The sequence below is a fragment of the Rattus norvegicus genome, chromosome 1 (assembly GCF_036323735.1).
Source record: "Rattus norvegicus strain BN/NHsdMcwi chromosome 1, GRCr8, whole genome shotgun sequence".
NCBI lineage: Eukaryota > Metazoa > Chordata > Mammalia > Rodentia > Muridae > Rattus > Rattus norvegicus.
The window spans coordinates 257,764,008-257,836,096 of NC_086019.1; the positions used below are offsets into that span (position 1 = coordinate 257,764,008).

The window sequence follows — 72,089 nt, forward strand, 5'->3', positions numbered from 1 at the left end:
TAATAATATGAGACCCAGAGTCCCTAATACTTTTTATTATAACATATAACTTGGTTTATAAAACATAGCCAGATATGGAACTGTTAAGAATTTGAAGACAAAGACAACAAGTCCTCAAATCTAAGTTCAGAGCCCAGTTGAGTGCCAATACTTTACCACCGATATGGTAGTGCATTGTCTTTGACACCTGCTTTGAAGATACCACATATAGGCGAGGGCAGGAGCCTGTGAATTAATATTCATAAAGATCATCTCCTGCCATATAATAGTCTCCTCATACAACCTGGCTGATGAAGTAATTTCAAATCACCCCACCCTGCTCTTCCTCCAGTGTATAGTTTTCAAAAGAAGATGCCATTTAAAAATACCAATCAAATAGTGTACTGTCATCGCCCTACAAATGTTGTACTCAGTGAATCCCTGCCACCATCTCCCCCTGGCTCACTGGTACCCTTCTGCTCATGTGTCTCTTCCTAGTAATGTCATTTAAGCAGCTGCTTCTCTGCTTTGATGTCAAGCTTCTTACCTCTGAAGATCCCTTCTCAGACAAAGGGAAGGGAAGGGAGGGAGGGAGGGAGGGAGGGAGGGAGGGAGGGAGGGAGGGAGGGAGGGAGGGAGGAGATCCAGAGGAATGGAACAGACTTGGGAAAGCCTGTGTCATTTTCTGGTTAAATATCAGTTCACCTTGGAGATTTTTCCATACATTAAGTTCTGATTAGCACAAACAAGCCCCATACCATGGGGTGTTGACATCGTAATACCTCTCTCTCTCTCTCTCTCTCTCTCTCTCTCTCTCTCTCTCTCTCTCTTCTCTCTCCCTCTCTCTTCTCCTCCTCCCTGACAATTCTTTGCCCTTTCTTTCTCCTCTCCTCTCCTCTCCTCTCCTCTCCTCTCCTCTCCTCTCTTCTCCTCTCCTCTCCTCTCCTCTCCTCTCCTCTCCTCTCCTCTTTCTTCCTGGAACTTTTATAGTTCTAAATAGTATAAGTTATTTTAAGATGGTATAGTGTCTTTCTCTCTAACAGACTATGGACACAATAGAGGGGTTTTGCATCTTTATTCATGACCACTTCCCTATACCTATGTAAGGCCCTGACACATTATATACTCTTATTAAATAATTAATTTCAGTATCTAACATGCAATATGACAGGCTTCTTATAACTTCTTGAGGCTAGGAGAGGGATTAAATAATGTGCTTGGTATGAATGAATCCTGGTTTGATAGCTGATTGTAGGCTTTTTTAAAAAACTAGTCTTGCTCATTGTCATGGAACAGATATGAAATATCTCCTAAAATGTTCATATCTTGGTTCACAGCTGGTGAGTTTAAAACTAAAGCGTGATTGGATCATATTTTTTAAAGATTTATTTGTGTGTGTGTGTGTGTGTGTGTATTCATGTTATGTGTGTGTATGCACCCCAGTCGAGACCAGAAGTGAGAGAGAGGGAATGTGTGTGTGCACATTTGTGTGCATCCATGCTTGTGTTTGTGTGTGTGCATATGCACAGGCATATGGAGGCCAAAAAAGGCCAGAAAAGGGTATCAGATCTGGAGCCGGAGTTAAATTTGATTGTGAACTACTTAATATGATTGTTCAGACTCAAGCTTACACCATCTGGAAGAGCAACAAGCATTTTTAATTGCCTAGCGCTCTCTCTCTCTCTCTCTCTCTCTCTCTCTCTCTCTCTCTCTCTCTCTCTGTAGCCACTAAGCATCTGGAGTGTTCTTGCATTAAAAACTGGATTAATCTCGAACTAAAATGTTGGCATCATTGGAAGCACATCACTGAATGGAGGGCCTTTGGAAGGTGTCTGGGCCCAGTCCCCCTTGCTATCTTTGCCCTGTTTCCTGGCCACTGTGAAGTAAGCAGCACCTGCTACCAGAGATTGAGCTCCACACCAGCCACAAATACCGCATCTAAAGAACCATGTAGGAACTTCTGAAGTCAGTCAAAGAAAACACTTTCTTTCTAAAGTAATTTATATAAGTATTTTTGTTACAGAGATGCAAGAAATACACTTGCCCCTTTGCATCTTCTGGGTCTCAATTGTTTTGTATTGAAGACCATTCTTCCCCTCCCATTCTCCATGTCCCAATTCACCTGGTTGTCCTTCATCAGCACAAGATAGGAGGTGTTTTTATCCTTTGTGTTGCACCCCTGTTTCTTGTTCATCACTTACCCAGTTACTGAATCCCCTTATTTTCTAAGTTAATGCCATTTTCTATAATTGTTCTCGATGGAGCCTGTATAAAGGAAGAGTGACAATGATCCATGAACACCTGCATCCGCTTTGTAGAGAGACACAGCGAGAAAAGTACGCGTTAAAGTAGACTTTTGTTTACACGGTGAATTCCAGGCTAGCTAAGGTTAGACAGCAAGCTTCTGTCTTAGAAAACAAAACAAAATGAAGCCAAAAATCAAGAGCACCAATGATGCAATTTGAGAAAGTTCCTTCAGATTGAACTTTTAAAGAAAAAAAAAAGATACTGAGTTGTTTAAATAACAATATCATGGTGTTGAGGTTACCAGTGAGTGTCAGATATTTGTGTTACACAGGCTAGTCTTCAAAATATGGGGACATAAAATAGCTCACTGCACTGAAATATTGGGTTTCTGGAGCATTCTGAAACAATCCCCAATTTATTTGTCATTCTCTACAACCTAATAGGATTATGCTTTCTTTTCATTTTACATTTTATCGCTATCTATCATAAAGGGTTGTGTTAATTAACCTATAAATACAGATAGATGGTTTTATCCCAGGGCCATGAAGAGTGCTTTAAAATAAAAAATTGAAATGATAAACCAGTCTAGTAATTTGCCACAATTACTTCAGTGAAATATTACGTTGAATTACCCATGGCAGTAATGCATGGTCCAGGACCTCCTAATAAAAGCTGCTAAGTGGGGGAGAACAAAGAGCAGAAAAATCCTGGTGCCAAGGGTCACTAGACTTCTGGTCACTAACTCGGAAAACAGAACAAAGGCAGTGGGAGGGTGATGGCAAGTTCGTCCCTGTAAGGAGGTGTCCTTGTTTCCTCTGGAAAGCCTGCCTACTTTAGAAGACCCATCAGAGTTTAATTAAAGTCTGCAGCTGGTGCAAAAGCAAAAGAGAAAAAAATTAGGGCAGTTCCTAAACTAATGAAAGTCCAGGATCTCATTTTGAATGTTTTCTCTCTGTTGTGAAAGAAATACAGCTTGTCAATCGTGCTTCTGTTCGTGGTGACAAAACTCTCCTAGGAGCAATGTTCTGAACTCAACTGTCGGAAGACTGGGATTCAAGTTGGGATTCCCACTTGGCAGCCGTCAGAAGCCAAGTAGCTAGTCAGTAGCTAGTCAACATTATTAGACATAGCGTATCTCACTGGCCTGAAATTCACCAAGTAGGCTGGGGTGGCTGGGAGTACCTAAGCATCTGCTATCCCCACATGCATAACATTAGGATCACATGTGCATGCCGCCATGCTAGCAATTTTTAATGTGGGCTCCGGGCAGTAAACTCAGTCCATGTTATTTTTGTAGTAAGTGCCTCACCAGCTGAGATTTCTTCCTAAGCCAATAATGTACTGGGAGTCCCCCATTCCTTCTTCAAGGGAACTATCTTTATTCTCAAAATCTTTAACTGACTAATGAACATCCATATTATGAAGGGAAGTCTGTTTTATTCACAGTCCACTTATTTAAATGCTAATCACTTGTAGAAAAAATATTGATTTATAGGAATAGCTAGTCTATGCTTTATGACTGGCCTAGACAATTGACACATTAAAATTAGCTATCCTAGTAACTGCTATTAAGAGTAATTTGTGTACCCAAAACTGAACACACCAGGTAACAATGGATGTTTCAATCCAATGCTTACAGGTAACCCTAGATAGATTCCGTGAATTTGGGAAAGTGAGCAGTAAGGTTTGTTGAGGTGTGGCAAGTTTGATAGGGATGGGGGGCATATAAAGAGGGTAGAGGAGAGAGTAATCTGAATGTATTATATATGTAGGTAAAATTCTGAAGGACAACATTAATTAAAAAGAAGAATGTAATAGTATTTTCATAACTCTTCATAATTGCCAGGCACAAAGAATTCATGGAAGTTTAACTGCAAGCCCATGGGAAGGGTTATATAATTATTCTCATTTTATGGATGAGAAAGCTAACATATGGGAAAGTGAAATAACAGCTTATGTTTACAAATAATAAGACGCACATACGAAGTTTGAACTCAGGGAGCTATTCTAGAGTCTGGGGTTTTTAACGACCCCAGCAAGATGGATTTAAATAATTAGATCATCTAGACCCTCGTTCCTTTATCTGAATACATAAATAACAGCTGGTAACGTGTGGCAGATGTGAGAGGCAGGTCACATGAGAAGGTATATATGATGATGCCAGGATAGTAGCAGCTAGATGACCGAAAGTGAATAAAATTTAGCTCTGTTCTCCCTCCCTTAAGTTGCTTTCATTTGCTTTATATTGTATTTAGACATATCTTCACTCTAGACATCCTCACTACAATGCTGCTCTCCTTATGATCCTCACAAGTTGTTGGCTTTGGCTTTCTACTTACTTAATTACCATTAACTTCTCCTAGTTGTCACTATGATTCATTCAGACTGAAATCTCGGTCCTTAGATTCAACCTCTGCCACGTAGTAAGGTCTTCATGCCACTAAATAAATCAGTGGATAGATTTAGTAATTAATAATTTTTGTTGTCGACAGGTGAGAAACCAAGGCACAGTATGATTACAGGACATGATCTTGATTTGGGCAACTGGTGTCTTGGTGTATTAGGTCTCCAGAAATCATCCCTACATTTTTCCTTCAGAAAACGTATTTAGATGTTAGCAAAAGTTCGTAATCTCTTTATATGCCCCAAAAGAGGAGTTTTGAGAAAATTTGAACAAAATTCTTGTGTTGGGAGAAATGAACCATCCTACCTGCTTTTATGGATAGTTTCTGGTCAGATTTTGGAAACTTTTTATCTCCAAAAGATCCCTTTGGAGGGAGATGAACATTGGTGATAAGCAATTAAGGGATCATTGATTTATGGAAAAAATACCTACATTTAGAACCAGGTAACATCATTACAGAAAGAAAAAGAAGTCCTTACCGTCTCCAACTTTCATTGTTCCCGGTTTCTGGCTTTCCTGGAAACTGATGAGAAACACCTCTGTAATTTAAGCCTAATGACAATTAAAGTGCAAAGTCATTACCTACTTTCATTGAATTGTCTTTTATTTAATGGACTAATTGAAGGAATGACACATTGCTACAGAAATTGGTGTGCTCATTCCTGTTAAACTTGCTTCCTCTCACGTTAAATTTGTGATCTTGGCTACTACCAGAGCCCAGTCTTGGACATTGAGGTAGAGTTCTTGGGATCAGCTCTAGTTTAACTGCCTATGTATGGAGTGACCTTGAGCAGATGGTCAAACCTATGCCCATCCTAACTTATTCTAATGTAAAAGATGAATATGATTTTTTACATACTTCTTTATATACAATAAGTGATTATGTGAGAGTCACTTGAGTAAAACAATGAGACATAAAACCACAAGGTCTACAATTACAGGTTCTTGTTATGACTTTGGATGCTTTTATATGTAACAGAAGAATATTATCCTGCATAGTGCTGTCTTTCCTTTACACTTTAAACTCAAAATCTAGACTTTTAAATATGCACAGAGAGCAAATCACAAACTTCCAGAAATTACCTGCATTTAGTCATTGTGATTTCTTTCTGAATTGCAAAATCCCAGTCATTGAGTCATCCTTCATTTAATGACTATAGGAGCTGTGGTTCCTATAATTTGTGTCTTAGGTCCTATCCTCAATGCCAAAACAAAGTTAGATGTATTTTTCCTCATTAAAGGTCTTTGTGTCTCCCCACCTTTACATTGATCTCCAAAATACCCCTTGAGAAAACTCCAAATTTCTCAGGTCTACAATTTGAAACTTTAAATTTCCAGTTTACATGTAGAAACCTTCTGATCCCAGGAATTTGATGGCTTCACTACTTCCAGGAGAATAAATTGTTCTGTTTTCACATATATTCCCTTTTTATACTAGTCCTGTTCAATTGTGGTGATTTATACAGACAAAATCTTTTTTGCTATTGTTTTCCCAATGCGACTCAGTGTTAGAGTACATACCAACTATGAACAGGCTCCAGGGTCAACCTCTTATACTTGACACAAACAGAAGCCCATCTTTCTTCTCTCACTTGGATCCTATGTTTATCAATCTGATTTCTTGTTGACTGAATTTTATTAACAGTGTGACACTATTTTTATTAATATGTTTTGGAAATCATGGGTCATGTTTCATACACATCATTGGGTCAACTATGTCAGGATGGTGATTGGCATGTTGTGGGCATTTAATTAATAGCTGGTGAAATGTAACCCGTCTTTATCAAAAAGAGAGTTTCATCCTGCCAGAACACAAAGTCAGAATATAATTTGTCTTAAAAATAAAAACCAACTCAGCCATTGCACATTTATTTCTTTTGAGTTGTCATATAATGTATAGTTTATCCTTTTAAAGAACATAGTTTGATGGGTTTATGAGAATGCAGTTTGAGGTGCTTTGGCAAATGTCTGTGACTGTGTATCTATCACAGTGGTGATTAATTTTAATTGTCAGTTTGACTACCTGAGAGATCACTATAGCACACTTCTGAGTTGCCTGTGAAGTTGTTTTCCAAGAGAATTAACAACAGGGGGAATACTCTCTAAATATAGGTGCCGTTCTTCACAAGGCTGGCAGCCTGGGTAGAAGGAAAGTTGAAAATGGAAGAGTTTGTAGTCCTGACCGTAATATTCTAGCCTCTCTGATAGGATGTGAGTTTCTCTGCTCTGCCAGACCTATGTTCCCAGATACACTGAAATTTCTAGAAGTATGAATCATAACAGATCCCTCATCCCTTTAATTATTGTGCTTAGGTGTTTTGTTGCAGGGAAGAATTTAACATACACAACCTATGAAGAACATTTTTATTTTCCTCTCAGCATCCCTTGGATGTCCTTGGATTTCTTCTAATAAATATTGTGTCCTGGTTGTATAGCCATGGTTTGTTTTTGTCCTTTTGTTTCTTGCCTATCTTAATATTTCTAATATGAATATCCATGTATATTTTTGTGAGTTAATGTTATATTTTTCCTAGTTTTATTATTATTATTATTATTTTTTATTTACAATCCAGTCATTGCCATCATCCAAGTACCCACTCCCATAGTTTCTTATTCCATTCCATTCCTCCTTCTCAGAAAAGATGCTCTCTGCCTCACCAGGCCTCCCCTGTCCCTGGGGCCTCAAGTCTCTCTCAGTTTAGGCATGTCTTCCCCCACTGAGGCCAGACCAGGCAGTCCACTGCTAGTTGAGACTGCTTCTCTTCCTAGGGCAGCAGTAACTGTCAGCCCTTGGTGTCCCATACCTTATGAGATGAATCCCAAGTTGGGTTGGTCACTGGATTACCTTTCTCTCAATCTCCATTTTTGTTCCTGCAATTCTTTTAGATGGAAACATGCTAGTTTTGACTGTGGGTTGGTAACCCCATCTCTCCACTTGAGGTACTGTCTATCTACTGGAGGTGGACTCTGCCATTTCACAAAGGTCATATCCATTGAGTCCTCAGAGTCTCTTACATTCCAGGTTTCTGATACTTTCTAGAGGATCCCCCATTCTCAAACCCTAAGGCTGCATATTTATATTCATTCTGCTGGTCTACTAGGCTTCTATTCTGTCTGATCCCCATCAGATCCTGTTCCCCTTTCTCCCTCCACATCCCTCTCCCACCCAGATCCCTCCCTCCCCTGGCCTCCCATGACTATTTTTTGCCTCCTTTTAAGTGGGATAGAAGTATCCTCACTTGGGCCCTTCTGCTTGTTAAACTTATTATGGCCTATGGGTTGTATCCTAGGTATTCTATGCTTTTTGGCTAATATCTACTTATGAGTGAGTATATACCACGCAAGTCCTTTAGAATCTGGGTTACCTCACTCAGATTGATATTTGCTAGTTTCAACCACTTGCCTGCAAAATTCCATATGTCCTGGTTCTTCATAGGTGAATAGTATTTCATTGTGTAAATGAACTACATTTTCTGTATCCATTGATTCGTTAAGGGACATCTGGAATGTTTCTAGCTTCCGGTTTTTACAAATAAGGTTGTAATGAACATAGTGGAGTATATGTCCTTGTGGTATGGTGAAGCATCTTTTGGGTGAATGCCTACGAGTGGTATAGCTGGGTAGAACTATTTCAAATTTTCTTTTATAAAAAATTATTTATTTATTTACTTACTTACTTAATTTTATACTCCAGATTTAATTCCCCTTTCAGCCCACCCCCCAACTGTTCCTCATCCCATACCTCCTCCCTGCCCCACCCCACCTGTCTCCACAAGGACGTCCCCACTCCACCCACCCCACCAAACCTCTAAACTTCCTTGGGCCTCCAGTTTCTTGAGGGTTAGGTGCATCTTCTCTGACTGAACTCAGACCCAGGAGTCCACAGCTCTATATGTGTTGGAGGCTTCATCTCAGCTTGCATATAATGCCTGCTTGGCTATTTCAAATTTCCTGAAGATCTGCCAGAATGATTTCCAGAGTGGTTGTATGAGTTTGCAATTCCACCAGCACTGGAGGAGTGTTTCTCTTTCTCCACATCCTTGCCAGCATGTGCTATCACCTGTGGTTTTCATCTTAGCCAATCTGATTAGTGTAAGGTGGAATGTCAGAGTTGTTTTGATTTTCATTTCCCTGATAATCATGACTAAGGACTTCAAACATTTCTTTAAGTGCTTTTCAGTCATTTGAGATTTTTCTGTTGTGAATTTTCTGTTTAGCTCCATAACCATTTTTTTTTTAAATTGGGTTATTTGTTTTTTTTTTTTGAGGTTAACTTCTTAAGTTGTTTTTACATTTTGGATATTAGCCCTCTACTGAATGTAGGTTGAAGTTTTTTCCCAATCAGTAAGTTGCCAATATTTTTATTGATTTGTGTCTTTTGCCTTATATGACGTTCCATAAAGTTTATCTAAAGAACATAGGGGAAAAGCAGAATGCAAGAAAAAGGGGGAATCAGCAGTTAAGGACATTCTGACTAAGGAAGAAATGAATAACGAGTGCCTTCCTCTTTTGTCCTCAGCACATCTTTCAGAATACCTGATAACATGGTAAAAAGTTCATCACAAGTTTATACATAAATTTAAATCATAAATCAAATAAGAAGTTTATAACAGAGAATGTTTATATGCATATCCATTATCCATAATTATTGGGCTGAACATACATCACCTGTCACCAGCTTTGCAGGTTCATGGAGAGTTAAAAACCATAACTTTTGTGACTAAAGTATCAGTGAAGTTTTGTATAGATAATCTCAGTCAATATTTTATCTCCTGTCCTAACATTATACTAAATTTATACTAAATTGTTAGTTCCCTTTTTATGACCTTTGATTAATGGTTTTACAACCTCTTAGAATGTGCTCTGAGTAGTAGATGACTCCTTGTTAACTCAGAAGCAATTAACTTGTGACACTATAGACTGGCAGAGTTCTCATTGCAGTTTTGACTATCAGGATGGATTTAATAGAAGAATTATTACATAGAGCTTAATAATTACTATAATTTTAGGAATGCTTATAGTATCATCATTTAGAATTAATAATTTGTCAATTTGTCTATATAGCATCACTACAAGACAGTACATGTTTGTTGTTCTGCCAAGTTGTGCTCAAAAGGCTGTGCTCAAAAGGCTTGTATATATATATAATAACAGGAAAACATTTTAATAGCAGAAATCTTTCCTAGAATGGACATTTCCTGGGACTTGCTGATAGGAGCAAGTTTTTAGTAGATTGTAATCCAAGGCAAACCTATCTCATGAAGATCCCTTGCTAGTTTTTAGCTTCTACTTGTTGGCTCCTGACAGATTTTCTTTTCTGGTCCACTCTATTTGTTGCTCTGCGTGATTCTGGTACATTTGTGGCCACCTCTTTCTTTAAGTTGAGGAAATTTTCTTCTGTGATTTTGTTGAAGATATTTTCTGGTCCTTTGAGATGTAATTTTTTCTCCTCTCCTTTCCTACTATTCTTTTTATTTAAATGGATATTTTATTTATTTACATATCAAATGTTATCTCCTTTCCTGGTTTCCCTTCTGCAAACCCTCTATCCCATCCCTACTTACCCTGTATGACAATGCTCCCCCCACCCACCCACTTCTCTATACTGGGACATCAAGCCTTCTTCACAGGACCAAGAGCCTCCTTTCCCACTGATGCTAGGTTCAGCTCTTCAGTCCCTATGATCAATCTGAGGGTTGGCTTTGAGCATCTGCATCTATATTGGTCAAGATCTGGCAAAGCCTCTCAGTAGACAGCTGTATCAGGCTCCTGTCAACAAGCATTTCTTGGTATCAGCAATAGTGTCTGGGTTTGGTGTTTGCATGTGAGATAGATCCCCAGATTGGGCAGTCTCTGGATGTCCAGTCTCTACTTCATAGTCTGTCCCTGTATTTCCTTTAGACAGGAGTAATTCTGGGTTAAAGTTTCGGAGATGGTTGGGTGGCTCCATCCCTCAACTGGGGGGCTATGCCTAACCTCTAGATATTGTCTTGACAGATTCTCCCTCTACTTTATGGGCTATTTCAGCTAATGTCATGCCCATGGGGTCCTGGAAGGCTCTTACTTTCCTGGCATCTAGGACATTCTGGTTGCTACCCACAGTTCTCCATCTCCCATTGATATTCATCTCTGCTTAATTTCTTGACCCTCTGTACGTCTCATCCACCTCCTCCCATACCTGATTCTGGCCCTCTTTTACCCCTCCCCCTCCTCTATTCCTCCCAAGTCCCTCTCACTCTCTATTTCACTTGATATTTTTGCTCCCCTTCTAAGTAGGACTAAAGCATCCACTCTTTGGTCTTCCTTAATCTTGAGCTTCATGTGGTCCATGAGTTGTATCATGGGTATTCCAAGCCCTTTTCCTAATAATCACTTATCAATGAGTATATATCATGTGTGTTATTTTGTGATTGAGTTACCTCACTCAGGATGATATTTTCTAGATGCATCCATTTGCCTGCAAGTTTTATGAAGTCATTGTTTTCAATAGTTGAGTTGTATTTCTTCGTGTAAATATTACACATTTTCTGTATCCATTCCTCTGTTGAGAGATATGTGGGTTGTATCCAGTTTCTGGCTATGAAGCCACAGTAATGCGATATCAAACCCACACAAAAACCCAACAAAGAAAGAGAACTTCAGACCATTTTCCCCTATGAATATCAATGCAAAAATACTCAATAAAATTATCACAAACCAAATCTAAAAACATCAAAATTATCACCCATCATGAACAAGGAGGTTTCATCCCAGGGATGCAGGAATGGTTCAATATACAGAAATCCATCAATGAAATCTACTACATAAACAAACTCAATGAAAAAAAAACCCACATGATCATTTCAATAGATACTGAAAAGCATTTGACAAAATTCAACACCCCTTCATGGTAAAAGTCATAGAAATATCAGGAATTCAAGGCCCATACATAAACATAGTAAAAGCAATATTTAGCAAACTGGTAGCCAACATTAAACTAAATGGAGAGAAAATTGAACAATCCCACTAAAATCAGGGACTAGATAAGGCTACCCACTCTTTCCCTATCTTTTCAATATAGTACTTGAAGTTTTAGATAGAGCCATTATACAACAAAAGGAAGCTAAAGGAATACAAATTGGGAAGGAAGATATCAAAATGTCACTATTTGTAGAAGATATGTTAGTATACTTAAGTGACCTGCACAATTCCACGGGAGTGAACTCTTATAGCTGTTAAACAACTTCGGCAAAGTGACTGGATATAAAATTAACCCAAACAAATCAGTAACCTTCCTCTACTCAGAGGATAAATGGGCTAAGAAAGAAATTAGGGAAATGACACAATTCATAATAGTCAAAAATAATATAAAATATCTTGAGGCAACTCAAACAAAATAAGTGAAAGATCTGTACAAGAACTTCATGACTCTGAAGAAAGAAATTGAAGATGACCTCAGAAGATGGAAAGATCTCCCATGCTTATGCATTGTCAAGATTAATATAGTAAAAATGGCCATCTTGCTGAAGGCAATCTACAGATTCAGTGCAATCCCCATCAATATTCCAACTAAATTTTTCATAGAGTTTGGAAGAGCAATTCTCAAATTCATTTGCAATAACAAAAAACCAAGGTGTTGAAAATTATTCTCAACAATAAAAGAATGTCTGGGAGAATCACTATCCCTGACCACAATCTGTATTACAGATCAATTGTGATAAAACCTGCCTGCTATTGGTATAGCAGCCCTATTTATCCCTATTATTCTAAGGTTTGACCTTTTCATTGTGTGCTGGATTTCCTGAATGTTTTAGGTTAGGATCTTTTTACACTTTGTATTTCTTTGACTGTTATGTCTTGTATGGTATTTTCTACACCTGAGATTCTCTCTTCTATCTCATGCATTTCTGTTGGCAATGCTTGCATCTGTAGATCCTGATCTCTTTCCTAGCTTTTCCATTTCCAATGTTGCCTCTTTTTTAGATTTTTTTTTATTATTTCTACTTCAACTTTTAGGTCTTGGACCATTTTGTTTAATTCCTTCACCAGTTTGATTGTGTTTTCCTTTATTTCTTTAAGGGTTTTGTTTCCTCTTAATGGTTTCTTAGCCTATATTTTCCTGTATTTCTTTAAGTGAGTTATTTAGATCTTCCTTAAAGGTCTCTGTCATCTTTGTGAGATCAAATTTTGGGACAACATCATGCTTTTCAGGTGTGTTGGGATATACAGGACATGCTGTGGTGGGAGTATTTGGTTCTGATAATCCCAAAATACATTGGCTTCTGTTGCTTATGTTCTTGTGCTTGCCTCTAACCATCTGTTTATCTCTGGTGTTAACTGGTATGAATGTCTCTGTCTACAACCTGCCTTCTGTGTTCCTGGTTCCAGGAAATCTCCTAGGAGTCCTGAAGGCTATGGGGTCATGAGAGGGCCAGACATGCTTATCTGCCCCAGTAGAGGTACAGAGTGGAAGAGAGATATGATTCATATAGAGTGGAGGGATTCCAAGTCCTCTGGGATGATTGGGATTCCCAGCTGGTCCAGTTACTTGGGGGGGGGGGGTCTCACCTGTGTCTCCTAGAAGACCTGCAGACTCTACCTCCTGGTGATGAGAGGGGAAGACACACAGATCTGCCCCAGCAGAGGTGCAAACCAGAAGGGAGTGTTTTCATTAGTCTTATATAAATACTTTAGAATATAATTGCTGAATCATGTAATAAGTGCACATTTAATTTATTAAAATGTACATGCATGGATTTAAAATCAGTTTGGTGTTTTGTTTTTCTGTTTCTCTTTTTGTAAAACCTTTGCCAATGTATGAGCACTTTAGTTGCCTCACAACCTTTGCAGTACTGAGTTGTTTTAACTTCGAAGTGTTCCAGAGGGTCTCAATTATATTCTCAGTGAAAATTTGCTTCCCATTTTCCTAGTAACTGGCCTATTTAGTTCTTTATATATCTTCATGATTCCACTATATAACTAACTTAATGAAGCCTCAATTATAAAGCACCAGCTCCCTTTTAATTGACTATTTGCCATAACTCGGAGTATTTAGAGTTCTATTAGTCCACATGTTTTTTTTTCCTGGTAATTAAAATATTACTACTTGTTTGTAGTTTACAGTTCCATTTTTGTTACTATTTCCCTCCCTAGAGCTGGAATAGTTTTCATTTTCTTAGCACTGTCTTTTGAAAAGCTAGCCTGATTCTTTTTAACTGTGAACTTGACACAACCTAGAGGAAAACCTCAAAGGATGAATCAGCTATGAAGTTCGGCTGTGGACATGTTTGTGATTGATTGATTGTCTTGAGTTTCAGTAGACGAAGGAAAGCAAGCCCACTGTGGCCAGCACCACCTCTAAGTGCAGGGTCTTGAACAACATAAGAAAGCGAGGAAAGAGGAAAGGAAAAGGTGGGGATGATGTAATTATAGTATAATCCAACGAATCAAATAAAAATAACAAGAATGACAAGAGGGAAAAGCTACTCGAGCAGAATACAGACTGAACTGGGAAAAGTTCCTGTCACCCGGTGGTTCCTGCTGTACTTCTTTGACTGTGAAGTGGGTTCCTGAGGCTGTGTGGAAGAGCAGGCAGGTCTTCCTTCAAGTCCGCCATTTTTAGTGCACCTATAGACTCCATCACTGACAGATTATAATCTGGAATTGTAAGCCAAATACTCCCTTTATTTCCCCAAGTTACTTTTGACATGTGTTTTATCACAACAGAAAGAAGCTAGAACAAGTCCTCAATTTTGTTTTGAAGAAGTTTATTTTCCATAACTTTTCCCCTTAGGGAAATTTTATGAAAGAGAAATTTCTGTAAGTTTCACCATGGTTGCTATACTTAGCCTGTATCTACTGTTTTCTCTATCAAATTTTCTTTCCTTAATTAATACTGAGTAGAAGCCACGGGGCAGATTTTTTATAAGTGATATTTGAGTGTGTTGAATCTTTTGATCCTTTCGTGGAGGTCATCTGGTAATTTCTCTCCAAGCTATTTTTCAGCTTCTACCCCACAAGTAGTTTGTTATCTGGTTAAGATGCCCCCATGTATCTCATTATTTGTGGGAAAATAAATCAATGGTTTGATTTGTTCAATACTGAAATGCAGCTGATTTTTATAGCACCTTGCTCTTTGACATTACTTAACACCGTCTTTGTACATTCTCTCTTTGTCATAGAATTTGGGGAACTTTCAATGCACATAATGAGCTTTATATATGTTTAGTAATTCCTTACATTTTTTATTTATTCATTTATTTTTCTTGGATATTTTATGTATTTACATTTCGAATGTTTCCCCACCCCCCTTGCCCATACTCCCTGCCTTTCCCCTGCTTCTCTGAGAATGCTCCTACTCCCACTGTCCCACTCCCTTACACTGGGGAAACAAGCCTTCACAGGACCAAGGGCTTTTGCTCCTACTGATGTTGGACAAGGCCATCCTCTGCTACATATATGCTGGAGTCATCAGCCCCTCCATGTGTACTCATTGGTTGGTAGTTTAGTCCCTGGGCGTTCTGGTGGGGTCTGGTTGGTTGATATTATTGTTCTTCCTATGGGGTTGCAAACCCCTTCAGCTCCTTCAGTCTTTCCTCTAACTCCTGTATTGGGGTCCCCTTGTTGAGTCCAAAGGTTTGCTGCAAGCATCCTCATCTGTATCAGTATGGCTATAGCAGAACCTCTCAGGGGACACCCATATCTGGTTCCTGTCAGCAAACACTTCTTGGCATCAGCAATAGTGACTGGGTTTGGTGGCTGCATATCGGATTGATCCCCAGATCCCACCAGAGAACACCTACAGCTGATAAGCAACTGTAGCAAAGTGGCTGGATATAAAATTAACTCAAACAAATCAGTAGCCTTCTTCTACTTCAAAGATAAACAGGTTGAGAAAGAAATTAGGGAAATGACACCCTTCACAATAGCCACAAATAATATAAAATAAATTGGTGTGACTTTCACTTTCAAGCAAGTGAAAGATCTATATGACAAGAACTTCAAGTACCTGAAGAAAGAAATCGAAGATCTCAGGAGATGTAAAGATTTCCCATGCTTATGGATTGGCAGGATTAATATAGTAAAAGTGGCCATCTTGCCAAAAGCAATCTAGAAATTCAATTCAATCCCCAACAAAATTCTAACTCAATTCTTCATAGAGTTAGAATGTACAATTTGCAAACTCATTTGGAAAAGAGAAAAAGCCAGGATAGCGAAAACTATTCTCAACAATAAAAGAATTTCTTGGGAAATCACCATCCCTGAACTCAAGCAGTATTACAGAGCAATCATAATAAAAACTGCATGGTATTGGTACAGAAACAGGCAGGTGGATTAATGGAATAGAATTGAAGACCCAGAAATGAATCCTCTTCTATTTATATGTTTTTGTTTCTTTATCTTACTTCATTGTACTTGTTCTCATGTCCAATACAAAACAAAATAATAGTGATGTTAAATGTCCTTGCAATCTTTGAGGAAAGGCAGTCAACATAGTTTCTATTTATATTATTACTTGGAGGGCTTTTTTTTTAATTGCCCTCTTTTATATATTCTTAATTTGATGAAATAGACACATTCCACATGAATATTTTATGTTTCAAATGCTTTTTCTGCATTTCTTGAAATACAATGCTTTTTTATTTGAATCTATTTATGTGGAGAAATACAGTGATTTTAAATTTGCAGTAAGTTTATGTTTCTTTAGTAAACCACATTTTGTTGTCTTCTTTGTATTCACAGACTGAAGGTTCTAAAATTTTCTCAGAGAATTTAGATCTGTGCTCATGAGGGATAGCAGCCTATAGGTTTGTTTTCCTTATATACTTATTTTAATTATAGGATAATGCTGGCCCCATAAAATGAGTTAAATAGTTTTGCACTATTTCTATTTTAACATAGGATTTCACTATAGTTTGGTTTTTGTTTGATCGTTCATTTGTTTTTATCAATTTTAAAATTATTTGTCTCTTTCCAATAAGATCATAGCTTTTATTTCGAAATATTTGTCACAATAAAGTCACTATCTGAACAGATACAGAAATATTTATAAAATTGGTGTCCTCTGTAATTATCTTTAGTTAGTTTTTTATACTCAGGCTAATTTTCTATTTTTTTTCTTCCTAAGTTGTAGGATTTATTGTCATAAAGATAATAGTGGTTTTAGGATTCATAAGCTATAATTTTCATTTCTCTAGTAAGTGTCTCCTTGTATTCATTCTTGTTGTTTACCATTCTACTACACTCTTTGATCATGCTAATATGATTTTTATATAAATCTTTTCTTTTCTTTTCTTTTTTTTTTCGGAGCTGGGGACTGAGCTAATATGATTTTTATTGTTGCAAGTTTAATTTTTCTTTTTTGTAGTTATGTGAGTCTAGTTCCCTCATCCCTGAGTAGGAGGACATATTTATCTGCCCCCCTCGAAGTGTGTGTGTGTGTGTGTGTGTGTGTGTGTAAGAGAGAGAGAGAGAGAGAGAGAGAGGAGAGGGGAATTCAGCATTTGACTGAAGGCTAGATCTTATTCCTAAATTGACATAACTATGGGTATATTTTGGATACTTTACTTCTATAAACAGGAAATCTTTTCTTCTTTTCATTGGTTAGGGTAGTCATGGAATCAAACCTATTAGTAGCTGAATTGTATTTGATTTTCTTGTGGCCACAGTTCCCTATAGTGCTATGCCAGTTTCCAGTTTCTGCATTTGTGAGCTGAAACTACCTGGCTCCAGTGGGGAAGACAGTGTTAGGAGATTTTTTTTAAGATTTACTTTATTTATATGAGTACATTGTAGCTATCTTTAGATGCACCAGTAAAGGGCATCGGATCCCATTACAGATGGTTGTGAGCCACCATGTGGTTACTGGGAATTGAACTCAGGACCTCTGGAAGAGCAGTCAGTGCTCTTAACCACTGAGCCATCTCTCCAGCCCCAGGAGATTTTGATCAATGCTTTTGCTTCTCGTCTTTCAATAATTACTATAAGCAGGATTCTCTCTGTGATCTCTCTCTAAGGATCCAACAGTAAACTTGATGAAATCCTTATTCTGAGAGAAAGTTCCTAATGAGGACATGCAAATAGTTTTCTTGGACCTTTTCTTAATTCTTTAGCCTCCCTTATGTAAGCTTTATGTGCCCCAAATATCAGGAGTGAGATGACCCGGTGGTAACTCTGTCTTCCCCCAGAAAAATCTCTGATTTCTTCTTACTCTGACAGAGAGTACTGGCAGGGTTCCTTGGGTTTTTCTTGGTGTTAGTAGAACTCTATGCAGAATTATTCAAGGTAAGAGTGGACACAAGGAAATTCTTGATCATTCCCAATAGCAGTAATCTTGTCTGTTTCAGTGAATGATCCTTCTCACAAATGATTTTTCTGCACCCCTCTTTTAGGTGAGGATTTTTGTGTAGTGTATATGTGGAATGGTTGTGGTGAATTTTCTTCCGGAACAAGTGATATAGGACTTTTGAGTTCAATAAAGACATTCTTGGGGCAATTGTGGCTGATCCAATGACATAGAGTACCAGGTACTTGTGGTAACCAAATGTTGACTTAAAACTGTGGAGTAAAGATTAAGTGTGTGGTTACTCATGTGAGTATGCAAGGAAGAAGTGCAGTTTATTAGGGAGAGTTGTTGTGGTTTGCCTTGAAATTTTCTCTGAATTTGTTAAATAAAGGCAAGAGCGTGAGATTTGGACAGAGGGAAAAGTCGGGAGCGAGAGGGGGATTAGAATCAGAGAATAGGGTGAGAGAAGACAGTTGGTGACAGTTGAGCCAGTAGAACCTGAGGAAGGGGGAGGGGATTGAAGAGTTGAGTGGAGAGAGAGTTGGGAGAGGAGTAAGGAAGATAGGTGGAAAGGGAACTGTTGAGCAGACGATGGGGAACTGAGAAAAGTTAGAGGAATCAGGGGAGGAGAAAGAGAAGAAGCGAGGAGAGAGTCGTCGTGGCAGAAGAAGAAGCTGGAGACTTGGCAAATAAAAGGTGCAAGGGATGAGAGATTTGGGAGCTAGGAATAGGACAGTGTAGGGTAGATCTGCCAAATCTAGACGCTGGATTATTTTCACATTAATTGAGTTGTGTTTTCTTTGTACGGGCCGATTCGGGTTGGAGAGGAAACTGCAACAGAGAGTTACCGAAAATGAGAATTGAGAAAAATTGAAAGGTTATGGGTGAAAGAAAGAAAACCAGAAGTGTGAGAAGAGTCTCCAAGAGAGAAATAAAACTATGTAGTTCCTTGTCCAGTGTTTGCTATAGGCAAGAATTTGACGAAGATTGATGTGATTGCTATGAGATTGCTTAGTCCTCTGAGGTATCATAAGGCAAGCAAAGGAGGGCCCTATGGGCGTAATGAGCATGTAATAACTTAGATTCAGCCTAAACTACAGGGATGGTTAAGTGCCCTACTTGTTGATTTTTGTTATTTTCTCTTTTTTTTTTTCTGGAGCTGGGGACCGAACCCAGGTCCTTGTGCTTGCTAGGCAAGTGCTCTAGCACTGAGCTAAATCCCCAACCCCTTGATTTTTGAGTTGTGAGCTTTGTAGCTGCTGACCTTGACTCTCTGCTAGGCATTATCACTCAATAATCTTAATCCTGTCACTCTTGCATGTATCTTAGTAACTTTTAACTGGACAATATTCTCTTTATACTATTATTTATATGATTAGATTATACATCTATTATGACCTGGACTTGATTCTATCAGAGTCACGAAAATGTAGTTGCAATTTTTCTTGGTTGCTTCATATTTAGTTTCTTGTCCTCAGAGAGATATGGGGTGGTCTTCAAGATGGTCACATCTTGTTAGAGCCGAACCTTACTTATAATTTGTTCTGCTAAAATTATCTATATTAGTCATAAAGATATATGACAGGATAATAATGCCTTACCTTTGACCCTTGAGAGCTTGTTGAAGAAGAAGAGGGAGACTACTGACCTTCTGTAACTGCCCCAGAGCCCTGCCCCTCCTCTTATTTCTTTTCCTTCATATACTCTTCAGTTTTTGACAAATTGGCACAACTAGAGTCACCTGGGAAGAGGAAATCTCAATTGAATAATTGCTTCAACAAGATCGATCTGCAGGCATGTCTATTGGACCTTTTCCCAGTCATGGATTAATGTTGGGAGACATAGCTTATTGAGGGTGGCCATCCCTCAGGAGGTGGGTCTGGGCTATATAAAATGAATGGAACTAGAAAATATCATCCTGACTTAGGCAACTAGACCCAAAAGGACATTCATGTATGTTCTCACTAATAAGTAGATATGAGCCAAAAAAAAATACAGACTACCCAAGATACAGTCCACAGAACTCAAAAACGTCAACAAGCTGAAGGGCCCAAGTAAGGACACCTCAATCCCAATTGGGAGGGAGAAAAAAGCAACTATAGGGGGAGGGAGGGACAGAAGGAGGGACAGGGGAGGGAAAGGGGATGGGGATGGGGGAAGAGGGGAACATGAAGACTTGAGGGCCAGCAGAAAGAATGGAAACAAGCAACCTCAGGAGGAAGGAGGTTGGGAGGACCCTCTTGAATGTACCAGAGACCATCAGGACTCAATGGGGTTACTCTAGATGAAATGCCTTCCAGTGGGGAGAGGAAACTTGTAGGGTCCACCTCCAGCAGAAAGATGGGGCATCAATTGAGGGATGGGGTTGCTATCCCACAGTGAAAGTGTAGACCTACAATTCTTCCTGTCAGGGATGGAAATGGAGAAGAGCCTGAGTAAAAGAAGATCCAGTGACAGGCCTGAAGTGGGATTCAGCTCAAGGTGAGTCCCCAAGACCTGATACCATTACTGTGGCTATGGGGTGCTCACACAAAAGGACCTATCATGACTGTCCCCCAAAAGATCCAACGAACAGCTGTAAGAGTCAGATGCAGATATGTGCACCCAACCAATGAACAGCAGTTGCTGACACCTCTGATTGAATTAGGGAAAATCTAGAGGAAGCTGAGGAGGAGGTCGACCCTGTAGGAGGACCAGCAGTCTCAACCTGTACCTCCAAGATCTCTCAGACACTGGATCACCAAACAGGCAGCATACAGCAGCTGCTTCTTTTTCCCTGGAGGCCCCAGGAAATTTAGAGATCTGGTGGGTTGGTTGGAGTGGGGACATCCTTGTGAAAATGGGGGGGTCAGGAAGGAGGTATGGGATGTGAAACAGTGAAGGGGCAGGAGTGGACCGGGAGGGGAATAAAATCTGGAGTGTAAAAATAAATAAATACATACATACATACATACATACATACATACATACATACATACACAAATTAATTAAAAAATAAATAAGAAAGGAAAACAAAATGAAGAAGAGGAGGAGGAAGAGGAGGAAGAGGAGGAAGAGGAGGAGGAGGAGGGTAGCTGAGCTGGGCAGTTAGCAGTGTTGTCCTGTGGATGCTGCTTCAGTTCCTGCTTCTGGCTTTTGATATGGCTTTTCTCCACAAAGGACCTGAAGGTCAAGTAAACTCTTTTTTTTTTCCCCAGGTTGCTTCTGGTCCTAGTGATTATAACAGCAACAGAAAAACAAACCAGAGTACTTGAATATTTCATACCCAGCAACAATAGCTTTTATTCAATTCCCTGTTGGGGGAATTAAAGGAAGAATCGAAAGAACTGAAGGGGCTTGCAACCCCATAAGGACAACAATGCCAACCAACAAAAGCTTCTAGGGACTAAACCACTACCCAGAAACTATACATGGACTGACCCAGGTCTCCAACTGCATATGTAGCAGAGGATAGCCTTGTTGGGCACCAGTGGAAGGGGAAGCCCTTGATCCTGCCAAGGTTGGACCCCCAGTGCAAGGGAACATTGGGGGTGGTATGGGGGTTGTATGGGGTGGAACACCCTTATAGGGGAGAGGGACAGGATAGGGGGCTTATGGACAGGAAACCAGGAAAGGGAATAACATTTGAAATGTAAATAAAGAAATACATCCAATAAAAATAGTAAAAAATAAAGCAGAATCAGATGGGGCCACGCATGTGTGTGTGTGTGTGTGTGTGTGTGTGTGTGTGTGTGTGTGTGTGTGTGTGTGCATGCAGTTCGTGTTTGTAAATATCTCTATTTGCAGCACATGTATTTTAAAGGTTGGATAATTAAAAAAAAGGAATGTTGAAAGATTTGTTCATAGGCATCCCTACATAAGCATTGCTAAGTGTCAGTATAAAATAGTCCCAGATAATATTCACAGTTTTGTACTATAAGTAATTCCTCTAATAATTACATTTTCCCTTCTTTCAAAATTTTTATTATTTTATATAGAAGAAAAAGAAGTAAAAAGTCTGAGGCTATTTAGACAACTGAATTAGACTGTGCATTTTGGAAAGAGCCTTTAGTTTATACAAAGACACTAAAGATTGAAAAATAATAGTCTGGATCAGATTCAGACACTTTATGTGTAGGGCTTAGCATCTCTCACCAGCTCCTGGATGAACCTCTTCATACATGGACCAGTCCCTGATTAGGCATTTTAGTCTTTAACAGACTATTAGACCTAGCTTGGAAGGATGCTTCTTAAAGGACGAGTGATCATTTTCTACTCAGTAATGTAATATGAATGAAGTTTATCTCCACTATCAGTACTTTTGCACTCAACAGTTTATTATATTATATAGAAAAGTTCAGGAGACATTGTGGAAGATTAATTTGGATGTAATGCTTTATCTATAAATCAAAAGTAGCATGTGAAACATAATTCATAATTTAATAAGATCTACATCACTGCAGTTTTTTTTAACTAGAGATGTTTTGACAAAAGAAAAGTGTAAGCTTAGATATGTACAAATATGCAGGCACAGTGATCAATTTTAATCCTTTTAGTTCCTGATTTGGTCTTGCACAATAATAAGGAAGCAAAGTTGAAAGCCTGTGAAAGAGATTATTCTACCAGAGAGCTGGGTTTGCAGAGTGAAGTTGAAATGCTTAGAAAAGAGACTTTCTTGAGCATTTGAAGCATTAGTCTGCCACTGTGTTTATGCACCACTGGATTTTCACTTGTCAGTATATCAGAATTAAGGTTGAGCCAGATAGATTGTTAACAATGTCAAATTTGATTGTTTCAATATGTGCTAAATCATGGCTGCCAGGGGTGGATCTTGCTGACTTTTGCATCTTCCTACACAAGTCTCAAAAGAATGATAGATGGGCATATTCTTTTCAAAATGTAAACTGAGAATTTATTTAGAAACAAGTGACACTTTCGTAGATGTGTGTGAAAATATTCCACCTACTGGTGAGACCCAGGAAAAATTTTTCTTTGAATTTCATCATCACCAAAGCATGTATAGCACGCGTTCAGTGTGATTTATTTTTGACTTGAGCAATAATATATTTTCAATAAAAACATTTATTGATAAGTCATTAATCTAAACATCCCTACGGTTGAGAATATTAAAACTATGAATCATCTGATAAGAGAAAAATCAATTTTAAAAATAAAATCAACTTACAAGAAATCATAGTGGCTGTTAAGAAACAAAACATTCGTGAATTCGCATGTTTTCAGTTTTAAAATACTAGCACTTTAAAATGAACTTACATTCAACTTGATAGTTAAAGAATATAGTAAAAGAAGCATTACTCATATGTTCAAAATATTTATTAAATACCTACTATATACCACATGCTTTGAAAAGAGCTGACCATAAACATCTCCTCTACACACTTATTAGTATTCTTTATTCATGTAAGATAATTTCACTGAGGACAGAGGGGACATGAATATAGCAATATGCATTTGCTTAGAGTGGGAACAGATGTTCCTGGCACTGTCCTCAGTTCTGTATGACTGTTACTTCACAGCCGTCATGGCTATACTCTATGGGTGTAATTAGAATGATTCAAACTCTAGGATGAAATAACAAAAATGTAACATGATTAACTTAAGAATCAACAAGTAAAGGTAGGTAGATAGATTTGGTGATATAAACTGTTAAGTGTTAGCATCAGTTTAAATCTTTTCCTACAGAGCACTAATGTAAGATCAAAGTAGAAATTTATGAAAATGTTATTGTATGTTTGGGTTAGGGAACATAGTGCCTAGCACATAAACAGTATTGCCAGCACTGAAGTCTGGCTAAATCCCCACCATGTGTTTTTAAGACTTTTAAGTGATTTTTGATTTTTACTCTGTGTCTGTGCATATATGCAAATCTCTCTCTCTCTCTCTCTCTCTCTCTCTCTCTCTCTCTCTGTATGTATGTATGTATGTATGTATGTATGTATGTATGTATGTATGTATGTATGTAGTGTATTTTCCCACCTGAAGGCTCAGGGACTGTTAAGGAAGAGAGAACAGAATGAATGCTCCCATTAGCAGCTGTGGATTTATGGTGATTGCCCTGTACCTTAGAGTAATGAAGAATTACTTAGCCCTCTTGCATTGTACCTCAGTTCTTCCTGGACACTTCTGTTCTTTCCACAATTGCAGAATTATAATTATATTACAATTGTAATATAATTCTGGTTGGATTTTATACTCCAGTGCATGCTTTTGTACTTGAATATAGCGATTTATTGTTACATACGATGATGATTCAGGCATCATTCCAGAGAAGAGTATTATGATTACACTTCTTGTAGGCACCACTTTTGAGTTAATGGCCTTCATATAAAAGTTTACTTCAATTTTACTTTCCATCTAAACTGAACAAAATTAATGCAGAATCCTTTAGAAGACTGTTTTTTTTATAACAACTTAAATAATTTGCCTTTTCCTTTGAAGGGCCATCTGGTTCTCTCCATCCTGTATCTCTCCCATGGTCTTGTAAAACTCTGATATTCAAATATGACCTATGGACACTTTTCTTCACTTCTTTGCTTTCACCCACGTTTCCTGAATGAAGCATATTTTCTTTTCTTGTTGTATATCCACTTTTAAAAGGAGAATACACTGAAGAGAGTTGTGTATAGAAGGGTACCACGAAGCTTTGAATTTCTGAAACCTTTATTTGTGATCATTCTTGGTTGGTGATATCACAGATGTGATGGTCTATGTCATCTGTAAGACTTCTTTCAGAATCTTGAAGCATTGCTTCATTTGTTTAAATTTAATTCTTCTGACAATTTCATACATGAATAATGTATTTACGTAATTTCTGTTCCACTTTCAATTTTCCAACTCCACCTGTCTTCTCCATTCCTTCTCAAATTGATGACCTTTGAAAAAATACGTACACAACTTTCTGAGACCATTTAGCATATCTTGAATGTCTGAGTGTTTATGGCTGACCACTTGGAAATGGATAACCTGTCATGGAGTCCTTTTGGAGTAGATTGAATCTTTCCGTCTCGACAGCCAGAACTTCCTGAAGTTCTTCATCTGTGACTAGCTCCTTGTGGGACTTCCCCCTGTGCTGCATGTCAACTGGCGGTGTCACTTTCTAGCAAGCATATTTGGAATCCTATGGCTATCATATATAGAAACCACCTCTCACAGCAGATGTCATGATTCTTTGGTTCCTAGAATTTTCCCACTCAGTCTTTCATCATATTGCTCGAGCCTTAGGTTGTGTTGTAACTGTGTCAACCAGGCCTAGGCAAGTCATAGCCACGGTTTTTCTTCATTTTAACCAGTAGTACATCTTAGTCGTGATCTTTCTGCTGCAAAAGGAAGTGTTGATGAGAGACGTGGCTACATGTACCTGTGTTTGTTAGGACAAATATTTAAAATTCAGTTGTTGATCCTTTTCATTTAGCCTCAATAGTATCACCATGGGCAAATGTTACATGTTTTTAGAGTTATATATATATATATATATATATATATATATATATATATATATATACATATATATATATATATATCCTTAGAAACTTAACATTTATGTCCTGTTCTTTGCTATGGTAAAGCTGATTGGAACATGTAGCCCACAGATGGGGACTGTTGAGAGATTGGTAAGAATCTCAGGATTGAATATGGGAATCTTAAACAGCAGTGTACTGTTTCATTATGTGTTGTATTGATAGAGAGTGTATCGATCCATTATGTGCCCCGTTCCTAGAAAGATAAAACAGTAGGCTTTATCATCATGACAGTGATTGAGTGAATAGTGATTGTCAAGACGTACTATAGAATCCTTGGATGCCATCTGTAGATCTGATGAGGTAATGCCTACTTAGCCTTCTTTTGTTTATCATGCCTTTCCTTCCACTGTGTACATGGTCTGTGACTCCCGGAATGAACAGCTAGTGACTTAAATTCTCTACATGTAAATTCTTACTCTAGAAGAAAAGAAGAGATGTGGCTAAACAGATGAAATTGAGGGCTGATTAAAATATTGACTTTTCTAAAGATAGCTCCCTGTGATTTCCTCCAGAGTTTCATAGATTTTTGTGGATACTTTGCATGGCATTGATGCCCTAGAGGGTTGTTTTTTGTTTTTGTTTTTGTTTTTTTTTTTTTTGGTGTTGTTGCTGTGTCTTTGTTTATGACACGTGTGTATACATGGATGTGAGTGTGGGTGTACAAGTTTCATGGTTTGCATGTGAAGGTCAGGAGATAATCTCCTTGGATACTCCATGCCTTTCCCCTTGGAAAAGGTTGGAAGCAGGTTCTCTCCTGTTCACCTCACAGCACAGCAGGCTAGCTGATCAGTGAGATTCCAGCTCTCTTTTTCTTTCTCTTGTCATACTGGGATTACAGACCAAGATCCCCAGCTTCTACTATATCTGACTTTTTCTGGGGTCAAGTGTTTTACCCACTCAGCCATTTCCCCGGCCACTGATGTGATTTTAACTAGTTGCCCTCAGTGAAAGTGTTTGGAATTTTAGTTTTTCAGAAAAAAAAAAGATAATTTCAACACTATAAAATATTTTAAAACCCCTTGAAAAAAATCCCTCGGTTGGTCTTCTCCTTTTGGAAGTTCGTAATTTAATTCACTATATTCCTATATTTCTTGATGTCATGAAGATTAATTCATACTTTCATTACTAGTGTGCAATGGGAAGTCTTTACAATTCCTTTATTTTTTAATTTTCAATTGCTACAGAAATATGATTTGTCCCCTGTAGAAGATTCCATGTTACATAGTAAAATACTTTAAGCTAGTAGAGGTAACATTGGGGTCACTAGCAATAAAGCTCATATGATCACAGCACAGATGGCTTCATGACTGATAAGCTATTCTGTTTTCATTTCATTTAGAATACATTTTTAATGATAGTGTAGGAACTGCATTAAATCTCCTGTACAATATGTAGTTGAGAATGTATAAATTAAACAGCAAATAAATAATTTGTCTAATATTGTAATGTACTAATTTAACAAGTTTCCAATAAAAAACAGAATAGTTTTTGGATATCAAGTTGAACAATAGATGACTTAGCTCTTATGACTTTGTGGATTCTATGTCCCAAGAATGTCGAGTCAGCTTTGAGAGCTAATGAGAATAAATGATCCACTGGTATTTTCACATTTAGTATAAAATTATCGTGTAGCTATTATAAACCTGAGGTTAGAGTTCTTGGACTTCGGGATATTGTAGGTTTTTGATGGTGGTGTGCAAGAAAATGAGAAACAGCTTGAAAAATATCCATCCCCTCGGCAGACATTCATCCTGCTCTAATCTGCCACAGTACTTCTGGACTTCTCCTATATTGATAGCCCTTTTTATACAAGTGAATTCTGAAAGCTGTCTCATTAATGCACTGAATGGATAGTGGTGTTTAACCGATGCCATTTGCAGGTCTCCCTTATCAACGTATAATAATCCATCATGGGAGTCAATTTCATTCCTAGGCATTTCTCACTGCAGAATGTTTCTCCTAGAAACCAAAGCTGCCCTTCCACTTCCCTTTATCATCACTCTTCCCCTCTCCCACAGAGAAAGTGCACCTGCCTTCCCTCTTCCTCTCCCTCTTCTCCTCTCCCTCTCTCAGAATAAAGGCCCTCCGGGCCCATCTTTATATGGCTTCTGATGTGTTTGACAATCACGGATGCCTCTCTGGGCTTTAGCTTACGGAGTAAGCAATGTAAGGTGTGAGCTTTTCTGACAGATTAGAAGGTGCTTGGTAACAAGGGGAAATCAAATCAAATGCTTGTCGCAGGGAATTCCGCGTGCTGCTGGAAGGTAGAACAGGCATGAAAGCGGCATTGCTGAGTGAAGGTGGGAAAGCAGTCTACTAAGATGTAAATAAGGGAACAGAGCTCTGGCCGGGGAGACTGTAGACACACTGCTCCTCTAAGGATCTGCTTTGTACATCATTGTATTTTAACAAAACACCCTGCACATTTCTAAGATGCATAACAGTTAAAATAGCTCATGCTAATAATTAGTGGAAGTATATATAGCCAATTAATTATGAATGTTCACTGTGAGAAAGACTAATGTACAAAATAAGTCTTAACACAGGTTATGTAGGACCATAGTACACAAATGCAGTCCAACTATATCTAGGTGAATTTGGTGCATAGAGACAAAGATGAGTAGAGAAAATAACACTGGGGGCATCTAGTCAGTGTTGCTAGACATTTAAAAATCCCACATAGTATACATTTTCTTTTAGGATAAGTGACCTTTCTTATTATAAAAAATTAACAAAAAGAAAGATAGTCCATGTGAAATTTTCAAAGGGGAAATTATAAGCAAAAGTCAGACTCTAAAGGCAGTGATTCAAACCATGCAAGAAGGAGGAAATACAATTGCAAGTTAGCAACACTGGGCAACAAAACCAGAGGAAGCTGAGGTCAACAAGAGAAGCTGAGTCACCATTTAGTTTTCTTAGCCATCAAGCTAAAAAGTTATTGAAGCAAGTTATATACAGTGACAAGGTTTTCTTTTTGAGATTGGAGGTAAAATGTGTTCTGAGTGTTAGAAGTATTTTCTTTTAGTCTTTATGTTGATTTAGGGAAGTCCTAGAAGATGCAGAGGCATGGAAGAACAATAAGATACATTGATCAGGGTCTAGTAAGTAATTTCATAGAGATGAATGGCATGGTTTATTTCAATGGTTAACACATCCAGGAGAAATAACTGTGTGAGGTCATCTCCAGGGGATTTAGGGAAAGGAAGACCCACCATGAGTATTGGTGACATCATCCCATGGGCTGGATTACCTCACTGAATAAGAAAGGAGAAAAGAGAAAGAAAGCTGAGTAATGGTATTTCCCCTTCTCAGCTACCCTGTTAGCTAGTTGCCTTGCGGGGCAAAGCCCCACACATTGAAGGTTCTACTGTTTACTCTGAGTTACTGTGTGGCAGAATTACTGAACTTGTCTTTTGACTTTACAAAGGGTAACAGCTAAGAGAGCACCTTGAGTTGAGAAGAGATTTTGGACTCTGCACTTTAGAAGAGTGTGAAGACTACCGGCCCTTTTGAAATGAGAGTGACTGTATTTGGCATTGAGAGATGACTATGAACACATAGTAGGCAGGGGTGAATGTTATGGTTTAAAGCGATGTATCTGGATGTCACCTTGACAAAGGTTGGTGATGAAATTTCCAAGCTAAGATTGCTAAAAACAAAACCAACATGGTAAATTAATGAGGCACACTGATACATGTTCTAGGAGGGTGTTTCCAAATATGTTTAACTTTGGAAGGAAAACCCAGCTTGAATATGGATGCAATCACCCCAAGGGCAGGGAAAGCAAGCTGAGTTTTAAAACAGGAAAGGAGAAAGCCAGCTCAGCAACCCATTTTTCCTCATTGGCAGTGTGGACCGAGGTGATTCTGCTTCCATGGCTTGCCACTATGATGGACTCAGTTTGTTTGAACTGTGAGCTAAAATAAACTCTTCCTTCCTTAGTATTTTGTCTTCTTTTGCCAAGAATTTGGCCACTCTTCTGAAAAACATTGTAGAATACTATACTCATTTTCCAGTGGACACACATATTTATCTTAGCCAAGAAATAAACTATGTTACATATACCAATTAGTAGATATAGCTGTGAAACTGGATTAAAGCTACAGAAAAATGAGTAATGATTATAAAATATGTTAAAAACATCATACAGGGTCTGGGGGAGAAAGTTCAGACAATGTAATACCTGCCACACATGTGTGAAAACTTGTGCTAGATTTCAAGCCTACACAAGTCACTTGATGCAGTGGAACATGCTTTTAATATCTTTGCTGTCCAGCAGTTTAATCTAATTTTAGAGCCCTTGTCAACTGAGGAGAAAACTTTCCTAAAAAAAAAAATTAAGGTGTATGGCTGTCAAGGGCCAGCAACTAAAGTTAACCTTTTGTATTCATACACCTGCAAATATGTATTCTCTGACCACATTACAACTTCTTTTCCACAAAGAAGAAACCATTCAGCTATACTTTGAATAATGCTTACCACTGAGCAAAATTACCTATTGTGTATACATAGAGCGGTAAATACCTATTGTAAAAACGGATGAAGATTTGTAAAAATACTTCTTGTATAAAGATAAATATTGAGCACAGTTCTATTTATGATAAAAACAAAGAAGCAGGACAATTCTGGAGAAACAGGGATGTGTCACAGGAGGGAGGGGCATAAGAAGAAGGTAGGAAACAAATAGAATCAGACTACATTGATCAGTAATATGAGTATGACAATTTTCACTGTATAAAATGTCTATAACAATGTGAATATATGTATATATATAATTTTGTATATTGCTATATTGAAACTTTTCATCTAGTTTTAAGTCTTTATGAATTGGATATGTTGTTTTGAAACTGTCAAGCTTTCTCGATAAAGCTTAAATCTGATCTTTGGCTTGGTTGTCCCAAACGCTAAAACAGATGAGCTGTGTAACCGCCGTCTTTATGGCCTCCAGGTGAACCAATTCAGCTTCTGATATGATTGGCCACGTTTGCAATGATGCCTTTCTCTTTACCCAGGGAAAGCAATCTATACGAGCGGGGGTTGAATTCTCTCTTAACTCTGTTAAGCTGCTGGCTCCAGGGAGCTGGAAGTAATGGTTGCTCTGGTTTTGATTCTCTTGTATGTAACACATTTGAGCAAGCAAAGAAGTGTAACGAGGAGGAGTAAATAGGACAACATCAAAGTGCTCTCTGGAGAAGGATGCTCACACAAACGGAAAGTGCTACCCTGTTACTCACCCTCATTGCCATCTTTAGCCCACAGTCTCAAGGCCCTTCCTGAACTGTGTGCTAAGTGGAATGGATTTCAGAAATGCAATTTACATTAACCACCTTTTATTTATCTGTAGATGACAAACCGGGCTCTTGACAAAACCCCCAGCCCCCGTGTGGCACACTATATGGTAATTGACCAGCTTGTATGAAAGCTCTCAGGTGAAGAAACTGTTTATTACTGGGACTCCATTCCAGCTCATTTTCATAATGATATTTTATGATGATGGAGCTGGAGGAAAAGGGTGTGTGACACCGAGAAGACATTGGAGGTACTAAGAAGCAATATGTTTCTTTCTTGCCACCCTAAATTTGTGCAGCATATGCTCAAGATAGCAATGAAAGCGGAATTAAAGCTGATGAGACACAAATGCAGCAACAGGGAAATTATAGTGAACATGTCAGATGCAACCAATATACAGACTATTCACTACATGTGCATGTACATGCACGCACACACACACACACACACACACACACACACAGAAGTTCTATATATTTTATTTTATTGGACACACTTTAGATCATTGGTATTTGCAAAATGGTGAGAAGAAGACCCATTGAGTACCACATAAGTCAACAATGCATTTAAAACTTGAAGACATAAAACACACACACACACACACACACACACACACACACACACACCACAGTGTGCTGGGAATCAAATTATCTCTGGAAAGCATAAGGAGTATCCTCCATTGATTACCTCTGAGATGAACCATAGACAGAGGTGACAATGTAAAGCCTCCATCTCTATAACCCAAGCTCTTCAAATTATCCAGTGTGCTGTTTTAAGTAAAGGAACTTGACTGCCCTTGGGGTCCTTCTTCATGAATTGGAACAGTGTACACCTTATAGCTTTGTTTTGAGGATTAAATTTGTCAATCCCAGAAGAGAGTTTAATATTGAATTGTCTATTCACTGAAACAGATGAAATTAAGCAGCTATATTTAATGCTTATAAAATATTTCTCAATTCCTGAATGTGACAAGATTCTAAATTCATGAAGAGATGAAGTGCATGGAGAGACGCCATGTCTCGAAACTACAGAGTAGCAGAGACCATGGGCAAAGGGATGAAACTCAGTATTTGCAGCCCAGAAATGAGGACTTTACTTGGTACTGGTGAGAGTAGTGTTTTCTGTGTCACACAGAGATTTCTTAAGACAGTTCTTCAGAAGAAGGTCTCTGGAATTTTTTTTTCTTCTGTCACTTATTCTGAGACTCTGGAGGTAGAAGATATATGGGAATAAAATTAGTTATATTTGTCAAGCTTGGTTGACTATATGTTTTTTTTTTTCTTCACTAGAGAGCTTGTTGTATTTATCTCCCAAAAGACACATTTAGGAATTGCTAACGGAATGAGATGGTAGACAGCTGTCCCTGCAGGCAAGTGGACAGAACTATGACTTCTATCATTTAATTTTAGATTAAGTTTAAGAAGAATACTGTCTCCCAGAATCAAGTAGGTACCACCCCTTGCCTGGATTGGGTAAATAATGAACTTTCTGTTCTTACTGAAGGACTGAGGAAGGCTACCCAGTAACTAGTCCAGTTCCTTTTGATCAGCACTGCTTTAGACTAGAATGTAAATCGCTTGATTTTTCCTTTAGTATTTAGTCTCTGGGACTCTGGTGGTATCTTCAGAACATGTTAGGGCCTGCGACTTTATACTGGCTCTATTGGACAATTTTATATTTATCTTCCCTTTCCCTCAATTTCTTTCTCGTCAGCTTTAACTCACTTAGATACTACCAGGACCAAGCAAAACGGCAAGGTCCTTGAGGACCACTGAAGCACCATTACTGCTTGCTACTCACTGAAATGTATTTACATGATCAATAACGCATATAAATGTTACTTGAAAAAGTCTCAGATTCCAAATTATGTAAAAGAAGCAGTTACATATTCCTGCATTTGAGTGTCATGATCCTTGTCTACTATTCTATGAGCAGAATGCACACGGTATTAAGTGAAAAGGATAATATAACACATGCTCTCCTATACCTACCTTCTTTACTCTTAAAATATATCCTGTAGAATAAGTTGTTGTCTTCCAAATACATACACACATGCATGTAGGCATATATACATATATAATTCATATATGCATACATATTTCCTACTTAAAATTTTATGAGATTTCAGAGTAGATGTCATACAACAGAAAAGGAACCAACACAGTGACAAACATAATTACATAGTAGGAAGGGAGACATGAATTGAAAAGAACTCTAAGCCAAGAAATTTTGCCATCTTGTAGGAACTGGGAGCCAGCAAATGGTTCGTAGGTTGAGACAAAGCCCAGAAAAGCAGTGACTTACATATCCTGGCTCCTGGGGCAAGAATCAGAATGAGACTGTGTGTTTCACAATATCAGGTCATATGTTTATGTACTGACAGCCATGCTCTAACAAATGGAATTTAATGACTTATAAAAAGTTGTCTGTCAAGGTCATTCTTAAGTTATTCTTTGTGTATTATTTTGAGAACGTTCTCACATTTTAACATTATTGGAAGGCTACAGTCATGTTTATGTAGGTTAGTTTACTCTGAGTCTTCTCTGTACAAGAAAGAATTCAGCCTAGGGAATCTTCTGGACAGTGTCCTAACTCTTTCTAACCCAAAAGTCTCCTGAGATGTATAAGATGCTCACAAGTACCTTGTAAGCTCTGCTTTGGGGCAGTAATAATTTTCAAATCTCATGGTTATTTCATGTGCTCTGGACATCAGGAAGTTTAACACTCCCAAATGCTGTGTTTGTGACCAATCATATTTTTTGCTTTTGCAACGTCTCTCTGTAACTCACCACCTGTCAGCCCTGATGTGCATTAACGAAGGCTGTGGCTTATACGCTGCCTGTCATGTTTGAAGAGGTGCATGACACTCTACAGTTGCTGCAAACTGGAGGAAAAGACGGCTTTTGAGCACACTGACTAATTGGTGTCAAATCATATCACCTGGGATTGCATGAACCAGAGCAGCAAAGGGTTGTACCTGTCTCTGCCCCATCAGGATGTACACGGCTTTTCAAAATTACTGCAGTTCAACACCCTAGACCCCCCATCGATAACCCCCAAAACCAAAACAAATTGTGGTTAAAATTGCCTTAATCATCGGGTCAGACAAATTTCAAGTTCTCGAATAGCAAGGCTCATATAATTGCTACAAATATTAAATTGTCTTCCTTCTAGTCATGAATACTAAAAGGAATCTGCTTTAGTCAGATCTTAAATTGGGGTTTTATCACAAGGAAACAGCTCTGACTCCTCTGAGTCCTCCCCTTCACTTAAGTTACCCATGCTTTAAATATAAGAAGAGAATAGACAATTCACCCTGAAACCAGTATATATGCTGTGTGATTCCTCTCTATGACCCTGAATGTAGATCTTTTGGTATGAGAAATTGCCACAAATAGCTATAAACTACTTTTCTTTCTCACTGGAAAAACAGGAAAGGAAGAGTGAACAGCTGTCTCAAAGAAGCAGTTAAATTTCACCCAAATCCTTAGAGCATCATGGGTGGGAGTGGTTTCCAGCCATCAGAGCCCGTATCCCTCAAGATGCTATGGCTCCTTCTCCTGTACATCAAAATTTCAAAGAACTGGCCTGATCCCATCTCAGATGCCCTCTCTTGGGCTCACCATAATATTCTGTCAGGATACTTTCTAATATGTGTTCTGGTCTATAAAGACTATCAGGCATTTCTTATATGTTTACATGATTTTTGTTTATTTTTTTTCCCTGACCACACTACACATTCCTTGAAGGGACAGATATTTTTGCTAATATTGCTAATCACCATGGACTTATCAGGGTCCTGCACATGATCGGTGTTCATCTAATGTTTAACTGACTCATTAGTGCTATGCACATGATAGGTGTTCACTTAACCTTTAAAATGAGAATAACAAGAGGGAGAAAAGAATGAAGGGGAGGAATAAGAAGGAAAATGGTGAGCTTTAGTTCATGAACTTTTCCTTAGTGCGTGGCACTTACAGACTCTCAGAACCAGGTACAATATCATTGTGGTGAGATTCTCTACTGTCACTGCCCCAAAGGAATTCTTTGCCTTCATCCAGCATTTGATTGCAGGCTCAGGTACAAACATGTTCCTGCTGTGATGACTGTGAATGGAAGGTGGCCCAGCATCCCTTTCTTTGCTTGTGCATTTGGCACACTGTGTCACAAAGCGAAGAAAGAACCCTGAGTTAGAATGGACGGTTCTGAAGTTGTGGGCATGCGTGTAGCCTGAGGTGGGGGGAGCCAAGAAAAAGCCGCAGGTTCCAACTTTTGTTCTAGTTTCACCGTTGACGTTGTTGGCTTACCGCGTAGCCGCCTGTGTCAGTATGGCTGCCAGTTTTAAACACTCACTTAATTAATTTAGTCAAGAGATTTACAAGAAGAAAAATGAAAGAGAACTAAGCCAAGCGCTTAACTTTGACTCAAAATGAATTACCTGATCTCTTTTCAGAGAAAAGCTCTTTAAGCTTCACAGATGCATTGGCAGGGTCTCCCCCACCCCCAGCCAGCCCCCCCCCCCCCACCGACAGCACACAGTTCAATGTGTGTTTCTTTTCATGTAACTTTTAATAACTGCTCTTTGTTTAGTCTGAACTTAGGAAGTTTGGGAGAGGCTCTTTTATTAGCCTGTTGTGGAAGCTGCTAATACAGTGGTAGACTTGTGTGTGTGTGTGTGTGTGTGTGTGTGTGTGTGTGTGTGTGTGTGTGTTTATGTGAGTATTGTGTGCCTGTGTCTGTGACTATATATGTATGTGTGTGTCAGAGTCTCTCTCTCTCTCTCTCTCTCTCTCTCTCTCTCTCTCTCTCTCTCTCTCTCTCTCTCTCTCCCTCTGTGCACAGACATACATATACACCTGGAAGAAGAGGACTATAGTCTTTCCTCAGGGGTATCTACTTTCTTTTTTTCTGACACAGCACCTCTCACTGACCTTGAACTCACCAAGTAGGCAAGACTGGCTGGTGCGCTTCTCAGATTCATCCTCTCTAATTCTCCATTGCAGAGATTATAATTCCTTGCCACCAGCATCAGATATTTAAAAAAAACAGTTCTGGGGATTGCAGTCAGACTACTGTACTTTCAAGGCAAGCATTCTGTGACCGGGCTATCCTGCTAGCCCCATCACTGATAGATAATTACATTACAAAGAGTTGAAGGATGATAGGGAAGTTTGGATTTGCTTCTTTGAGATGCAAATAAAGCATTCTGAAAAGGGTCCATTCAGACCTCCTGTAGGGGCCAGGTCTGGAAGCTGTACCCTCTAGGTGTATTCTGACATGCAAACATCTCACTCTAGAAACTTCATAATGTGCAAGTCACTAGGCTTCCTTTACACAATCTGATGTGCAGTTATTGACCGGTAAACCAGGTCATCATGGAACTGACTGGATCACTTTCTCCATTCATTCCTCTCTGCTTCCCCGAGCTCTGTCTGAAGTATCCAGACAACTTACATCCTTACTGGCCATTCAGAATATCCTGTCTCTATCTAGACTCAAAATTAAAGCTCATATTCCACTGTGTTAGCCACTCTCCAGAGTCCTGCTGTTTCAAGTCCAGTTTGGACAGACTGCTGATGGAGAGGACAGGAGAGAGGCATCTCCAAGGACCTTCCAGTGTGCAGGATTCTAACAAGCCCATAACAGTCCTCATAGGACACATTTTGGTAACATCATTTTCGGTGCTGAACAAGCACTCTCTCTATGGTACAAAAAGGTAATTGACTGGATCACCAAACGTTTTTTAAGATAGTTTCCAATTTGGTTTTCTTCTGATTTGGGTTTCTTCAAAGTAATCTTTCCAATTTACACCAATCAGAATGGCTACGATCAAAAGCTCAATCATCAGCATATGCTGGTAAAACTGTGGAGAAAGGGGAAGACTCCCCTTACAAGTGAGGGATGTTATTAAAGGGTTGTAGCTTTCGGAAGGTTGGGAACCACTTGTCTAGGGCCTTATAAAGTGTCCAACTTATTTATTCTCTATAGATCATACCTCCTTTCCCTACGGATGTGGCTAATGCACCCGTTCCTTTAGGACACACCATGCTTGATTCTCAGTCTGAAATCTATGAATCTCTTCTCGACTTCTTTCACATATTTCCATCTAGAGTTTATTTTGAAGGAAATTATTGATTGTTCAACCTCTCTCCCACTGGATTGTGAGTTTCTTGAGATTCGTGTGACCATTGATAATTTAAGGGCTTGCCTGTATGTGCAGAGCTCGTTCTAAATGAACAAACTAGACACTAATACTGAAAAGTAAACAGAAGAGTGCAGTGTGAAGCATAAGAGCTCACATTGCAGCTGAAAAGACGGCTTAGCAGTTAAGTGAACTTGCTGCTCTCGCACAGAACCTGGGTTCAGTTACAGCAATGACAAAATGACTTGCAATTATCTGTAACTTCAGTTCCAGGGGATCAAGTACCCTCTTGTGGCATACACAGGCATCAAACATACATATGATGCACATGCAAACATGCAAGCCATGGCTCATAAAATTAGAAAAAAAATCTTAAAAAATTAAATGTAAAGTAATCTTGAAGAATATTTTAGGGTAATATATGTAATATATATTAAATTATATATATATAAAGTTTATATATTTTTACAATCCAGATTTTATCCTCCTCCTGGTCCACACTCTAACTATTGGACTTCTCATATCTCCTTCTTCCCAACCTGTCTCCATGAGGATGTTCCCACTCTCCACACCCCTATCCTACCAGAACTCCCAAATCCCTGGGGTCTCCAGCCCTTTGAGGGTTAGGTACATCTTCTCTGATTGAGTCCAGACCTCTGACCAGTCCTCTGCTGTACATGTATTGGGGGCCTTATACCAGGTGGTGTATGTTTCCTGGTGGGTGGTCTAGTGTCTGAGAGATCTCAGGGTTCCAGAATGTACCAGAGACCTGGGAGGTGAGGGATCTTACCCTACAGTGGAGAGAGAGAACTTGTAGAGCTCACCTTCAGCAGAAAGCCAGGGCATTAAGTGAGGGATGGGATTACTATCCCACAGTCAAAACTCTGACCCATAATTGTTGCTGTTTGAAAGAACTGTGGGGACAGAAATGGAGAAGAGCCTGAGGAAAAGAAGGTCCAGCCACTGGCCAAAAGTGGGATCTAGAGCAAGGGGTGACCCCAAGACTTGACACCATTACTGAGGTTATAGAGTGCTCACGAAAAGGGGTCTGTCATGACTGCCCTTTGAGAGACCCAACTGGCAGCTGATTCAGACACAGATATTAACCCAACCAACGCACAGAAGCTGCTGTCCCTGTGGTTGAATTAGGGAAAAGCTGGAAGAAGCTGAGGAGGAGGGGGACCCTGTAGGAGGACCAGCAGTCTCAACTAACCTGAACCTGGAGAATGTTCTTAAGACATTTTTACTTATCTCCTTTACTATTTGAGATTATAATAAAATTACATCATTACTGCTTCCTTTTTCTTCTTCTTCAAAACTCACCCAAATACACTGCCTTGCTTGAAATTCAAGGATTCTATTTATGATTAATTGTTGTGACATTCATATATGTAGATGTATATACATTCCTATTCCTAAATAACAACCTACCAAGTCTGTATAATGTTATGTGTAAATATGTTATGTGTATAATATATGTATATATGTATGTTATGTGTATATATGTTTTTAGGAATAATCACTTGGCGTTGGAAATCTATTAGTGTACTAGTCCCCGAAGAAGATTATTTCTCCTGCTTCCAGCTTTCTGTATTTCTTGTGAGATTGAGGTCTTCTGGGATTTCCCCAGTCCATTTTGTCTTGTCTATTGTTGTTTCCATTCAACCCATACTTAGGATTTTGTTAATTTGTGAATACTGCGTGCCCATTACGTTTGGCCTTGAATGGTAATTCCAGAGAGGTTAAGTCATATCCAGTACATTAACAATTCAAAAGGAGCTCAGAGATTAATAAAGGAAGGTGATCAGGGTATGCATTACAAACACAGAAGCTTAGGGGAGAACACAGACCAACAGGACAGAGGCTGAGGCTGTTCTCAGCTTTAACATTGAGAATGTCTGCTGAATGTGAAGCTGATTTTATTCTTGCAACCTTCTCAGTGAAATTTCATATGAATGAAGTTGTCTTCTGTCCCCATATACAGGGATAAATGATAATGATCTTTCAGTCATTCCATAAATATTTCCTTTTCCTTTCCTTCACTTTGGAAAACTATCTTGGGTATCTCTATTTCATGATTTTAGACCCCATCTTTTCTATAGAATATCAAAAATAGATGTTAATCCATGAGGGTTTTAGTTTAGCCTATAAAGAAAAAAATATTTTGATGAATGCTAGAGTTTGGCTGTGGGCTATTTCCACAATGTCATGGGCTAGAAGCTCAGTCCTCAGTGTCACAAAGTTGAACTGGTTGAATCTTAGTGCTTAGATTTTAGAGGCTGCACTTTAGCAGGGATTGCAGTACATTCTATAAAACCAGGTAATTTCCATCAAAACTAAACCACTCTCTCTCCAGGCAATGGGCAAAGCCACACCTTGACTGGGATGTTGTTCTTATCTCAGTCAGGAGCAGAGCAGATGGCAGTCCTTTGTTCATCCTAGTTTGATGTCTGACTTGAGGGCCAAGGCTATCTTATGCCTGGGACTCATAAAAATCAAATTAAATCAAATGCAGGCATCCCTTTGTGGGATGAGGAAGACAGAGACATGCAGATGGTGGCCATGCTACCCACAGATTTGCCTTTCAGCACAGGACACAAGTGGGCTGTGGACACTTGCTTGGCTCCACTCCACACTGAATGAATGGAGGATTACACCCCGGGGCCTGCCAGCCCCCGTGGCTAGCCTGCAGTTCAAGCCACCACAATCCATGAGTATCTGCTAGTTGGATGGGAAAGAAAGGTAAGTGGAAACAGGTAGAGCGTTCCGAAGAGCCATGGGACTGGAGTCTTGAGGGTGCAGAGAAGCCTATTGTGAGTGGTGAGTCCCACCACTGGGGACCATGTGGTTATCCAACGGATGGGAATAACAGGTCCCACCCCACACTGGTTGTGGCATTCTAGACAGCCAGTCCTATCTCTCAACAGTAGTACTCTGGAGACTGAGACCTGTGCCCAAGCAGCACAGGGGAGCTGGCCCTGGTAGTGGGGCTGGGTATGAGTTTGTCTCCAGGAAGTAAGTGTGGGAGAGCTGACCCTTCCACTTGTCTGCTGTGGGGTGGCATTTGTCACAGAGATGATCTTCTCCCTTTCCTTGCTAGATTTGTCAATTGAAGAAATCTGCTCAGAGGGTCATGAACTTGGAAGAGTTAGCTCTCCTCCTCACCAGCTGCAGCATTTGGGAGAGCAAACCGTGAACCTGGACAGCACACCAGAGTTAATATACATCTGCTAAGAGAGGTGTGATGCAGGGATGATGCCTCCCCCACTCCAACCCTGCTTGCCCCTTGCCACCTGTGTCACCTGGAAGAGTGGGGCCTTCACTTCACCTGGGTGGTTCAGTGGTGCTGGTTCTGGTGGAGGGAGAGCAGGGAAGCCAGCACCGAGGTCAGAGCAAGGCCACCACTTGTCTGCCTTGAGGTGGCAAGGGTGCAAGGATGATACCCTCCCACACAGCCCTCCCCTACTGTTGGGAGAACTGGCCCTGAGGTCATGAGAAAGGGTGAGTTGTCTCTGCCTTCACCAGCTACAGCACTTGGGAGAGCAGACCTTCTACCTTCTCCGGGCTGCACACTAGAACTGGGCCTGCCACTCACCTGGCAAGAGGTGATATAATGCCGTTTCCCTTACTCCATCCCTTTGCCACTTGCATTAGCTGGGAGAGCTTGCCATGGGTTCATGAGATTAGGAGAGCTATCCCTGTCCATTTACTGGCCATAGAACTTTAGAGAGCAGGCCCTGCATATCACCGGGGCAGTATAGTGCAGCTGTCCCTGAAGCTGAAGGCATGGGTGAGTCATCCCATAGGGTGTGAGAGCAGGATACCAGACCTGCCCACTCACAGCCTGCAGGTCTTGAGAAAGTGGGCTCTGCACCTTAAATGGGCATCACAGAAGAGCTGGCTCTGGAGGTGTGGGGTAAGTGTGGATGAGTAGCCCAGACTTGATCCTGCCTTCGGACTTGGGAGGCCTTGCCAGAGCAGTGCTGGAGAGCTCAACCTGGTGGGGCAAATAAGCAAGAGCCTGGACACTGAGAAGCTCTATTATCACCCAGATCCAGATCGAGGGCTCTGAATTGTCCCACCCCAAATCTATATAATTTTTGAATGGATGGGCCACATGAGAGAGCCAATACTGCTTTCCCAAAGCTCCAGGATCTCCATGACAAAGGGCATCAATAGCATCACTGGGAGGCAACCTGATGAGATCCAATATTGATGATGTCACAGAAACCAGAGATCATGAACCAGACCAGTGACTCACTACAATGAACATCTGCAAGTGAAGATGCTTGGACAGAGGGCAATACTCTGGGACACACTGTGACACACTACAGCTTCCACAGTGACATGTTTTCTGTATGTTTTGTTGTTGTTGTTGGTGGTGGTGGTGTGTGTGTATGTGTGTGTGTGTGTGTGTGTGTGTGTGTGTGTGTGTGTTATTTGGGGGAGATTACAAAGACAAAGGGTAACTATGAAAGGACGGGGTGATGGGGAGATCTGGGCTGCACTATGTGAATTAATAAAAAGTTTTAAAAAGAGGGAGCTATCATAAGCAGGAACTCAAGGCTCTCTTCCCCATTCCTTTGTATATTTTCTGACTTACCTACCTCTTTTGCAAGCAGTGGCTTTCTCTGTCAGGTAGAGGTGCATGTCTGTGGGCCTTCTCCATGTTCATAGCACAAGGAATACCCTGTCCCTTTTCGGAAAGTACTCAGACTACATGTTTCGATTTAGCACAATAAAATGGACTAAGTCAACTGTAAAGTTGAGATGGAATCTTAAAATGAAGTGAAGAGCTGAAATCAATATGGTAAATGAGAGTAGAACTCAGCCATCTCTTGGATTCACTTTGAGACAGAGTCTTAGGTCGGGAAGACTGAAGTAGGCATGCACCATGGGGACATGAATTTGCAGGTAAACTCACACATCAGGTGGGACTGCTTTGCACTTCCTAAATCCATGGCTATGCCATCTCTAGCAGTCAGTGTCTTTGACTGTAAACTGATTCAATGTTCACATTCTTCCTGGTAGGCCTCTCCAATTCTACATAATCTTTGTTTCTCTGCTCTAATCTCAGATGTGTTTACATAGTACCCAAGATAATCTAAGTATAGATCTTGCATGTTTCGGTGGCACCGACTGTGAAGTCTAACCTTACTGCTATGTTTAAGTGGAATAAAGTGGTTTGAACTTCTTATTGGCAAAATAAAGACTGTCGGTAAACTCAGAAGCAGCAGCAAGCAACTGGGATCTCAACTCCCTTCAGCAAATGCTCTTTGAAACTCTGCCATGTTTAAAGGCCAGCAGGTTTGTAGGGAGAGGACTTCCAGTCAATCATCTATCTGTTGATATTATTTCTTATGCAGACTTTCATATCTTAAGTCCATTCTATCGTCCTTCTGTGTATCTAGGTCAGAAGTCCAGACACCATTCCAGAGCTCTTCCCAAGCTGCCCCACTCATCAGTCATGTCTGACAGTTTGAGGTCTTTAGTGGCTCCACCGTTCACATGCACTCATCCCTGAAACTTCAGCGAGGTCATGGAGCTGCTCTCTGAAACCTCCTTTTTCATCTTCCAAATGTGTACTTCCCATTCTGTTTAGGCTAGCCTTTTAGCTAAAACATAAATAAAATTAATGGCAAGTTTTAACAGTTGCCTGTAATACAAATTTTTGGAGCCTTGGATTTTGGTCACAGAAAGCTAGGTATTATTATTTTTTTTAACCTTCTGGTGTTATGTGTCTGTCTTCCACATCTTGTCTTTGGAAACCAGAACTTCTCAAAATTCTATCCTGTGTGTGGATTTCAGTGTTTGTCCTCTGGTACTTACAGTGCTTTGTACAGTCTCAATTTCCCAAGCCCCAAGCTTCCTGACAGGCGTAGCTCACCCCGAGACTGTCTTAGAGCCCCTTCTCTGTTTACATGTGCTCCCAGAACACCCAAGCATAAGAATAATGCAGATTTGTCTGTTGCAGTAAGAATTGTATTTTATCTGCTTCCTATTGGACGTGCCGTCACCTGTATATTCCCTGTGACCACTTATGGAGCATTACGAGAAGAATCATTTATTTCAGGAGCATTCAGGTCCTTGTTTATTAGTTTATTTATAATTCTTTGTTTTTTTTCTATTATTTTGCCATGCCTTGATTCTGTCTAGCCTATATAGTGTAATAGGTTTCATAGGGCACTGTACTTTGTTTTAAATCATTACATTTCCTGGCTGCTCTTCCTCATGCATCACATTTATTAATTAGTTATCATCACTAATTATTATTATATGTATATGGTGTGTGTGTGTGTTTGTGTGCGGTGTGTGTGTGTGTGTGTGTGTGTGTGTGTGTGTGTGTGTGTTTCTACAGCACAGCACGCCTGTGGAAGTCAGAGAACAGTTTTAGGGAGCTTATTCTCACCTTCCCCTTCTGTCATAAGTTTTGGAGATTGAGCTCAAGACATTGAGCTTGGGTAACTAGAGTTTTGCCTGCCAAGCCATCTTACCAGCCTTCCTTAAATTTTGTATTTGTTTTGGATTTGATTTCTGTGGAGCTTGGAATTCACTGAAGACTTCATATGTGCTATAAAAACATTCTAACTCTGAGCTGCATCTTCTGCCTTCATTTGGTTCTCGGGTGTCTCATCATGGATCCTTCAAATTTAATTATGGACACAAGATGAAGCCATGTTAAAAAGAAATCAGCCTTAGATATTTTTCTCTGGAGGAAGATTTGGGAAAGATGATCAACTTCTCTAATTCATAGATTTATAAAAAGAGTGGTTGAACATCTGAGGACTCTTTCACCCCTTTACCCATAGACAATCATCTTTAATAATCATTAAGACCAACATTAGATTCTTTTTAAATTTTTTATTAGATATATTTTTTATTTACATTTCAAATCCCTTCCCAGTTTCTTGTCCAAAAGCCCCCATTCCCTCCCTTCCCCTCCCCGATACGAGTATTCCCCTTATACATTGCCCTTATTGCCCCCCCCCATATTCCCCGGCACTGGGGATCCAACCTTGGCAGGACCAAGGGCATTCCCTTCCCCTGGTGCCCCAACAAGTCTATCCTCTGCTACATATGCAGTTGGAGCCCTGGGTCAGTCCATGCATAGTCTTTTGGTAGAGGTTTAGTCCCTGGAAGCTCTGGTTGGTTGGCATTGTTGTTTTTATCAGGTTGCAAGCTCCTTCAATTCTTTCAACACTTCCACTAATTCCCCCTAATGGGGTCCTATTCTCAGTTCGGTGGTTTACTGCTAGCATTTACCTCTGTATTGGACATGCTCTGGATGTGTCTCTCAGGAGAGATCTATATCCAGTCCCTTTCCACATGCATTTTCTAGCTTTACCAATCTTATCTAGTTTTGGTGGCTGAATATATATGGGCCACATGTGGATCAGGCTCTGAATGGCCATTCCTTGTGTTGCTGCTCTAAACTTTGCTTCCATATCCCCTCCTATGGATATTTTCCCCTTTTAAGAAGGAGTGGGAGCATCTGCATTTTGGTCATCCTTCTTCTTGAACTTCCTGTGGTCTGTGGATTGCATCTTGGGTAATTCGAGCTTTTTGGCTAATATCCATTTATCAATGAATGCATACCAAGTGTGTTCTTCTGCGATTGAATAACCTCATTCAAGATAATATTTTCTAGTTCATTCCATTTGCCTATGAATTTCATGAAGTCATTGTTTTTGATAGCTGAGTAGTACTCCATTGTGTAGATGTACCACATTTTTTAATCCATTCCTCTGTTGAAGAGCATCTGGGTTCTTTCCAGCTTCTGGCTAATATAAATAAGGCTGCTATGAACATAGTGGAGCATGTGTCTTTGTTGTATGTTGGAGCATGTTTTGGGTATATGCCCAAGAGAGGTATAGCTGGGTCCTCAGGTAGTGGAATGTCCAATTTTCTCAGGAACCTCCAGACTTATTTCCAGAGTGCTTGTACCAGTTTGCAATCCCATCGAAAATGGAGGAGTGTTCCTCTTTCTCCATATCCTCGCCATCATCTGCTATCACCTGAGTTTTTTTTTTAACTCAAAGAACATCCTTTTATGCTGGGACCATATGGAAACACCTTTTGGCTTTAACTATATAAATCTGGCAGAAAGCTTCTCATTTCACTGTATTGGTCAGGATCTAGCAGACCCTCTCAGGACATAGCTGTATCAGGCTCCCGTAAGCAAGCACTTCTTAGCAACAGAAATAGTGTCTGGGTTTAGTGTCAGCAGATGGGATGGATTCCTGGACAGGCAGTCTCTGGATGGCCTTTCTGTCAGTCTCTGCTCCTATATTTCCTTACTTGTCACCTGAGTTTTTTATCTTAGCCATTCTGACTGATGTGAGGTAGAATCTCAGGATTGTTTTGATTTTCATTTTCTGATGACTAAGGATGTTGAACATTTCCTTAGGTGCTTCTCAGTCATTCGATATTCCTCAGCTCTGAATGTTTTGTTAACTCTTCACCACATTTTAATAGGGTTATTTGGCTCTCTGGAGTCTAACTTCTTGAGTTCTTTGTATAGTTTGGATGTTAGCCCTCTTTCAGATGTAGGATTGGTAAAGATCTTTTCCCAATCTGTTGGTTGACGTTTTGTCCTAATGACAGTGACTTTTGCTTTACAAAAGCTTTGCAGTTTTATGAGGTTCCATTTGTCGATCCTTGATCTTAGAGCACCCAGGAGTGCAGATATCCTGAAGCCGCAGACAGACTGCCACCTCTGCATACCGCAGTCCACATCCCTGGTCCAAGGTGAAACTGCACAGTGCCTCTGGGATATAGGACAGACAGCCTCTGTGTACCCATGGTTCTGGAAACAGATTGTTTTTAAAAGCCTACAGTAGCAAGGACAAAAAGGAGGGAGAAACAGATAGAGATGAAAAGGATCAATACGACCTCTCCTCTCAGGCTGAAGAGTGTCTATACACAAGGCTATCTTATGTTTTTGTACATTTCAGTAACGTGAGCATGTTGTTTAAAATAATCATTTTGAAATTTGAAATATTGTCACATAGAAAAACAGAAAAAGTTAAAAAATCAATATTTATTAAATGGAGAAATGACTAAGCCTTACTTTAATGGTGAAGACAGAGTATCACAGAGATCAGAAATGATGGTAAGATGGTGTCTCACTCAGAAAGAAAAACAATGAATTTACAGAAGGAACTATGCATGTGTTCCTGAAGTTTGGATTGAACACTTAACTGTTCAAAAGATGCAGAGTTTTCTAAGATATATTATGTATAACAGGCTGACAATAATTCACTCATGTGAAAAGGAAATCAGAAAACACCATCACTGCACAAATTTTATAAATGTGGCTTTTTCTAATTCTAACACATACCAAATTTAGGGTTAAATTTGTAAGCATGTTTTCTGATAATCATGTATTTGGGATTGTACTTTTGGATAAAGAAAAATATGATGAAACAAACCTGGAAAGTCTTCAGGGTCTAGTGAGGTCTGGCCAGATCACATTTGTCACCATGAGTGAAATGCTGTAAACACAGCACAGTCATTGTACTCGAGAGCTATCCTCAAGCTTTCTGAGCCTCTTTGATGTCAGGCAGCCAAATCACAACCATGGACAGGATGAAAGGGGACAGTGTCACACGGAGAAACCAAGTCCTCTCTCTGCCCTCTGCGTAGCAATCCCAGGAATCCAGTCCCTTTCCTGAGTCCATACAACAGTATCATGCATCAACAGGACATCAGAGAATCCTTTGACCCATTCTGCTAGAGTGATGACAGACAGTGAAGAATATGTTGGTTTTCTACAGTTACCTGTTCTGTGTGAAAGTGAGTTTCTATATTGGGAGTGGAGTGTATGTGTATAATGCAAGGATACATGGTCTAATTAAGATTTATTTTTTTAGAGATACAACTAAAAGAAAAATAGAAGTAAATATTTACTACAGTTGAATAAAGTGGAAGGTCTCTCTTGAAAGTGAAACAAGTAGTTGGGTTAATTAATATATTGTGGAAGAAGAGGATCCTCAAACAGAAATAAACTTGAATTATTTTGAGATGATGAAGTTAGAAGAGAGAGTATATAAAATTGTCCTAAATAATCAGTTAAAGAATTTACTCCTTAGATCATAAGATGTTAGATTTAAGAAACAACAGGACTTAGACACTGACTTCTTTGAAAAGGAGATAGATGCATGCCCTGTACTATCCCATCTGATAGGAGTGAATATAGAAAATCCAAATATATTAGGGAAGAAGAGTGCCCAGATGCAAATAAACTTGAAAACTTTCTGGGGTATTCAATATAGATTATATTCAGGGTATAAATTTCATCTAATATATCCTGCATTTCCTGGGAGACAAAATTAAGCAGAAAACAACATCCACTATTACAGCTTAGGAAAGTAACTGATGTTTAGTTTTTCATTTTCCCATTTCATGTTTAAGATGCTTGCAAGTCAGCACTCTGACCCCACAAGAAGCAAAAAACTGGACAGATAGAAACAACAACATCTATTCTTGGAGCTACTAGGAAAAATAATTTTACAAAGCAAACTACTGCCTCTTATCACAAAGAAAAAGCAAGGTGAACAGAAGGAACAGGAATTCAGCAGTGGGATTTGCCAAACAAAGACGCATGGCATAGGAAAACCAGAAATGTAACTTCTGAACTGCTAGAGGCAGAGTGGACAGACCTGTGAGGCAGAACTTCAGGGAGATCCAGTGAATGTCACCAGGACAGCCTCAGCAAGTTCTTCACAACAGTAGAGGCCACTCCCACTGAACGCCAGTGTGACTGGTTTGGGAAGTTTTCTGAGGGAAGAAATATCAAAGATTAGAATAAGATCTGCATAAAGAAACATAAAGAAAGATACAACATTGCAAAAGATACAAGTAAGAGTAAAATCAGAACTTTCAATCTTTCCTCTTCTTCATTTATGTAACAGATAAAAACTATGAAACAGTGATAGGCAAAAGCATTTAATTATGTGCAGATATGTATGTATGTGCATCCAAATTAGGGAAATGAGTCAAGAGCAATGATTAAGAGATAAAAGACAATAATTACGATTTTTGTCATTAGAAACTACATCAACTGTCTGTGTCACAGTATTGCACTGCTTCAAGTAGGAGTTGAATGGGCTGTAAACGCTCATTACTGATGCTATACTAACTGTAATGGAAAAGAATAGAACTGTAACTGAGTTATCAAAAAAAGTTAGAAAAAGAAGCCACATAAAATGTTTAATTTAAAGTATATAAATGAAGGGTAGGGAAAAACAGGAGCAAAGGGACGGATATGTTGTAAAGAGTAGCAAACACTGTAGATGTTGATCTGTCTTAGTGTTAACCTTGAAAGCTGGTGACCTAAATGTATCCATTAAAACAGAGACATTGTCAAAGTGAATACAAATATATAAATATACATATATATATGTATATATATACAAATATATGTATATATATATATATCAACTATTTATTGTGTACAAAAGATCTGCTCCAGATGCTTCAGAGGTTAAGACCGTTAAAGTTTCTTACCCATAATAGAGGAATAAGTTTTTGTTTTTTTTGCAGGGAACACTGAACCACTTGGTTATCTAATACCAAATGGTCATCTCCAAAAACATACATATGAACAACATTATTCTGACTGAGCACGTTGTATTTGAATATATATGAATATATTTGAATGCAGTAACAATCATTGAAAAATAGAACAAGAATTTGAAGAGGGTAATGAGGGATCTATGGAAGAGTTTGGAGAAAGGAATTGGAAGGAAAATGATGTAATACTATAATCTCAAAAATTATTAATAAAAATGGGTGGTGAAATATAATGTGATACCCAAGTTTAAAAAGAGTATATAAAAACATCCATGCTGAACAAAAAATTTAAGGCAAAGGTGTCTATAAAATAAAAATCTTTACACCATGTTAAATGCATATATACTTTCATAATATATAGTAACCATTATTATCTATGTAACTAATAACAAGACATCAATATGTATAAGGCAGAAATTAAAGGAAAGTTTGAATATTATAGTTGTAGATGTGGACACTACTTAGCCATAATAAAGCCGTATGGACAGAGTAAAACAGTCTACTTTTTGTAATTGATATGGAGTTTACTTCATCTGACAACAGCAAATACATTCTTCTCTACCTGCATGGAACATTTACTAAGATAGATTACACTTTAGACCATAGACCATATCTTTAAAAAAAAACAAAACAAAACTGAAAGTGTATAAATCATGTAAGGTTTTCTTTCTGACTACAATAGAATTAAGCATGAAATAAATAACAAATAACCATGCAAGTGAAAAAGTCTGGACATTAAATGTCATTCAAAACAACACATTAATCAGAGAAGCAATATGAAGAGGAATGTAAAGCAATCTTACTTAATAAAAATGAAAACAAAACCTATAAACTATTGGGAGGTAGAGCTCTCTGGTATCATTGGTAAAACTGCTAGATGCTGCTGCTGTCTTAGAGTGTAATTTGACAGCTTATTCTGTGGGAAGCACACTCTTGCTGTAGAAGACACCAGCGACATTCTTCCTTCTTTACCTCAGGAGTTCAAGGTGTCGTTCACACAAAACATGCGCAGCAGCACTTGTAGTCCTTCAGTGTAGCTGTGACTACAGCGGGTAAATGCAAAGACACAAAAACATTACACTCGAGTTAGGAAGCTCAATGAAAGAGAAATATCAGATATTCTTGCTAATGTATGGATCCTAGGATGCAATCTTTAGAATTGCCGGTTTAACTTAGAGTACCTGTAAAACCCAGGAAACCAGGAAAGGGCTGTTGGTAATGATGGGGGAGAAAAATGAAAAGGAGTGGGGTAGACTGGACAAAACCGGTGATCTGAAGGGAAAATAAGAATAATAAGAATTGAGACTTAAGTGAAAAGTTGGTGCGATGGTATAACAGAGGGGAGGCTGAGAAGGATAGCTACCACTAAGGATGCTTGGAAAAGCCATATGAAAATGTATAAGCTACAGGTTTATACACATACACACATGGGGATAGGGAAAGGGTACATACATGCAGTGAGAGGGGGTAGGTAGGGAGAGGGGGGGAGTGACTCCCATATGCACACAGAGAAGATTCATATAAGAGGAGACTCTAACTGAAGTCATCTTACAAATAGGATGATTCTCTCCCCCAAAACCATAGATTGCCAGATAGATATCTCAGTTCTAGGTGTGAGATATGCAGCCTTGAGTTGTAGGTTAAGAGTATTTCAACCCCCACCCCTATACAGTCTCACCTCATTGTCTTTGCTTACCCATCCTACTGGGTAGTAAGGCCTTACTGTTGAGGATACTATCCACTTTGGTCATAAGATAAAATCAATTCATGTTGGTGCTACCAGGATCCTTTGCTAGTTAGCTGTTGTTGTACTGAAAATGTTGTTCAGGTAACTGGGAGAGAAACTCATGAACAGTTTTACAGTTGCGAACACTGGGAGCTATAATAATGACTGGGATGGGAGGAGATGCCTATTGGAGCATGAATGTTATGAAAACTTTTATTTTGATATTGCAGGCCTGCTGAACACCAGGTAAAGCTGGCCAAGAATAATCAGTGGTTGGTTATCTTATAGGCCTATTACAATTATTCTCCTATGTGGATATAGTATTGAACTGCCTTCTATCTTCATATGTCTATAAACATAAATTAATGACACTCTAAGATCGCATCATAGAAAGTCTGCTTGTTTGTCTGTGTCTACCCGCCTCTCTGTCAATTTGTGTCTGTCTGCCTATATTCTCTCTCTCTCTCTCTCTCTCTCTCTCTCTCTCTCTCTCTCTCTCTCTCTCCCTGTGTGTGTGTGTGTGTGTGTGTGTGTGTGTGTGTGTGTGTACAATGGCTAATACAGAAAGACAACTGGTCAAAATGCAAAGAATAAGTGAATTTTGAGTGCTGAGCCACAAATGGAACACATGTCATCCTTGATACCCACAAAACTCAGTGACCATCACAGAAAAAGGTGTGGAATGTTGAAAAGAAAGACTTGGGCAGGTGAGTGTCTTCTAAACATAATAGGACTACTGCACTCCTTAGCAAGCAGCTGATATGATTGCCTGCACAAGATCAATGTTCCAACATGGAAAGAAGGGGTCACCACCCCTAACTGAGACGCTGCTGGCAATTGATAATGACATTGTAGAGCATATCTTTTAAATTTTTGCTGATTAGGTTGATTTAAAAGTTGCTGATTATCTTTTCCATAGGAAGGTCTATACATACCATTAGCCTGACCTAAGCATTGCACAATGTTTACATGTACTGAAATTCACATACCCTCGAATTAATTTTTGTGTCACTTGGAAGTAAATTTGATACAAAACTTTATCTGTGCCTCTAAAATAGATGTCAAATTTCAGGGGTAATACAATGTGTCTATATTCCCCATATTTTGGTCTGGTTCTATCAGCCACCAAAATGTCCCAAAGTCTTAACCACCAAACACCTGATGCTGTTGCTTATGGGTTTCCTATGTGAGATCTTGCTTCTATGTGATGTCTTATGTAAATATAACTTTTATTTGCTTGGCTTAATTATTGTCTCAGAGGTTTACTGCTGGTTAAACTCACTTTTTTAAACCTCTTTCTGAATGCTTGCTGGCTGGTTCAACTCAGGCGTTCTGGCCCCACCTCCTTTCTAAGCTGACTGATTCAATCTGGCTTCTCTCAGCCCACTGAATTGCTCTGTTTGAACTGAAATTAATAATTATAATCTTCTGATTCCTTCTTAGTCACTGGCTCATTCTGTTTTCACCTGCATCTAGCTTGTTGTCTCTGAAACCTGTCTCTGCAAAACTTTTCCTGTAAAAACTGCCTATGAACTCCTTGAACTGAACTGCCATGAACGCCGCTCTAATGCACTGGCTCTCAACTCACTGACTAGATGGAACTACCTGATGAGAATTTAGAGGTCTACAAGCCTCTTTCTCCTGAGTGCTGGCATTAAAGATGTGTACCACTACGGCTGGACCTAGGCGTTTTTCTTTTTAAAAGAAATAAATGTATTTCAAGATGTAGGCACTCTGACCGGTGGTGGCCCCATCCCTCAACTGGGGTCTAACATCTGGATATGGTCTCTACAGGTTCTCTCTCCCCTTTGTTGGGCATTTCAGCTAATGTCATCCCCAGTGAGTCCTGTGAATCTCTTGCTTTTCTGGCATCTTGAACCTTCTAATGGCCTCCTCCAGTTCCTCATCCCTCATTGCTACACACCTCTGTTCAATTTCCTGGCCCTCTGTACATCTTGACCATCTCCTACCACACCTAATCCTGCCCTCTTTTATTCCTCTACCCTTTCTCTCTTTCTCCCAAGTATCTCCCATCCTTAACCTTCGATGACTATTTTTCTCCCCTTCTAAGTAGGACTGAGGCACCCACACTTTGTTTTTCTTTGCCTTCATGTGGTCTGTAAGTTGCATCATGGGTATTCTAAGCTTTTACCCTAATATCCACTTATCAGTGAGTACATACCATGTGTGTGTCCTTTTGTGCCTGGGTTATCGCACTCAGGATGGTATTTTCTAGTTCCATCCCTTTGGCTGTGAATTTCATGAAATTGTTGTTTTTAATGGCTCAGTATTATTCTCCATTGTGTAGATGTACCACACTGTCTGTATCCATTCCTCTATTGAGGGACATCTGGGTTATTTCCAGCCTCTGGTTATTATAAATAAGACTGCTATGAACATAGTGGAAATGGACCTAAGCTTTTCTTTACCTGAAACTTGCTCTATACCAAGATAGTCTTAAAAAAAAAAGAGGTGTGCTTGCCTCTGTTTCCTGGTATTAATGTTGTTTCTATATTCTTACCAGATCACATATATCTAGGAGGTCTTTGAATGTGATCCCTTGCCAGATCAGCCATGTTACTGAGTTAAAATTCCTCCACAATCTTATAAAGATGTTAATGTGACTTCTATCCTTCCTACCACTGCTCATTCTGGAGTATTCTTCATTCCCCGTGTGTCCAATATCTGCTCAATATATTCTCTAAGTCTTTTTTGGTGAATTCCAATCCTTCTCAAAAGTGTCACTCTACATCATGGAAACGATTAGCACATAATGTTTCCTGACAAAAGTAAGACTTATCTTTAGAAACTGAAGAGGAGGGACCAAGTCACCTAGTTCTGCTGTGCTTTCTGAAGACTTGGCATGTGACAGGTGAATGCCAAACCATTAGGACACATTTAAAGCTTTGTGTGTGCAGTGGGTGTGGCGGTGGGACTCAAGGTCTGCCACTTAAGTCACAGCAACTATTGAGCAACAAGTGAAGTGTAACTTGAAAGGGATAAGTGCTGAATTATGGTACCTTTCTGAGCAAGCTTAGGTGGCACGGTGTTAGGGCCAGCAATCCTTAACAGTGTATAATTTTTTAATAAGCCATAGAGACACGTATATGCAGTTTAGCCCTGCAGGTTGTCTGCACTTTTTGTTCTGTACGTATGTGTATTTTCCTCCTTAGGAACTCCGGAGGACAGAATTTACCACTGATTTGCAAATATTACTGGAGTTTCTGTCTCGATGCGGCATTACAGCAACCTTCACGCTGGCAAGACACTTCTCACATACAGCGTGCGTTTTCATCAGAAAAGGTCCATCTTCTTAGATCCTAGAACACAGCGAAGCTTCTCGCGGCGCCTCGGCAACGAACACCTGGGAGACATAGCTTCTCCACCTAGCAGCAATGGCTGGGTTTCCGCCTTAGGCTAATTCTGCGCTTGCTATTATTTCAACCCAAGGCAGGGCTGCAAGGCTGGGGTACCCTTCACAAGTCTCTACTTGTCATTTTAATATGTTGAAGTCTGTATAGATCATTGCAGTAAATAAACTTCAGTAATGAATCTGTATCCATTTAACATAAAATTATGCCATTAATGCAAAATTAAATGTCTAGCCCAGGATCTTAATGGAGCTTATTACCCCCCAAATGCAAAATCCCCTTTCAATTAAAATCGCTTGCAGCAGTAATTTTAGGAATAATTGCACCAACCCACATACATTTCTCCCTTATCAACTTGAACATGTCTCTCATCTTGGCTCTGTAGGAAATCCTTGTGTTGGCAGGATATTAGTGAAGCGTGTTGTAGTTAACACTAATTAATTCATGTTGGTTTCTTCACAATGTAATGAAACAAAATTAAACCTGTACTTTGTTCATTTGCTTCATATTTTCCAAATGAGACACCTAATGGAGACTTTGTAAAGGGCAATGTCAGCTCTGCACAGTTAGTCTCTTTGAGATTCTCATCATTTTCCAAAGGGAAAACTCTTGAATATGAAGCCAGTAATAATGGTTATTACATACCTAAAGGAAGAAATGCCTGCCGCTAAGTGGCTGAAGGTTTATTTTTTTTCAAAGCAAATTTATGGTTAAGAATGTGTAACCGGCAGTTTCTCCTCATGAGTTGACAGTGAACGAATGACATTTGAGATGTGTCTATAACACAAACCCGGATCTACAATGCCAAGGTAATTTCCAAATGCAACTGTTATCTACAGAAAGAATATTCTTTTCCTTCCATTGTGAGAACCTACAGAATTAATTGCTGATTTGTAAATTATGATGGCTGAATTTCCTGAGCTTGGGCTGAAGTTGTAATTTTTCATGTTTTTGATGATCTCTTTTTTCATTTCTATTTGGATAAAGAAGAGCTCCCTTAACCAACCATTGTCTCAATTACAATTTCAAGGTCAACATTTCAGGTCTTGAAAAATGCAGACAAAAGACAAAGAAGATCTTTGGGATTTATCTCTTGTGAACCACGTAAAATGGGAGAAGGGAATCTAAATCTAGACCTCTGCAGGAGCAGAGCAGAGCAGACCTTCCATGGCTGAGGCATCGCTCACATCTCTACTTTATCTCAGTGAGAGCCCTCATGAGTTGTTAAACAACCCTGTTTGTTTGCACTAGTTAATGCAATACACACAGGTATTATACTGTGTTGTTTGGTGTTATAATGTGAGGTTTGGGAAATGCCAAGGAAAATGTTTGTATATGTTCAATAATAGAATAGTAGATGCAGAAGTAAAGACAATAGCTATAGAGGAAAACATACTCATGTGATTATTTGTACTTTTCTATCTTTTCCTTTTCTCTTTCCTCTCAATTTTTCTATCTCCTTCTCCAACTCTCTGTACACACACACACACACACACACACACACACACACAGAGTATATAGTATGTTTTCTCAAATTCTCAGAATTTTTCAAAAGCAACAATAGCTTTATTATATCTAGTAAGACAGATTTCTAATTAGCTTGTGAGAAAAGTCTTATAAATCTATACTTTCATATAAGAAATAACTTCTTTGGAGCATTTCACTACATTTCTGTCTGTTCTTTTCATAAAATACTAACCAAAACCAACCTTGTATAGAAACGGATATTTGATTTTCTTCATGTCCAGATCACAGTCCATTATTGAGGGAATACAAGGCAGTGAGGAACTCAATCAGGTCAGGAACCTGGAACCCTGGAGGCAGGACCTGAAACTGAGACCCTTAAGCAATGCTGATTGGTTGCTTGCTGGCTTGCCCACTATGTTCACAATGAGCTATCTTTCTTATATATTCCACAACCACCAACACAAGGACATACAGTTGACTGGAATTTTCACAGCAATGGTGAATCAAGAAATTGTATCCAAACATGCCTACAGTCAAATCTAATAGAAGCATAATATTTTCTATACAGGTTTGTGATGGTTTGTATATGCTTGGCCCAAGGGTTGGCACTATTGCAAAGTGTGGCCTTGTTGGAGTAGGTGTGCCACTGTGGGTTGGGCTTAAGACCCTCACCCTAGCTGCCTGGAAGTCAGTCTTCAACTGGTAGTCTTTGAATGAAGAAGTAGAACTCTCAAGTCTGCCTGCAACATACATGTCTGCCTAGAAGTTGCCCTGCTCCCACCTTGATGATAATGGACTGAACCTCTGAACCTGTAAGCCAGCACCAATTAAATGTTGTCCTCAATATAAGACTTGCCCTGGTCATAGTGCCTATTCCCAGCAGTAAAATCCTAACTAAGACAAGGTTCTATTTCCAGATGACTGGTTTGTGTCAATCTGACAAAAATCTTCTAGTGCAGGTGCCACAGAATACACAGCACACCTGACACAGCCCTTCCTTTTTAATTGAATAAAAGATTTGGTTATACTACCTTTGAGTCACTTCGTTATATAGGTGTATCAGTTTCTAGGGGCTGAGGAGGATCAGAACTAGTTTCCAGTTGTTGCTCTCCACTGAATGCCATTAAGTATCCAGTGCTAAGTTCCACAGATGTCAGCAGTAGACAAGAGCTGACCCATATGTGCCAATGTCAATAGACCGATCAAGGAATCTAAGAGCTCAAAGTTTAATGCAGTGAAAAATCAAAAGAGAGTATTAATAAAAATGAAGACCATGATCAAATGTTAGAAGTTGATTATTGGGTCCAGTGTAGTTGCTTGAGTACAGAAAAGCAGGATATCAAGATTGCAGTAGTCAAGGCAACAGCTGAATAGTGTTGGCATGCACAGACAGCCCTGCTCTTTTTCTAAAGTACATTGCCATTGTAGTCAACTGATGATTTTAGAGTACAATCTGTCCAGGATTTTCACTTAACCATCAAAGTGCAATCAATGTTTCCTGGTCCATTAGGTAGCTGGTTTATCTTTGGATTCTGATGTCATGTATTATTAACTATTTCCCTGCCATTATGTTAGTATTTCACAATCTGTATAAATTTTTCTTTCCCAAAATGTGAGGCTACCCAGGGGACTCTGATTCTCATAGGAATAGATAACTATTGGAAAAATACTTCCTATTAGCAAAGAAGAGATTTATATTCTAGTAAGTGTTGGTAAGATAATTATCCAATAATAAAATGCTCTTAATTATTGAGAAATGTCTCATGACACAGACCTTGTTAGGAGAGTCATTCTGTCTGTTACTGGCTATATAACTCTTACCATGACTGTTATTCACTTAAAACTCTTTCTAAAAAGTAGAATTGAAAAAGAATAAATATTTGCTTGATATAGTTGGTTTTAAAATTAGAAAAGATAATATTTTTTAAAATACTTGGCACATTTGCCACATGTAATAAATATAAATAAATTTTCCCACTATCTTTATCTCATGCCATCAGATGGCAAATTGCTAAGCAAGAATAATTCAGAACTGAATGGTTTCTAGGTGAAACTGGTCTGCCTGATCAGTAAGGGATTAATGTGCTCAACTTCCAGCACATGGAATTTTAGAATCTGCAAAAATAAGCATAGAACATTGTATATAACTCATCATCATCAAAAAGCCTGCTAACTCATCAAAAGATAACACGAGAAAGCCTGCATGAAATGTCAATGTTTATATATAAATCTAGTCAGGTTTAAAAGTAACATTAAAAAATTCCACACAACATCATTTTCATTCATAATTTGACAAAATTCCTGTTTAGAATCTGAAGATTTAGGCAGCCCTACAAAATTTGGGTGTGATGAAGGAACACATTTCAGGGGTAATTTACTAACACATGTCAAAAACCTTACAAAAATTTATATGTTTAACATTTTGGTCTCTCATAAAAAATTATTGTGAAGAATCTAAGGATTGTCCCTCATTCACATATGATGAGGCCAAGCTAAGCTCTAATTTTTATTTACAATAATTTTGAGACAATTAACAGAAGGGTGCTGAGTCAATAAATATTGACATAAAATATTTCATTGCCAGAAAAATATTTATAGAGGTTATTTTTATCTCTAAAACATTACAATGTAGTATATAAAATGATAGGATTACTTAAAAATAAAATGCATATAACATCACAAGTTTGTTTTCTATAATTAAAATATATAAAACTTTTGCAGTGTCATAGTAATTTCTAAATTTCTTTTAGCAATATGTTTAGTCAAATGCTTAATTTTAATATATAGAGCAAGGAAACCACTGAACTGAGAACAGGACCCCCATTGAAGGAATCAGAGAAAGGATTGGAAGAGCTTGAAGGGGCTCGAGACCCCATATGAACAACAATGCCAAGCAACCAGAGCTTCCAGGGACTAAGCCACTACCAAAAGACTATACATGGACTGACCCTGGACTCTGACCTCATAGGTAGCAATGAATAGCCTAGTAAGAGCACCAGTGGAAGGGGAAGCCCTTGGTCCTGCTAAGATTGAAACCCCAGTGAACGTGATTGTTGGGGGCAGGGCGGTAATGGGGGGAGGATGGGGAGGGGAACACCCATAAAGAAGGGGAGGGGGAGAGGTTAGGGGGATGTTGGCCTGGAAACCGGGAAAGGGAATAACATTTGAAATGTAAATAAGAAATACTCAAGTTAATAAAAAAAAGAATAAAAAAAGAATAAAAAATATATAGAGCAAGGTTTTTGTACTCCATTAAAGTTGTATCCAGTAAAAATAGAAATAACTGGCTAATCTTGCAAGAAGAGAACATTTTATTTTAACTGAAAATCCCATGGTACTGACCTTGTTCAATGCTTGTTCTATTTGAAATGTTTCTCTGGTACATGTTAAGACTTTTAAGGATTTGATGGTTCCAATACCTGTAGGTTTACTGGTCTTTCCCCATAGGGTGAGAACCAGTCTACATTTGGAAAGACCAGAGACTTGGTTTACCTTATACTGAAAAGGTATCTAGGGTCAGCTTCTCATTATCAATTTACTATTGCTAATGAATTCTTAGGGATTTTCCTTGTTCATGTGAAATCACAGCAAAGCTTAGCTCAAAGGTTCATGAACACAACTACATAGTGTTCATGAGTAGCCTTCCTTAATGACTTGAGTCAGCCCAACACCATTCTCAATTTACCTGTAAGTGTTACAATAAGCTTTTCCAAAATTAACAGAACAAGTCTCTCTATTTTTGTTTATTTCCTCATCTTTTATCTTACAGGGTATTTTCCCCAGGAAATTACTCTTCATTTGTATCATAGGATGGCTCCATCTTGGTAGGATAGCAAAGTGAAATTTGATTTATATTAAATTACTCGTCCACCACATACAATGCACTGTGCACTAACACTTGGCAGATGAGTGGGTGAGTACTATGTGAATGCAGGTATTAAGGCTGAAATATGACTGAGATATAATATATTAATTATTATCCCAAAGGGGTAATTATATACAATTTTACTTTAAGTTTTTGTTATTGTTGAAGAAAAACGCATGCCATGAGATGTATGTTTAATAGATTTTTAAGGGTTCAATGAAATGCTGTTAACTGCATTTACAGGGTTGCATAACAGATCTCTGGAACTTATTCCTCTTGCATTACCCAAACATCATATACCTTTGATTAGCAATCCTCATTTCCCCCTCCTCCCTGCCTCTGGAAGCCATCATTTTGTTCTTTGCCTCTTTGAGTTCAGTTATTTTAGATACTTCATTTAAGCTTAATTATGCAGTAATTTTGTATAATTAGAGAAGAAGGCTGCCCATAGAAATGTACCACCATCCACATTGAAAGCTTAGAAATATACATTTTCTCTATCATTTATCCTTAACTATAGAGAAAGGAATCCAAACACCCATGCTATCCTTTTCAGTTTTCTACTTAAATGATCAATGTAACCTTATGACTTCTATTTTTAGTCCTTTTGGTTTTAACTTTTATAATACTTTTATGTTTTTTAAACCTGTTGTGTGTCTCTCCAAGTCAAGGTCTTGTGATTTTTGCAAATTATACAATTTGCATAGTATATGATATGTATACCAACAACAAGAACCCAACAAATACTTGTATGCTCATAAGTAAGTGACTTACTTATTATCTGGCAAAATGGTTAGCAAATGAATTTTAGAAAAAATAAACTATTTTGTTAGTGTGATTGTGACCTATCTATCATGTCTATCATCTATCTATCTATACATGTAGATCTAGATCTAGAGATAGAAATAAGAGAGGGAGAGAGAAAGGGAGAGAGAGAGAGAGAGAGAGAGAGAGAGAGAGAGAGAGAGAGAGAGAAGTGTGTGAAGTGTAAAAAGAAAAGGGTGAGCATGTGCCACAGCGTGGTTGTGGAGAACATTTTGGAATTTGCTTTTTTCTTTCTTTCTTTCTTTCTGGCAAACACTATAGCCTACTGTCTCAACTCCCTGGTCCTCCTAGCACATATTGAACAATATTCCTAATCTATGTTTACTTATATTTTATGTCTATATGAATTATAGTGGTAAAATAAATATGTTAACCCCAATATGTAAGAGAATCATCTAATCATATATCTGCTGATATCTCTCCTGTGGGAGTAGCTGAGTAGGTAAATATATTAGTGGGATCTGTGCTGGAAAAATCAATAGGTTATAACTTTATCCCATTATTGGTGTGTAGGGATTGCAAAGATGAGAATTGTATTGAGGTCCTAACTGGACTAGCTAATAAACTGGGGTACTTAGAAAGGATAGGTAGAGAGGCTCCAAGGCAAAGAAAGTCTAAGGAAAAGGGTATTTGAATATTAGACCTTTAACAGGTAAGTTAGAATGCAGAATATTCCCTTCCTTTGATCTGTAGATTCTTATGCATTCATGTGAAGCAAACATAGTCATGCTCAGTTCAGTGATTAATGCCTGTAGTCATCGATGTACCAGTCAGCCTGATATGAATATCATGCATCCTTCACATGTGTTAAAACATCAATTCAGGCAAACACTGCAACCCATAAATAGGGACACACATCCACATCTATTTAAAAACCCTTAGAACAGTAGCAGAAAAATAAATATCTTAAGAAATATTTTAAAGTATGATACCTAAACAATTATTCCATGTTAATTTAAAAAATAAACAAAAATAGGTATCTTATGACTGATTTGGATGGTGACATCTCTGAAGTTCTTAGTTTGCCTACTTCTGAGTAGACCTGGTTACTACCTAACAGACTCCCAAGAAATAGTGGAAAAAATTTATTTATCTGTGACAAGAATAGGACTGGCTGTCATTGAATGGTGTATCTAGAGGCTAAAATATACTTGAACTGAATTGAATAGCTTTCTTGTAGGAGTTGTGCTCTCTAGGTTTGTCTCCCTTCATTTATGTCCTATTAGTTTAACATATGTAACTTTCTCAGCCTCTTTGAACACTGGTGTTTCTGTGTCATAAAGCTCTGTGGTGACCTGCCTTTACGTGAACTTTTCACCAGGTCACCCAGAACTACTAGCAATGGAGAACATAAATAGCAACTAGAATTCAAAGAGGTAGGATGAAGGATGTGATGCATCCTTTAATAAACAAAATGCAACGAAATTCACTCTAACTAAAAATATATTTTTCTCTGATACAGTACATCCCAACCTGTTCCCCTTCTCTACCAGATCTGTTCCCACTCCATTTTCTCTTCAAAAAAAAAAATAGCAGGCCTCCGAGAGACAACAACCAAACAGGACAAAACAAGATACAATAAGACAAGACAAACCCCTTTATATTGCAGCTGGACAAGTCAATCCAATGGGAGGCAATCAAGAGAGTCAGAGATAATACTCACTCCCACTCTTAAGAGTAACACAAGACCACCAAGCTAACAGCCATAACATATAAGGAGAGGCCCTTTATGGTGCAGACCCTTGCAGGTCTCTTGTTTGCCACTCAGTCTCTGTGAGCCAAAGTGATCCTTGGTTCCATGGACCATCTTCTCCTGGTTTCCTTCTTCCTTCTGACTCCTACAATCGTTCCTCTCTTTCTCCCATGGGGTTCCCAGATCTCCAAGGAGAGGGACCGGTTGGAGACCTCCAGTTTAGGTACAAGATCTGAATGTGGATCTCTGCGTCTTGCTTCCATCTGCTGTCAGAGGAAACCACTCTGATGATGACTGGACATGGTGACAAATTATGAGGAACCGGATACATTTCAAAGTGTCAAAGAGTTGTACCAGATGCTGCTGTCTTGAGGACCCAAGGGTATATTTCCACATTCAGGATCTTCTTTCAAGGGGGGAATAAAAGCCCAGACTAAGACCTGAGGTGAAACTATGTGCATAATCTGTATTGATTAATATTCATAACTGACCCTTTAATTATAGAATATAACAATGGTCACTGAGTTTCTACCATGTTGGCTTCTTGTTTGAAGGAGCAACAGAAGGAAGAGGAGGAGCAGCGACCATATTTACTTCATTAAAGTCAACCAATATTTAAAAGCATACTGGATCATGTAGAATGCTTCATACGTAGTTTTAATTAAGACCATGTGGCGTTAAATCTAAATACCCCATAAACAACCTTGCTTTACCCTAAGGAAGGACAATAAAGATGCCACATCATAGGGTAGGTTGTGGCTTAATTCCTGATTTCTAACTCACTACCCTCACCATCAAATTTGGCAACAGTGAAAGGTTTCTGAATATACAGTGAGCAAAACTTAAGGCAAAGGCTGACTGAGTGATGAACATAATGTGTTTCTGGTATTGTTTGTCCCTGTTACATCTTGTGATCTCACTGAAGTCTTGGTTCTAAACACAACATGGATATTTTACAGTGCATATTCTGTCCTCCCATGGGATGACAGTGCATGCTCCAAAAGCACCTTGACTCAGACTCCAGACGTGTGTTAAGTTTTTCTGTTTACAAAGTTTTATGCTCTATAATATTTAATTGTAAGAAACATGGATGCTTAATACTGTCATTAATCAATATTTATCAAATTTGTATATTTCCTGGATTACCTTGTTACAATGTTTGATTTAGGAAATACTGTTTGAGTCACTTAATTGAATTTCATAGAAAATCAATAGGTGAATTTTGGTTTAATATTATGGCAGAATATCCTGAATATTATAGAAATTATTCTAAACATATGTATGTCATTTTATTTTATTGATATTTTATGTGTGTATATGTGCATATGGACATGTGTGCATATGTGTTGTAAGTGCATGTGTGTGTGTGTGTGTGTGTGTGTATGAGTGTGCATGCATGTTTCTATAGTATTGGGGCTCCCCAGATTAATCTCTCAGCTGTTGCTACTCACCAGCTGTCCAAATAGTGTTATTGGTGCAGTGTCTTTCACTAAAATTGGTGTTCACATACGAGGCTTGACTGTCTAGTCTGTAACCCTATAGGATCTGCCTACCCAGTAATAATATTACAAACATGTTCTATTACATCTGGCTTTTCCCTTGAATGCCTAATATTGAGCTCAGATCCCCATGCTTGTGACATAAATGAACTGACTCATCATCTTAGACCTTTTTCTGAAAATGCATTCATGTGAATCAGAATTTTCAGTATTAAAAAGTGCAAAATCAAAATATTGATAAAATCTGGAAAAATGGTAAAATTCATATCCCAGTATCAAATATTCATTCAAAATATTGTTCAAAATAAACAATCCCACCCGACTCATTAGTATGTGCGTTTGAATTTGTCTTTAATAAATGCTAAAATTATGTGAATACTAGACATTTGCCTTAAATTAAATTTTATTATGGTTTGTTTTTAGTAAATGTTTTATTTGTATATCTGTTTTGTGTGACAATATACCTAAGCCATGTAAAAATTTTGTAAGACTTTACACTAAAGGCTCCAAGAGGAACCAGTCGAATGAGAGGACCTGTGTGCTTGCTGGTATCCCTACACATTCTCCAAGGCATTGAATGCTTAATGAGTAGTGAAGCTCTGAGTGACAGCAAACAATGACATGTGACACAATCTGCCTCTATAGAAGCCAAAGCTTACCACCAAGTTTCTTTCTTTGCTTCCTTTTACTTGGTTTACTTTTCACTTGGTTTTACTTGAGACAAACTGTGGTTTGTTTCACTCATAGCCAAATTCTCTAGATCATATGTTCTCTACATATCTACCTTCTAAAACGTGCTCTTCAACATGTTTTGAGGCGGTCCATGCATCTTCTCACCCTCAACTACTTGCCTGTAAGAGGTCATATTTTCTCCACATGTCCCAAGTTAAAAAAGGAATGTCTTTACATTTTGAATGGAGAAGCAGAAATACAGCACCTTTTACTACTGAACCTGCATAAAAGAAATATACATCATGTAGAGTAATGCATTCCTTTCTCAATAATTTTCATTGTGGAAAATGGTCACTTAAAATAGATTAACTCAACTAAATTAAATTGTGAAAAGACTGCCACTTTGTGTATTTTGGCTAAGATCAACTGATGGATGACAGCACTGATATCTGTTACAGACTCGGCTATGTAGTCTAAAGAATTTTACCTGCACACTTGTATCTTCAAGCGATGCCTCTGGGGGATAAGATTTTACCTCTAATCCACATGTTATTAATGTTCAAACCTGGAAATATTAAAGTCCTAGTTGGTACCAGATATCATGAGGTGAGTGACGGTTGAAAATCTTTATAGAAGAATCTTTATTGGAGTTCAGCATTAACGCATGCAAAACATAGCACTTAGCATAGTTCTGTAAACATATTCTGAACCATTTTGGGAAAATAATTCCTGACATGATATAGTCTGTTCTGTGTCTAGAAGGCATGCCTTTAGAGATAACAAAAGAGCCTGAGGCAGGGAAGAATTTGGGGTTGCTGATTCATTTTATCAAAGGCAGCTAATAGTTACCATGGAAATTCAAGATAAAATGTAGTTTCTTAGACAACTTCTGCCATTCGAGGTCCACAGTTTGAGAAAGTATCTTGGAACAAAGATAATTTTGTAATTCTTGTGCTTTGATCAGGTAGCCTAAATCTAGAGATTCCTTTGTCTCAGACACAGATGGATGAAGACAGATAATGGTATAGAATCATGTATACAAGGCTCACCCTGAGCTTGAATTTACCCACAATCCTCATCTAAACCAAAGAACCAATGCACATATCCAAACGTGTTGAATTTTCTTGATTTCCAATTTGTCAGGTAACCATGATTTTGTGAATATTTTCTAGGCTTTTCACTGCTCTTCCCTTGTATGCTGCTTTTGTCAGTGTTTCTATTTCAAACGAATTCGCTGATTTCTGATAACCATACAGAATTGAGCGCTCTCTCTCTCTCTCTCTCTCTCTCTCTCTCTCTCTCTCTCTCTCTCTCTCTCTCTCTCTGTATGTGTGTGTGTGTGTGTGATTTCCTTTTACTTGTTACTAACATGACTGCGTTCAGTAGGGCGTGAAGGCTTGTCAGGCAGTGTTTAACTGCATCAAATGAGGCAAGGTCTTCACCTGAGGCTGTGCTTAGTCATTTTATATCACCATTGTCTACTGCCATCTTTCTGAAAGGTTCCTTCACTTTTCTTAGGCCAAAATGTTCCTTCTTTAAGTTCTCAGACCAGTCATAAAATCCTACAAGGGCCCATATTTGATCTTTTCTGTAATAAGTGATATGCCCCCCTTTCTTTTACATCAAGCCCCAACAAAAAATTTGTTACATCCTACTATTATGGCTTACTCATCCATATTTTCCATTTAAACTTTCAAAGACATTTAGATATCTCTTTAGATGCCTGGGTCCTCAAGTGCCTATTCAGGAACCACTGAGTAAATATCCAACAAAATTTAAGTCAGAAAGTTAATAGATGGATGGATGCTCTTTGACCCAAGCTACTCTGAACCATCAGAACATGATCAAAAGCTATAAGCAATAGCTTACTTTGTTACCCATAGTTTAGAATGAGCTTTAATGTGTTTGTGGATTCTCTGACTTTCTGGATACTAGATCTTGCCTGCTATTTGGACTTTCTTGTCTTCATACATCTTTTGGACTCACCTTTATTTACGCACAAGGATCTTGTTGGTCAATGAAATTCTCAGTTATGTTCAGTCTAAGGCCCATAGAGCATACTTGGATTTTGCAAGCAATTTCTTTACTGGGGAAAAGTGTGTACTCAATTCTAAATTCTTTGATGTTCTATTTTCACATATTAAAGTAAATATTCATGGGTTTAGTTTTATAAGTCTTTGTTCAGGATATATTCTATGATTCATAGTATATTAATACTATGATTCACACAATATAAATGGCTGATGAATATAATCAGCCATCTATATTGTGTGAATCATAGTATTATGAGTATATGTCCCTGAACTGAAGAGATGGTTCAGAGGTTAAGAATGACTTGTAGCTTTTGCATTAGACTTGATTGTAGCTTTGAACACTAACACTGGGACGTTCACAAACTCTTGCAATTTTAGCTCCAAGGAATCAGCCTCTTTTTTGGGCCTCCATGGGCACATGAAATCATATGTAATAAACACATGTAGGCAAAATACATACATACTCATAAAATAGAGAATATGTCCTCATCTGAATGAAATATATTTCATGTTCAATATGTGGCAAATCTATGCAATGCTTACTAGTTGTTTCATGAAACTTTTCTGTTCATTAATTTTTTAATTTTTTCTTTTGACTTTTCCTATATTTTTATTAACTGTATTCTTTGACATTTCATAAATGTTAATCTATATAATATAGATTTTGCTACATACTTATACATACACAAACACAAGTATATATGCATAATATAAAAAACTCAACAATAAAGACATTTTGAGGTAGTAGGAAATAAAGTTTATGATGTGCATGTCTCAATCTTATATGAAATAATCTACATAGAAGATAAAACTATGGTATTTAATCTAGAGTTGCAAATTGTCTTATTATCTCCTTTTTATACTTTAAGCATTTGATTGTCTAGCATTCACTTAGTTGAGGGACATTCATTATTCAAGTACAAAATTATAATGTTTAACTATTTATTGTTATAGATTTCCTTTCCTGTGTCCCTGACAAAACTTCCAATGATTTGTTGGAGTCAAAATACATGTTAGATGCCAAAGTCAAAACTAGATTATTAACTAATGGATATTTTATTTGCCTCCTGCAAAGAATAAAGAAAATAAAGCTAGGAGTACAACAAGGGTCATTTCAGTTAAGATTTGTACTCTTTTGCGTGAGTCATTTCTTTGCCTTTGAAAACAATTCTTTAAGTGAATATTAGAGTGTTTTGGCCACTGATGCTTGAACAAAGTTAATGAGAATGAGACACCATGTTCAGCAACTTTTGTCTGGGAATAGAGAGAATTAGGACACTAAGGATGATGTTTAGAACAAAAAGCTAGGCAGCTAGAGAGATGAGCCAATATTAAAGCTATTGCTGCTTGTCTGCTGGGAACAGACACCATGACCAAGGCAACTCTTATAAGGACAGCATTTAATTGGGGTTGGCTTACACGCTCAGAGGTTCCGTCCATTATCATCAAGGCAGGAATATGGCAGCATCCAGGCAGGCATGGTGCAGGAGGAGCTGAGAGTTCTACATCTTCGTCTGAAGGCTGCTAGTGAAAGACTGGCTTCCAGGCAGCTAAGATGAAGGTCTTATAACCCACACCCACAGTGACACACCCACTCCAACAAGGCCACACCTACTCCAACATGACCACACCTTCCAATCGTGCCATTCCCAGGGTCGATCATATGCAAACCATCACACTATGAACTCAAGTTCGTTTCCCCAGCACCCACCTCAGGGTGCAGGTGACCACATGTGTTTCTAGCTCCAGGGAATCTGAGGAAATCTGAAAATTTCATCTGATATTGATGGGCAACTACAAAGAAACATATGTGTGCAAGCGTGTGGAAACACACACTCACTCACAATAAACAAACAAACAAATGAACAAAAGTAACATCTTTTTTTAAAGCTTGGAGATCAATTTTAGGAGATATTGTAACTGGTGAAGTAACTGAGAAAGAAAGCAATAGCCCTTATTAGAACAGTACAAATGATGCCTTTCACAACGCTCCGAGCTTCTATTTCCAGTATTTTCTTTTATACTTGGTTCTTTTAATTGCACCTAAGAGATTATACAAATTATTTCAAATTACAGTGGTTGGTTGTTTAATAATGGACAATCAAGTATTTAATCAGAATTTTCTATGGTTTAGAAGCTATGGTATTGACCTGTTACACCCATTCTAAGGTGGAAATCAAATTAAACTAATTTCCACTTCACATACATAAAAAATTTAATACTAAGGAAGTTAAGTTCCATGTACAGGGTGGAATATAATTAGTGAATATTGAATCCAGGAATTGCATGCAGAAAGTTTGTCTCTAAAGCTCACACAAGCTTGCTTTATTTAAACTAATCCCTCTCACTGCTGGTAATTCAAATCATTGAGCTTCATCTCCAACTGGAAGATAGGTCATATGCAGTCTACTAAACCTAAATTGTTAGGTTTTAAAATTATTTTTATTAGGATGAAATTAATATTATCTGGTTAGTATTATTTGTATTCTGATGAAGTTTTGCTGAATAGTCTTCAAGTTTGAAGTCCTAGAAAAATGGAACTTAAAGCATTTATGAACATTATTGGTTCTGAGTAGTTCATAACCAGTTTTACATGCTTCAATGGTACTCTGAAAGCCAATCAAAATTATTGAATTCAGAAACAAAATTGTGTATAATGTATATTGGAAATAACTGTGTCAATTCTTTAATGTGATTGAGCTGAAAAATACATGTGAAATTGAATGCTATCATTTCATAATAAGATTCTATTAATGTTTACAGAGAGGTGGTTATGTCACATATATATATGGTTATTGGCAAATTTTCTTCTATCAGTACCTTGTTTAAACAACTTACATATTGGATCTGTGCTGATAAATTCTAAAAAATATTTAAATATATTAACCTGGAAAAGAGAAGCCAAAAATGTCCAGATGAAGTTTAGTGATGTTATCTGAGTATTTTTTGTATAAGCAGATATAGGAATCTATGTTTTGGCTCTAAATGTGCATAAATGTGTCAGTGTATTACAGGGACTAACAGTTTTGGAGGTTGTGGGAGATGGTCCTTTTTCTTATTGTTACCTTTGTATCATTTCTTGGTAAAACTAGGAAAGGAAGCCCTCACTTGGGATTTAAGGTTCTATGTGAAAATGGAGGAATTTAGGGTTTGTTAAGGTTCATTCATTCAAAGCTACTTCCTCTTTGTCAAAAGAATAGAAAATAAATTATTTTTCAGGCACTAAGTGGAGACTTGACACTGTGATCTACCCAAATATTACATGCTATTATCTCCTCCATAATTCACTTCTTATGGTCTCTAGGTTGCATCTTGGGTATTTTGTACTTCTTTGGCTAATACCCACTTAGCAATGTCTGAGTTACCTCACTCAGTATGATATTTTCTAGTTCCAACCATTTGCCTACAAAATTCATGATGTCCTTGTTTTTCACAGCTTAATAGTTTCCATTGTGTAAATGAATCACATTTTCTGTATCCTTTCTTCTGTTGAGGGACATCTGGGTTGTTTCCAGCTTCTGGGTATTACAAATTAGGTTTCTGTGAACACAGTGGAGCTCCCTTCCTTGTGGTATGGTGGGGTATCTTTTGGGTGTATGCCCAAGAGTGCTGTAGCTGGATCTTTAGGTAAAACTATTTCCAGTTTTCTGAGGAACTGCCAGATTGATTTCCAGGGTATGAGTTGGCAATCCCATCAGCAATCAGCCTGTGTTTTTGATCTTAAACATTCTGATTGTTGTGAGGTAGAATCTCAGGATCCTTTTGATTTGCATTCCTCTGATGACTTAGGACTTCCAACATTTCTTTTTCTAATGCATATTTTATTTATTTACATTTTAATGTTATCCCCTTTTCTAGTTTCCCCTCCAAAAACCTCCTATCCCATCCTTCCTCCCCCTGCTTCCCCACCCACCCACCCAACCACCCACTCACACCTATAAGTGCTTCATAGCCATTCGAGATTCTTCTGTTGTGAATTCTCTGTTTAGTCCTGTACTATATTTTTTAATCGAGTTATTCGGGTGTTTTGAGGCTAACTTCTTGAGTTCTTTATATATTTTGGATATTAGCCCCCTGTTGCATGTAGAATAGGTGAAGATTTTTTCCAAATCTGTATGTGGCCGATTTGTTCTATTGACTGTTTCTTTTTCCTTGCCTTTTTCAGTTTCATGAGGTCCCATTTATCAATTTCTGGTCTTAAAGCTTGAGCCACTGGTCTTCTGTTCAGGAAATTTTCCCCTATGCCAATGAATTCGAGGCTCTTTCCCACTTTCTCTTCTACCAGTTTCAGTGTATCTGGTTTTATGTGGAGGTCCTTGATCCACTTCAATTTGAGCTTTGTGCAAGGTGATAAGTATCTATCTATTTTCATTCCCCTACATACAGATCGCCAGTTAGATCGGCACTATTTATTGAAGATGCTTCCCCCCACATATGTTTTTTCTGTCTTTGTTAAAGATCAAGTGTCCATAGGTGTATGGGCTTACTTCTGGGTCTCCAATTCTATTCCACTGATCATCAGTCTGTCTCTGTAGCAATACTTTGCATCCTACAGACTATAAGAAGAATAAAAAGCAGAAATGCCCAAGTGAGGAGGCTTCAGTCCCACTTAGAAGGGGGAAGGCAATAATCACTGGAGGCAGAGGGAGGAGGGACCTGAGTGGGAGAGGGGAGGAGGAAGTGAAAAGGAGAAAGGATCAGATATGGGGAGGAGGGGACAGGAGAGAAGCCCAGAGGTCCAAGGGAATGAATGGAAATAAGCAGCCCCAGGGAGTGGGAAGTGGGGGGACCCTCTAGAAAGTATCAGAAACCCAGAGGTGAGACACCCTCAGGACTCAGTGGGGGTGACCTTAGCCAAAATGCCCAACATTGTGGAATGGGAACTTGAAGAGTCCACTCCAGTAGACAGATGGGACCTCAAGTGGAGGGACAAGGTTATTAACCCACAGTCAAAATGTCTGACCCAGAATTGTTCCTGTCTAAAAGAACTGCAAGGACAAAAATGGAGAAGACACTGAAAGATAGGAGGTCTAATGACTGGCCCATCTTGGATTTCATCTCATCAGGCACACCAAGGCTGTCAGTACTTACAAATGTACTGGCATGGCTGTCACATGAGAGTCCCTACCAGCAACTGAATGAGACAGAAGCAGATGCTTACACCCAACTGTTAGACTCAAGTCGGGACCCCTATGGTTGAATTAGAGGAAGTATTGAAGAAGCTGAAAGGGAAAGTGACCTATAGAAAGACCAGCAGTCTCAACTACCCCAGACCCCAACGAGCTCTCAGAGACTGAGCCAACAACCAGGAGCTTACAGTGTCTGGTCTGAGGCCCCTAGCACATATGTAGCAGAGGTCTATTAGGTCTAGCCTCAGTGGGAGAAGATGGACTTAATCCAAGAGAAACCTGATGTCCAAGGGAAGGGGGAGGGTTTTCGAGGTGGGGGTGAGTACCCTCTCAGAGGCAAGGGGGAGGAGGAATGGGATGAGGAACTGTGGGAGGGGGGCCAAGTTGGGACAACCACTGGAATGTAGATAAATAAAAATAATAATAGTTAATTCACTGGGACTGTCAATCAGTTGGTCAGAAATCTACTCTCACAAAATTTGATTAATTTGAAGTGGAGAATGGAGGACTACTTATTCTCTTAATGAAATAATTTTCTTGTCTTTGCCCAGAATCCTCTGCTTTGATGCATCTACTTGAGGGGCTCCCAACATGTAGCACTGATTGGCTTGCTCACTTCATTGAGTTCTTGCTTAAAAGCATCATTTTTCTGTTTCTTCTTCCTGTCTCTACTTCTTTCTGATTGTGGTGAAACTCTAAGTGTGCTCACTTGGTGCTTTGAACTTTGTTTCTCTGCATTCCTCTCCTCTCCCACTAGCAGCTTTTGCTGATCTCAACTGCTGAATCAGGCTACTTTCCTGAAGACATGATTTTCATTTTCTTTTTTCTTTTCTTTTATTGGATATTTTCTTTATATCCCCATTCCCGGTATCCACTGTGGAAACCTCCCATTCCATCCCCCCATCACCTGCCTCCGTGGGAGTGCTCCCTCACCCACCTCCCCGCCTTAGCATTCCCCTACACCGGGGTATCTAGCCTTCTCAGGACCAAGGGTCTCTCCTCCCATTGATGCCCAACAAGGCCATCGTCTGCTACATACATATGCAGCTGGAGCCATTGGTTGCTCCATGTGCACTCATTGGCTGGTGGTTTAGTTCCTGGGAGGCCTGGCAGTCTGGTGCGTTGATATTGTTCTTCTTCCTATGGGGTTGCAAACCCCTCAGCTACCTCAGTCCTTTCTCTAACTCCTCCATTGGGAATCCTGTTCTTAGTCCAATGGTTGGCTGCAAGCATCCGCCTCTGTGTTTGTCAGGCTCTGGCAGAGTCTCTCAGGAGACAGCTATATCAAGCTCCCTCCCTTCAGCATGCACCTCTCGGCATTCCCAATAGTGACTGGGTTTGATGACTGCATGTGGGATGGATCCCCGTGTGTGGCAGTCTCTGGATGGCC

At 38.8% G+C, this 72,089-nt stretch overlaps 3 long non-coding RNA genes and 1 other non-coding gene across 6 annotated transcripts in view; 2 read left to right on the forward strand and 2 right to left on the reverse strand.

Annotated features, from left to right (window-relative positions):
- The first annotated feature begins 18,144 nt into the window (after positions 1-18,144).
- Positions 18,145-23,861, forward strand: LOC134485243 (uncharacterized). 3 transcript variants are annotated; one of them, XR_010063282.1, is made up of 4 exons: positions 18,149-18,590; positions 19,606-19,948; positions 20,306-20,375; positions 21,092-23,861. It is a non-coding gene; the product is annotated as an uncharacterized LOC134485243 (long non-coding RNA). The 3 variants fall into 3 exon arrangements; XR_010063283.1 differs by having other exon boundaries at positions 18,145-19,767; XR_010063281.1 differs by having other exon boundaries at positions 18,148-19,948.
- A 7,754-nt stretch (positions 23,862-31,615) lies between these two features.
- Positions 31,616-34,862, reverse strand: LOC120100052 (uncharacterized). The gene is made up of 2 exons (XR_005499727.2): positions 34,682-34,862; positions 31,616-31,909 (listed from the first exon to the last, which is right to left on the reverse strand). It is a non-coding gene; the product is annotated as an uncharacterized LOC120100052 (long non-coding RNA).
- A 4,331-nt stretch (positions 34,863-39,193) lies between these two features.
- On the forward strand, positions 39,194-39,337 carry LOC120100408 (small nucleolar RNA SNORA48). Its single transcript, XR_005500168.1, has one exon. It is a non-coding gene; the product is annotated as a small nucleolar RNA SNORA48 (small nucleolar RNA).
- A 21,910-nt stretch (positions 39,338-61,247) lies between these two features.
- Positions 61,248-72,089, reverse strand: part of LOC134485244 (uncharacterized) — a 15,048-nt gene continuing 4,206 nt past the window's right edge. The window contains exons 2-3 of the long non-coding RNA XR_010063284.1: positions 63,650-63,817; positions 61,248-61,772 (exon numbers count right to left, since the gene is read on the reverse strand). This is a non-coding gene — a long non-coding RNA (uncharacterized LOC134485244). The remainder of the gene's footprint in view (positions 61,773-63,649; positions 63,818-72,089) is intronic.